General features: G+C 41.7%; 1 protein-coding gene across 2 annotated transcripts; it reads left to right on the forward strand.

Annotated features, from left to right (window-relative positions):
* Window positions 1–17,514: 17,514 nt before the first annotated feature.
* LOC105053623 (probable pectate lyase 8) lies at window positions 17,515–37,630 on the forward strand. 2 transcript variants are annotated; one of them, XM_010934869.4, is made up of 7 exons: window positions 17,515–17,751; window positions 18,012–18,089; window positions 19,243–19,308; window positions 35,570–36,212; window positions 36,303–36,406; window positions 36,963–37,101; window positions 37,195–37,630. In XM_010934869.4, exons 1-7 carry the CDS (start codon window positions 17,645–17,647, stop codon window positions 37,414–37,416), a joined length of 1,359 nt encoding a protein of 452 aa, XP_010933171.1. In that variant the 5' UTR covers window positions 17,515–17,644; the 3' UTR covers window positions 37,417–37,630. The 2 variants fall into 2 exon arrangements, with proteins under 2 accessions (XP_010933171.1, XP_010933172.1); XM_010934870.4 differs by lacking the exon at window positions 18,012–18,089.
* Window positions 37,631–58,988: the final 21,358 nt, after the last annotated feature.

Genomic DNA, 58,988 nt, shown 5'->3' on the forward strand with positions numbered 1-58,988 from the left:
CCAGTCCCTAATGGTTGTATACATTTATTCTCCAATACGCATACAGTTACAAATAACTGTATGCATACTGATATAAGTGTATATCATAGCATTAAGCAAGCTTGATCTCAAACCAATATAAAATATTTTTGGACACTGGTAAGCGAGCTCCACCCAATCGGTGTGTACCAGCAATACTCTAACCAGCCTGCCTAATACAACAGACAACCTTTACTGCCTACTTAGTTGAAGGGTTGCATGTGATATTTTTGCTTGAAACCTGCCTAGAAAATAAAATTTAAATATATAAAACCTAAGCAATTTTATATGGAAAATGTTATAGGGTTATGCTGCCTTGGCCATAGTCCTTGCGGCTCATCCTCCAACCCTCGATCCACACCCACCGACGTACCTATCAACCATCGAAGTGATCCATAAGGTCGACATCGATTGGACATTCACCCCGGCCTCACCACCCAGTAGCGCACAATCAACCCCTAAGTGTACTCCTCCCACTCCTTTCCCTAGCCGCCATGTCCGACGACATCCATAAGCCTTCGGGCCCTATTAAATTAGGCCGTAAGAGAAGGTAGTCGATCATACATCAGAAAGAGTCCAATCAACCACCATGACTCGAGTATTCGTGCTCTAGCAATTACAGAAAATGGCTAAACATGCACGGGACAACGTCATGTCAACCATCGGGTCCTAGGAATGTCGACTGACGCCATTAATAAGAATGGCTAGCCATGTGCTAGATAAGGTGTCGCCACTCTCCAAGTCTAGATAAATAAAAGATATTTCCACGGATGGTTTCTGACAGTACGGTCCTCCTATGCGACCCTTTTGCAAATAGGAACGGTCTGAGAATCACTAGAGGTATACAAAAACTCTCACACATGCTTTTTCCTCTCCATTTCAGATTACTAACTTGAGTGTTAGAGGGTCTCCATCGGAGCAACCTCCGGTCAGAAACTTCTTTTGCAAGTTTGATCGCCGTCATCTTTGTCAGACTTCGACTTACTTCAGTCATTTTGATCCAAGTTGAAAATCTACAACAATAGATTGACGCTGGAGGAAGGGCTCCTAGCCCATTTCTTAGAAAAGTGCTCTATTTATCTCCATGCTGTCTGGAAGGACATCCTCAAGGTGATTGAGCACTATGGCTCTCCTACCGGCGAAAAATCCCATTGAGAACCATGTGCCAGTCCAACAACTGGGGATGCCTGTACAGTCGCCTCCATCGGCTCCAGATATAGGTCACCCAGATATAGGTGCTGATTGCGATAGTCAATGCCATGCAGTAGCTGGAAGGTGTAGAAAGCACCTCCATAACGACCTTCTCAATCTTCACCTTGAAACCCGAATGAAGGGAGACAAACATGGTTGAGTAGGCTCCAGAGGGAATGCTAGTGAATCCTTTTTCCCGCCGAAGGCTCTACCCTGAGCCAGTACTTAACTAGCCATTCAGAGGCTTTCACGGTCTATGATCTCGGCGTGGACCACAAATTTTAAGAGATGAATCAGCGAATCGAGGTACTATAACATCAGGCCAGCGATCGGAACAATTAAACCGGCTTGTACATTGACCCAACCTTTGATAATAGAATCATGTAGGAGTTGCTGCCTGGTAATTTCAAAATGCCATAACTAGAGAGTTATGATGGGTCAACCGACCCAGTGGATCATTTGAAAAGTTTTAAAACTCTCATGCTCCTATATGGGGCAAGCAATGCGATTTTGTACTGAGCCTTTCCTTCTACCCTCAAAAAAGTGGCTCAATACTAGTATACCGGCTTAAATTCGGGCTCCATCCATTCATTTGACCAAATAAGCAAGTCAGTCATCGCACATTTCAAAAATAGCAAAAGATAGCATCGGTAGTCTGACTCCCTGGTGAACATCAAGCAAAGAGAAAGAGAGCCTTTCCATGACTACATGAATCGCTTTAAGACGGCCACCCTGGAGGTGTGCGACTTAGACCAATCAATCGCCATGATCGCCTTTAAGTGTATACTCCAAAAAAATTTTCCTTTATTCATTGGGTATCCCGAAGACTTCGTGAAAATATTGAATCGCATCGAAAAATACGTTCAAGCCGATGGGGCTTTCAAAAAGCATGGCACCTCAGACAATCTTGCGAATGAGAAAAAGGGAGGCTTTAAGCTCCCCTAAATCCAGGAGGGATCCTTTTGAGCCTGACAGCAATCCAGAACCCCACCTCGATGTTGGAGATCTAGGACTCCTCCTCAAGGCCGACAGTTTGAAAGTCCCTGACAACAATGCCACCAGTCGCCCAAGCATAGGTTTTCTTTGAAAAGGTTTGGTAATTATACCCTCTTGAATGCCTCTAGAATGTAGGTACTCATGGAGCTTAGGGAGCAACTCCCCCATGTACAAAGGATGAAGTCTCGATCAGAGAACCGCATGCAGGAGAAATTTTGCCTCTACCATCGAGACCATGGCCACGACACTGAACATTGCATCCATATCTAGGATGAAATTGAGAAGCTGATCCAGTAGGGCCGATTAGATCATTTCATCCACCGCATAAGGGATGGTCTAATAGGGACATCAGGAGTACCTTGGCATCAAGAGCCACCTCAGCAAGGACAACTTGCAGAAAATTGATCAATGGCCGATATAATTAACACCATAATCAAGAAACTCGATAGCTCAGCTAAAAGGTAGAAGTCAGAGGAGGTCATCATTTTCTCCAAAAAGATGCGGAGGAGGTTCAATTTTTGCACAATGATATGGTAGTTGTATCTTTAAATACTGTAAATTATAATATACACTGCATCTTGGTAGATAATGAAAGTTCGACCAATATTTTATTTTACGATGCATTTTTCAAAATAAGAATCTCTTCAGACCGGCAGGGTAGGCCTGATTTTCCTCTCATGGGCTTCACTGGTGATGCCGTATCGGTTGAAGGAATCATCAACCTCCCAGTTATTATCAGGCAGGAGCCTCGATAATCCACCATGAACATTGATTTTATAGTGGTCAAGGCACTGTCAGCATACAGCACCATTTTAGGATGGTCGGGACTAAATGCCTTCAAAGTTGTGATATCGACTTATCACTTGTTGGTGAAGTTTTTCACTAACCATAGGGTCAGAGAGCTTCAAGGAGACCAAATATGGGCCCAGCATTGTTATGCGACCACCATCCAAGGAGCAAAAGCTTTGCCCGACTTCCCTGTAGAAGGGTTGGACACCCCTGATGAGTTGACTAAAGAACAAGGGGAGCCCACGGAAGACCTCATGATGACCCTCCCAAATGATAAAAATGAAGAGCATATGGTGTGGATAGGATCGAGTTTGAATGAGATAGTCTGAAATCAACTAACCTCTTTTTTGTAAAAAAATATAGATGTCTTTGCCTGGTCAGCATCAAACATATACGAAATTGATTCAGAGATAATGATGCATCAATTAAGCACAGACTGCCTCCACTGGCCTGTCAAATTGAAGAAGCGATGCTTCATATTTGAATGACAAAAAGCCATTGCTGAAGAGGTGGACAATCTGATTAGTGCTGGCTTCGTCAAGGAGGTGACCTATTTCGAATGGCTCATGAATGTCATTCTCATGAAGAAAGCTAATGAAAAATGATAAATTTTCATAGACTATACTAACCTCAATAAGGCCTGTAGAATGATAGTTATCCTCTACCTCGGATCAACCAACTGATGATGCAACGTCAGGCCATAAGCCTCTCAGTTTTGTGGATGCCTTCTCTAGCTACAACCAAATCCGGATGGCATCTGAAGATGAGAAAAAAATTATTTTTATTACTGATCAAGGTTTTTTCTATTACAGAATTATGCCTTTTGGGCTAAAGAATGTAAACATCACTTACCAACGATTGGTGAACAAAATTTTCAGAGAGCAGATCGATCAAAATATAGAGGTATATACATGCATGACATGCTAGTTAAAAGCCAGACAATGGGGCACCATATCATCGACCTTAAAGAATCCTTTGACACTCTCCAAAGGTACCAAATGAAGCTAAATCCAATGAAGTGTGCATTCAGTGTCATCTCCAAAATGTTTTCTGGCTTTATGATCTCACATAGAGGCATTGAAGCCAACTCAAAATAGATCAAAGCCATCCGAAGGATGAACCCCCCGAAGTCTATAAAGGATGTCCAATGCCTAACTAGCAGAATAGCCACTCTCAATCGATTTATTTTCAGATCGACGGAGTGCTATCTTTCGTTCTTCAAGACTTTGAGGTGCCTAATGGATTTTAAATGGACAAAAGAATGATAGCAGGCATTTCAAAAACTAAAGACCTACCTTAGCTGCCACCTCTCCTCACCAAATCAGAAGTGGATAAGGAACTATACCCCTATCAGATGATCTCCTTGACATCAATAAGCTCAATACTTGTATGTGAAGAAGGCAGGGTTCAAAGATCAATCTACTACATCAGTAGAATCCTCCAGGATGCAGAGACTAGATACACTAAATTTGAAGAGTTGATCTATGCTCTAATCATCTCCATCTGTAAGCTCTGACCTTACTTTTAGGCATACACCATAGTACTTCTGATCGATCAGCCTTTTAGATCGATCTTGCATCGATCAGATATGATGGATGGACTAGCCAGATAAGCAATAGAGCTCATTGAGTTTGACATAAAATTTTGGCTTCGCCCCTTCATCAAGACACAGGTGCTGGTCGATTTCATCTTGGAATATACAATCCTAGAAGGATGAGTCAAGGACGGTGAGCTAACCACGAAAGGTGAATCGAAGGTCAAAACACCTAAGGAGTAGTGGATCATATGCATCGACGGATCATCAATCTCTGTCAGATCAAGAGTTGGCTTGATCTTTGTTGGACCAAAGGGAACTATCGTAGAATATACCTTATGCTTCGAATTTCCAACCACCAACAATAAGGCTGAGTACGAAGCCCTCATCATCTAGCTAAAGATTGCTAAGGAGCTTAGGGTGCGGGAGCTGGAGGTTTATAGTGAGTCACAGTTGGTAGTTGAATAGGTAAATAGGGACTATGAAGCCCAAGAGAAAAGTATGAAGAGGTACCTGCTAAAGATAAAGGGTCTCATCGTAGCATTTGTCAGTTTTGACATTCAACAAATACCTAGGATGTAGACTTAAGGGCCAACCTCTTATCTAAGTTGGCAACTTCAACACCAGGAGATTTATCTCGAGATTCCTTCTTCAAGGTCATAGAAGGAGCCCAATATGGAAGAGCCCACTGCCATCTTACAAATTGATAATGAGTCGAGCTGGATGGGCCCATTCATCCGTTTCCTCAAGGATAGGACACTACCACCAGATTCAGGAGAAACCCAAAAGGTCAAGTACCTCGCTACGTCCTCTACGAAGGTAAATTGTATAAGAGATCTTTCTCCCTATCACTTCTCAAATACCTACACCCTTCCGAAGCTGACTATGCTCTGTGAGAAATGCATGAAGAAATATGTGAAAATCACTTAAGGATATATCGTTAGCCTATAAAGTACTCCAATAATGATATTATTAACCCACGATGCAGCAGATTGTGGCTGATTTGATGAAGCAATGTGATTGATGCCAGTGAAATGCCAACATCCAGTGCCAACTAGTCGGACCATTGAGTCCGACAAGTACCCCCTGGCCCTTTCAAAATAGAGAATGGATGTTCTTTGTCTGTTCGCCAAAGCATCAGATCAGTAAAAGTTCCTACTTGTTACTATCGACTATTTCATCAAGTGGATAGAGATTAAGCCACTAGCCCACATTACTGAAACCAAAGTTAAGGACCTTGTATGGAAGTCAATTATATGTCATTTTGGCCTCCCTCAAACATTGGTCACTAATAATGGTTGTCAGTTCAATGGCTCCAGATTCTTCGAGTTTTGCTAGGGCTTGGGTATTTCGCATCACCTCACCTCAGTGGGGCATCCCTAGGCCAACGGAGAAGTTGAGGTGACCAACCAAATGCTCTTACAAGGTTTAAAGAGCCGGTTGGACCGAATTAAGGAGGTATGGGTAGACGAGCTTCATCATGTACTTTGGGCATATAGGACAATCTAAAGAATATCCACTGGAGAGATATCCTTCAACCTCTCTTTTCGAACCAGAGCAGTTATCCCCATAGAAATCGGGCTCTGCTCTCTATGGGTTAAAAATCATGACCCTAAGCACAATTCGGAGTGGCTGCAAGTGAATCTGGATTTACTTGAAGATGTACAGAAAAGGGTCCAGATTAGGATGGCGGCATATCAGCCCAAAGTTGCATGATATTACAACTCCTGTATTAGGAGCAAAGAATTCAGAGTCGGTGATCTGGTTCTGCATCACACCGAGGTGTCGCAATCCGACAAGCAAAGAAAGCTGTCTTCAAATTGGAAGGGTCCCTATCGAATGGACAAGATCGTTAGGCCCAGGATGTACTACCTGAAGCAACTAGATGGAACTTCGCTACAGTGCCCATGGAATTCGAGCAATCTCTAGGTGTACCATCAATGAATGTAAATATTTTTTCAATGAAACTTTTCTCCTTTGCCTCCAAAATCTTGCAGGTATATCAAGCCTCCTACTAAGTTGCCTAAAAAAATGATGATACCAAGTAGGACAAAACCGCTGGCCCGTCTACCGCAAGCATAAGCTACAGCAAGCGCATAGGCTACGTCTCGAGGTATTTCATTATCGAAGTGAAATCTGCCACATCTCCAGACACTTCATCACCAAGACGAAGCCTGCCATGCCTCCAAGCGCATCATCATCGAGATGAAACCTGCCATGCCTCTAGGCATGCTGTCACCGAAATGAAGCCTGCCACATCTCTAGGCACTTCATCATCGAAACGAAGCCTGTCATATCTCCAAACACTTCACCATCAAGACAAACCTACCATGCCTCCAAGCATTTCATCGTTGAAATGAAGCTTGCCATGTCTTAACACACTTGATCACCGAAACGAAGCCTACCACATCTCCGAACACTTCGTTACCAAGACGAAGCCTGCCATGCCTCTTGGTACTTCATCCTTGAGATGAAGCCTACCATGTCTCCAGACACTTCATCACCATGATGGAGGCTGCCATATCTCCAGGCACTTCATCATCAAGATGAACACCGCCACCTCTCCAAGCACCCCACCATCCCGACAAGGCCCGCCATGGAAAGAATGCCTTGCCACTCCATCAAATGTAGCAGCGGAAAGGGAACTGCGGTCAATTAAGTGCACGATGATGACTCCCTACGAAAGTGCTCTATCTCCAAGATGGATATCTCAGATGCGGTTACCTCTAAGGTGCTCCTAAAATATCTCCAGCACCTGAAAATGGGGTGGCCCTCAAAAACTCTGAAATAACATCTCGAGCTTCAGGCATATCCTTAACTAAAAAAGATGGAAACTTACGACGGGATACCTACAACTACCCTAGCAATGTGAGAAGATAGGATCAATCGACGAACATAAGGCAGCGGCATAAAAATCCACATGAACAAAAAACAAAAATAGTATACAAGAATAGGGGAAGCTCTCCATTCTAAAAAGGCCGGCCATTGGGCTTCTATGAAATAATTTTTTTTCTACAAGCTAGGTCGGCAGATTGAAAACCTAAAACTTCTTACAATGGAATGGGAACCTCAAAAATTTTATCATTTCTCATTGAGAAAGGTTCCCCATCATTCATCACACTAACAATAGCTTTGAGCTCTGAATGGTCAAGAGGAGCCGTCACGAGAAGGTCGGTATCGATCTTTGAGAATAGCTACTTGGCCAAGGATTTACACTTTGTGAAGTTAGATTCGTAGGCCAATGAAGCTGACTCCAGCACTCCTTGAACATATTCGACTAGGCCCACTATGAGATTCGCCTCCATCCATCTCACCTTATCCTTGACAAGACAAGTCGTCGCCTCACTTTCTTCAAGGTCTGACTGAAGCTTCATTGCCTTTGACCGTAAGTAGTCATCCGAACATTGTAAAAAAGCTACCCTATCCTCCTCTAATCGAAGCTTATTTTGAAGCCAAAGAACCTTCTCGGTGCCATCCCCTCTCGCTTCCTCCACTGCCTTCCCTGAGGCTAGAAGTTGCTCCTCAGTGATGAGTTGCGCTCGAGCGAAGTAGAGATCTTCATGGAGGCAACCGGATCGTTCGACGAAAGTCCACTTTGCCTCCTCAGTAATTTTATTTGACTCCATGCATAACTTGAGCAATGGAGCCTTCTCTAAGGCATGCGTTTTGTCATTTGATCTGATACTTCTTCTTAGGCGATCTATTTCCACAGAAGCCTCAGCACGCCCCTTCTCCATCTCAGAAGCCCTCCAGTCTACTTCAGCAGCCTTCCTCCTAATCGAATGGACCAACCTCTTTAAAGCCTCAATATGCTCCTAGATGGGCAACACCTTGCTCTATGGAAGCGGTTCGACATGAAGAATAACTCGACCACAGTGTTCATATTGACTAGGCTGTGGGAAGTAGAGAATCAAGTGACAACAGTTAATAAACAAGTTATGAAGGTAAAAAGTTTCTTCTATTAAGTAAAAACTTCATCATTATAAAAAAAATACAAGGTCAAAAACTAGATAGCAGCATTGACCACCTCGATCTGGGGGCCTCCAAAGTGGAAATCCCTGCACTTGTCAGCTTCGATCGAGATGGGGCCTCCTCGACGATCGTTGACTCCAGCCACGATTGGATTTCCTCGATAGTTGTCGACTCCGACTAGGGCACCTCCATAATATTGGACTCACTCATCTCCTCCTCCACCTCATGTTTGTTTAGAAAGGACAGTTCGAGGTCAGGAAGGCGCACAGTTATCCTCTCTCGGAGTACATCTTACCTCAGGAAAAAGGCCTCCTTGGAGAAGTCTATTTTTTCTTGAGAAAACTCCAAAGAGGATCGAAATGCCTCAACTGTTGACCTGCTGGCATCGGAAAGCTTCTCATTGAACTCTTGATGCCTCTCCTTCTCCACCAGCAGGCCTACTTTAACTTTTGACCCCCACCCTTCTTGCCTCGACCACGGCCTTCACCACCTCGACCACCACCCTCGTTGCCTCGGCTGCCCATCTTGCCTTCTTAGCTCCCGCCCATGCAACTTCAGCTCTCTCTAGTGACTCTTTAAGGCACCCCACTTTAGTCTCAACCTCATTGGCCTTTGCAAGGGACGTCTCAGACTCCTTACGAGCATCTGATGCCTCCTTCTCAGTCTCCTTTGTCAAACTACAGAACATGGTGAGGTAGTGGCCGACCTTCAAGAGCGGTCAGGTCAGAAAAACAAGCAAAACTTGGACAAGGTAGAAAAAAAAATAATTCAAGAACTTACTCGAGTAAAAGCGATGATAGCATCCCTCTGCTGACCGACCAGGCTTTGTTCCTCCAGTAGGTTGGTATCCATCAAAAGGAGAAAATTTTGAAACTACCCATAAGCCACCTTGTGGTCTTGCAGGGCAAAGCTAGAAGGGACTGCCAAGGTGCTCATCAGTTCCTAATTGGAGAAAGATGCTGGACCTGAACCACTCCCTTTGGTTTGGGAGCACAGCACTGGGGCATCAAGATCTAGAATCAGGGTCACGGTTGATGTAAGAATGACTACCACTCAAGCCTTCGCTGGGCCCAAACGTGGAGCTCGAGCCCTTGGCAAATGAGCTTGCATTGGAACAGCTTTGACCACCACTATATTCGATGGGACATCCTTGGTAGGCTGGTCCACCAGAGGAATCAGAGCCTGCCATGCTTGTTTGACTAAGCCGCATCGGCCACCTCGGAAGATGAACCCTGGGCCTTCCTCTTCCTCAAGCCCAACTTTCTTATTGCCTCGATCTCCTCAAGCCTCATTTCTGTAATAAGCCAAGAGAAGTTAGAAGAGGGTGAAGGGTCCAAAGATAAAAAGGATACGGATCGGCTAACCCGACCCTCATCTCGGGGATCGATCGAACTAAGACTGACATTGAACCAAGTTTGCTCTGATAACAACTCCAACAGCAGCAAAATTTTACTCTCGTGCAATGCTTCGAAGTATTGTTTGCCTTCATCACTTAACTCGAGAGCTCAAAGGTCAGACTCCTTAGATCGGCCCTAGGTAGTGAAGCCCTAATCCCTTGAGGTTGAGTAAGAAATGTAAAAGAAGTGCTCTTTCCACCTGTAAACTGAGGAAGGAGCACCTCATATCAGAGCATGAATCTCCTTTTGGGGAGAAGCATACCACCATTCATCATATGGGTGTCGCTTGAAGGTATAAAACTATTGAAAGAGATCGATGGATGGTTGGATTCTCATAAAGTAAGAGGCAGCCAAAAAGTTGATTATAAACCGCCATGAGTTTGGAACCACCGAACCCAGGGCCATGCTAGAAGCTAAGAAAAACTCAACCACAAAGCATAGAACGAGGAGCCTAAGACCAGCCCAAAATGACTCCTTGTATAGAGCAAGCCGACCCAGAGGGGGTTACAAATCCTATCAGATGGACCTGAGAGTTCAAGATCAAACTCAAAAGGGACACCAAATCGAACCCTAATCAAGCTAAGATCATCTGGCTTTAGGACTGACCAATACTTCCAAGTGCGAAGCTTTCATCCCTGGGCTCAGGGACAAGGATGGGACCTATTGAATCTTTCTCTGAAGGAGAATTGGAAGGCTCCCACACCGCCAACTATTTCCCAGGCCTACCCATCTCAGAAACAGTGAAAGATTCAAAGAAAAAAATAAGAGAACATGATGGAGAGCAAGTGGATGCGGAGAGGAAGCAGATGATAGATGAAGAAATGATCGAGAGGTAGAAAAAGAGGAGGACCCTAAGAATTAACCTGCTGACAGAACCTCAAATGCTTCTAGAAAATACAACCACTACACGAAATAAAAGGACTTAGAGAAAGTAATGAAGAAAGAAAAAAAGAAGAGAATGTCCCTACTTATAGGGGCCGCAGATGGTCCTTGTTCCCTCATTAGGTAGGACTGGCCCGATGGATGCCTGACGTGTGGAGAAACCAACTTAGCCATAATGATTTTTCTTGAATAGTGCATTTATGGACATGTCTCTAAAGGTGCAACGATGCCTCGAGTCTAGCCATGCTCTTAATGATTGCCAATCGATGGTTCTCCGACTGACATACCCTACGAAACCCGCCAACTCAGTGACATAGGATTCGAAATTAACGAGCATGCTATACTGACCAAAAAATCAAGGCTCAACATGCATCTTCAAAAGTTGCATCTTGGTCCATACCCCCTTGACCTAACCCTGACAAGATGCGAGAGCACCACCCTCAATGAGGTCCAAAGTCATGAGAAAATTCTCAAAATTCTCATTCGAAGTCATGATGAAATGCACCCTTTGATGCAATTCCACGAAATTCGAGAAAGACAAGGATCATATTTGAGCAAGACCAAGTCCCGGCACCTGAATACAACTATAAGCAAATTGACGAATGTTGGTACACCACGATGCTGGCAAGCTCGAGATAAGTGTAAAAGTAAATTTTATTTGTTAAATATTTTATTTATTTACAAAAGAGGTGCCAAAAGAAAAGCACTAAGTACAAAGATGAAGATGAGGCCTCAGTCCTCATTCGACAAGAACTCCCCACCTCATCATCGCTGTCACCAGGGCAGAGTCATCGAAGGTCTAGCTTCGGGACCATATACCCCAAATGGGCTTTGCAATCCTCAAAGCTCTAGATATAGCCACAAGCAGAAGCATCATCGACCTCCCCCTTGAAAGATGCGGAGGATTTGAACTCTCTGACGCAGCACTCCTGCACCTCAGTTGGAATCCATAGCGAGGAGTTGGATGAACCCCCATTGCCCTTAGGTTGGAAGGGGCCTACTCTGGGCTTGACTAGAGGGGCCGGACCTCAGCCTGTAATTAATGGAGCTTGAGGCAATACTAGGGGGCGGCCCGCTAGCTCCGATTTTGGCCCAGGACTCCTTGGCCTCTTTGAGGAAGGCTTGCCGCGAGCCCCAGCGACATTTTCGTTGACCGTGTGCTTGATAGATTTCAGTGATGGCTACTAAACCCCGAGTAGTAAGAAGAAAAATGGGAGAGAAGAAGGATCCAATTTAATAGCAAAAAACTTGTTCAAGGGATGATCTATTTATAGGCCTCCCGAATGGCATAGATTTGATCATCAAGCCAGATCATGCCACTTGGCCGACTCTGAAATGGTGACCCTCACAGCCCTTCATCGACTTCTTGGTCAATTAGTCTGAGTAACGATTCACAAAAAGTGCCTTGAAACTCCCAAAAGTTGCCATGTGGTAGGTCCTGACTGGACCGAGAGGCGACCTCCAACCTTATCCTATCGAAAACATCACCCTGTGATCCTCATCAATTCCTCCCTTGATAAAAACACCTTGGACCATAAGACGCCAACAATCTCCAAGGGATTTATGCACCTTAAGCCACCCTTGCCCTATGGGTGCTTCGCGAGCCAATAGAAGCTCAAATATCAAAAACCATGATTTACAAAATGGCATTAGAGCCGAGGCATCATAATACAGTGTGATACTTTGTCTAAAAGTCAGAAGGTCCAAATTCGCTAGCTCGAACATGCTCCAAGGGTCATCCTTGAAAAGCACTACTTCCATCCTCCAAGCTAGATGCCTTGGACTTGTGAAAAGAGGGGAAAGTATTATGGGGTTATGCCGCCTTGGCCATGGTCCTTGCAGCTCATCCTCCAACCCTCACTCCTAACCCGTCGACCTACCTATGAACCATCGAAGTGATCTCTAACATCAACCTCAGCTTGGACATTCACCCCAGCTTCGCTACCATGTAGCACGCAATCAACCATGAGGTATACTCCTCCCACTCTTTTTTCCAACTATCGCACTGATGACATCCATAAAAAGCCTTCAGCTCCGGTCGAATCAAGCAATTAAGAGAAGCGGCTGACCACTATATCCGTAGGAAGCCCTTTGGCCTTATCAAATCAGGCCATAAGAGAAGGTGGCCAATTACATGTCAGAAAGTATCCCATCAGCCGTCATGACTCGAGTACTCGTGCTTTAGCAATTAAAGAAAATGGCTAACCATGCACAGGACAGCATCATGTCAACCATCGAGTCCCAGGAATGTCGACTAATGCCATTAATAAGAATGGCTAGCTAGTGCCAAGTAAGCTGTCGCCAATCTCCAAGTTCAAGAAAATAAAAGATATCCCCACTGATGATTTCTGACATTACGGTCCTTCTATGCGACCCCTCTATAAATAGGAACAGTCTGGGAATCACTAAAGGTATGCAAAAATTCTTATATGCGCTTTTTCTCCTCTGTTCTGGATTACTGATTTGAGTATTGAAGGATCTCTATTAGAGCCATCCTTGATCAGAGATTTTTTTTGTAAGTTCAATCGCCGTCATCTTCATTAAACTTCGACTTCCAATCGGAAATCTACAATAACTAAAAACATACCATAGAATATACCATGGAGAATATAGTGTACATGGAGATGGGATGATTGAAATCCCTAGTAGTAAAGAAAATTGGGTTGGTGTTTATGACTTCACATCCCACACGTATCACACACGATACATGCATCCAATATGTGAGCCCAAAATGGTAAACTGAAAACTAATCGTATTCTATCATTCTGATGATAACCTAACCATATTCTGAGCAGCCTCTGTTACCTTGTTGTCACTCACATCTCTCATGTAGAAGATTGTGTTTGTGGCATCGTCATCGAATAAGTTGCATCCTTTGGTCTTTAAGATTGAAAGTTGGTTCAAATTTAGGTTCGGATTGTATCTTTCGCATCAAAGATTGATTGATCTTCTTCCACAACATCAACTGTTAGATCTTGCATAACTTTCAAAGCATTCTAATCTTTTTTATCTATCTATAGTATAAATCATAAATCTAATATCATGCTTTAAAAATTATGCAAATACCATCCACTAGTTATCGTTGCGAAAAAAGATTAATCATCCTTTTGCGCAAAAGATACAAACCCAAACCCTTCAAATCCATTAAAGACTGAGTTATCAGCTTATCATCCAACTTTGCGGGATCTATATTTATCTGAATCTAGAGGCATTCAATCAAGGTCTATTCTTGGCTTAAATCTTGGCTATAAAAAGATTTCTACAACCTACACGCATATAATCTTTTCTCCATCTCCATTCCCTTTCATAGTTCACATAGTGCTCCGTGGAATGAACCAGGCTAGCTATAGAACGGGTGCAACTTCATGCTGTGAAATTTTTATATTACACCAGCACCACCCCCTTTTAGAAAGAAGGGTCAATTCTAGGGTAGGTCAGGCACTAATTGAGTCCGGAACCAACCGAACCACAAGTACCCTAACGTCTGTACACACCAAACTAACACACCTTGGTGCACCAAAAAAAACCTAACACACCTAAAGAGAGAGTTCCATTAAAAAAAAAAAATGTACCAAAAAAAAAAAAAAAAAAAAAAAAAAGGTGGGCTGGTGCGGCGTCGCTCGGTGTCCGGTTGCGGGCGCACCAAAAGGAAGATCCGTACTACGTGGTGCGTCAAATTGGAGATGGACAAGAAACATGATAATAATAAAATAAAAAAGGCTCGCGCCAATCCGGCCTTAATGTGCGCTGCGAGCCATGTGAGGGCCTTGGGGGCCACCCTTCCTCGTCGGTGACGTATAACTGCAGTGGGCTCCACCCTTCCGAACGTATGAAAAAGTTGGGTCTTCTTTGATTCTAAAACCGGACGGTGTCTAGTCCAACCCTCCCTCCGTATCACCGGCCACCAGCTTTATCCAGCGGTGGTCGCGCCGTTTTTGCCGAGAGCAGGTCGGAGCTAACCAGAACTTGGCTTTAGACTGCAGGCTTTGGAATAATGGAAGGTGAGAGAATTATATTTATAACTCAGAACAAATGGCTAAAGGGCAGGAGGCACACCGCCATATTGTCCTGGGTTAGGAGAAACGTCGGTGTTTCAGATGAGATTTTTTAAAAATTTAACGATTGACAATTTACATCAACAATAATGGTATAGTAATCTTAATTAAATAATTATATAAAAAATTATTATTATACTATTATTTGAATAGAAAGTATATCATTTTATTCATTCAAAATATAAGAATACAAATATAATGAAACTAAAAATCAAATATCTATAATCCCAAAATAACAGAGTAGAAAAATATCATGATTGTACTTTAAAAACTATAAAATACCACCCATGACATATATTTACAGTAAAAAAAAAACTATATAATGTATTATTGACTTAGAGATGGCGTAAAATTTGAATAATACATAGAAAATTTGTAAATGATAAACTGATGAGCTCTGTTTTTTCTCATAGAGCATTGGACAGTAGAGGGATAAGCTTATAATGAGAAAAAAAATACATCAAAGTATTTATGGAGCATAGAGTTATCAGCACTAATGAACAAATACTATCCAGTTGAGAAAACTGAAATAGAGTAATAAATTTTGCATGTTTTATTTTTTTTATATATTCGACAAGAGTAACACTAAAGATCATCTAAATTTTATTATATTTTAATTTAATATAACTCAGATGCCCACGAATGTAGAAAATTAAAAGAGCCATAAATCAGTAGAATAATAGACTTATAACCTCAGAGAGTAAAATAGCAAGATCTAGTAAGGAAGTCTGGAATTCCAGCATTAGATAAGGAATAGTGATTGAGATTATCGGTATGTTGCATTGGAGTTCCTGAAAATTTAACCGTTTACAATTTACATCAACCATAATGGTCTAGTAATTCTAATTAAGCAATTATACAAGAGATGGTAATTGAAATTATTGGTATGTTGCATTCGAGTTCGAAATGGCAGGTGGGATGGGAAATCCCGTCTGTAGCTGAATGGTATTATACTTGGTCTTATTAAAAAAAGAATAGTTATGGTTATGCTATGGATAAGAAGGGAACAAGGGCAACAGATCCGGTAGTTGTTCCAAGCAGTGTCTAGACCTGAATGGGATGATACTTCGTGGTGCTTTTTTTTTTCCCTTTCTATGGAAGTTTGCCTTTGTGGTGTTGGTAGGTTGGTTCTGCTCATTGTTGACCCCTGGGTCACCTGAGTTAGCTCAACCTCTAGACCAAATAGATTTCTTAGCATGAAATTAGTGTTAAACACAAATTAGATTCTTCATTGACAACTTAACCATCTTGGAGATCTATTATGAAAAATGAACCATCTTGGATTTGGGCAAAATATTGCATGGTTGGTTAAACTAAGAACAACTCGATCATTCAAACTTAAACTAGATACGCTATGACAACTCAAGAAGTCGAGCATTATATGAATTTTGGATCAAATCGTATACCTAAGCAAATTCCATTTGGATCATCCTGGATTCAATTACATTAGTTTCAATTCCACTTGCTTCTTGTAATTGGTCTGCAAAGATGTAACCATGGTGTTTCATCGGGGAATGTTGCACATGCAGCTTAACTTGAAGAGAGTTAATGTCCGATTACATGTCAACATTACCCAACATCAAATCATAAGAATAAAATTTTATAACGTGAATCCCATAGAAATAAATCTCACCCCACTTTTGAATCAAAACTGTTTTGTGTACATGAGGAAAAGTACAAAATGACCAAAAGAAGTGAAATTGAGGAGGAAAATTATGATTTCGGCTTATGTTTTGGTGACTAAATGAGCACTCCAAGTATCAGTAACTCCAGTGAATTTTTATGCACGTCCAATGGAATAGCAACATAAAACTCCCACACAGGAATAGCTGCATTAATGCCCTGTAAAACTCCCATTTCTCTATGGCCCTACTAGATGTTCACTGACTGGTCCAACCACAAGAAAAAGAAGAGGTCGTAATCTGCCGGTCCACCAGATGGTCCAGATCGAATCTAAAAAGTTAAACGGGGAGACCCACCATCCGATGGCGAGGCCGTAATTAATCCATGCATTGGCGTCCGTGACACGCGTGAGACCGGGTGTTGATTGGAGGCGGTTGGGGCGCTGCATGAAGAAATTATTGCCTATACAATATGCACAGCTGTGCGTGCAGCCTATCATGGCCGTCGATTTCTATGATAATGCATCAGAATACGTGCTTGACGAATGCGATTTGCTACGTGTATGGCGTTCTCGTGCATCCAGCTAGGCAATAATTTATCCGTTGCATGGGTCCATAATCCTGCCCGCCAAAAAACAAAAACAAAAAAAGAAAAAGCCCACATCCCTATCACCCACCATTTCCCCACAGCCCACCCATTCCCCTAATATCGGGCCCCACGCGGTCCGCCATCTCACGTGGCACCCAGGGACCCATAGTCCCTCCGAGCGCAGAAAACGTTAGTTGATGAGAGTACCGAACGGCGGTAAGTGTCCCGCGCACAGTCACGTGAGTGACCGACACCGCTGGCACGTGTTCGTGGCCGGCATGAGTCACCGAATCCGTTAGTGGCAGTTTGGGTTATGGAAAGGGCGCGTATAGGTCCGGTAAACCGAGGGAAATAAAAAATTAACCAGGGTTAAATCAAGGGTGGGGCCGAAAGGGAGGGAAGGATCGGGCGGTCGAAGTTTCTATAAAACGGCGCGTCGCTTGCAGCATTCGGGGACTCCCTCGCATCACAACTGCGCTTTTCTCCGCAGTCCTCCCAATCTTTTCCTTTTTATCCCCTCTGGGAATAGAGGGGACAAAGAGAAATAGATCTGAGAGCAAAGCAGGTGAGTGAGAAAGAGGGAGAGAGGCGAGACGGCAATGGCGGTGGTGTCTCTGAGGTGGCTCCCGTTGCTGGCTTTCGGGCTCCTGGTGCTTCTTGCCGGCAGCCTCGGGTGGATCGGCGGCGAGAAAGCTTCCGTCCCAAGGTACATTCCGCTCCTCCTCTTCTTTAATTAATCAATGTGGGTTTGTGAGGCTTCCTTCTGTTACCTAGAGGGATCATCTTTTGAAGGATTTATGGGTTTCCTCCAGATTTGGGGTCTTTCCGGGTTTTCTCGGATTTTTGGGGTGGTGTCAAGGCAAATGCAGTTGGAACGGAGGAGTTCCTCTGTGAGGCCAAACCCAAGGGGTAGAATTCGAGCTAGAGGAACGAGCTGTTAGAGAACTTTGGTTTCGTTTATTTCAGGGTTGGAGAGAAGGCGAGGGCGAGGAGGAGTTTGAGAGCTGCGCCGACCAACGAAACTTCCTCCACTACTCCTGAGAGGTCTGTGAAGAGCTTTGTCTGCGGAACTCTTTCCTTCTTTCCTTTGCTCTTTTATCCGGAGTAGATCTGGGCCATTGGTGATATCTTTGCTGGGTCTGGACCGTCCGATTCCGATACTGGACGGCGCCGGCTTCGATGGCTTTGCGAAACAATAAACGCAATCTCGACCGTCCGGATATGCTTCCTGAGATCCTCACCGTTTAATCCGTTGCGTTCGTTTTGTTAGTTCCTCACCCACCCCTGTCGCCATTGAGAGCACTAAATTGGAAAAGGAAATTCTGAAAAGGTGAAATCATATCAAATCGAATCGAATCACCTCCCACTACTACGAGTCCGTTGGAGGGCATTGCAGGCAATTTGAGTCCGCAGGGACCTCGGTCAAACCTCTTTCTTTCGGTCCCTGTAACTTTATCGAGTCTTATTTTCTTTTTAACTTTATTTTGAGCGGAGTAACGGGGCAACGACCGCCTCGACCGGCGTGCTTACTCCTGAGGAGGAGCGAGAAGAAGACTAGTGCTGAGGCGTGCAACGCCCAATCGTCCATTCATTTTGTTCTTTTATAGATAAAAAAAACTATATAAAAATTTATATTTTTCTAAATAAATATTTTTAAATAATATTTAGATAAAAATAATTTATTTATATTTTTATATATTAAAAAATAATTTTAAAATCTATTATTCATATTATTTTGCATTGTTATCGGATAAGTTATTAAAATTTATCTATATTTTTTATATTTTTTAAATTTTAAAAAATAGATAACTAAGTTATTAAGCATTAAATGATGTGTCTATTGAAAATGAGAATAGAATATTTTAGAAATAAAATTAAATATCTACTTTAGTAATTAATGAAAAAATAATTTAATCATTTTTAAAATAATTTTTTTTTATTTCATAATAAATACTATACATAAAAAATTAATTTATTCATCTAAAAAATATGAAAATTTGAATCAATTAATTAATAAAAAAATTGATCAATTTTCTTCTAATATTTATTCATCAAAGAACATGTCCCATGAGATTTAACTCAAAAAAATCTATTTTGAGTTAATTTTTTTTGTATATTGATTATGCGGAGGTTTAGTCAATGGTGGTGGCATTTTGGTCATTTGGTGCTAATGATGTTGCGCTTCATTTCACACCAGGGCTGGGCAGGATGTGGTGTTGGGCACAGTCGACGATCCGGAATTGGTCGCATCCGAAGTCCTCATGTAAGTTTTCTTTTTAAAAATTATTATGTCAAATTTACTGGTGAGGTTGAGTAATAGCTTTTAGAAACAAAATTTCCTTACCTTTAGGGTTTATTTACCATGTTAGTTTGCCACATTTTAGCAAAAAAATAGATGAGAAAGATGATAAAATAAATAAATATTTTATATCTATTTTTTTAGAGAGAATACAAAATAAATTTCATCAACAAATAGTACTTATTTTTCCATATTAGATTATGGAGCAGAAGTAATCTAAAATACCATCTTATATTATATTAATATTATATTAGTTAAATTATATAAATAATATTAATAAATATTATATCAATATATTATAAATATATTAATATATTGATTAATAATATTTATTTAATATATTATTATATTTATAAATAATTATTAATTATTAATTATAATTAAAAATATTTATTAATTATTAATAAATCTAACATAAAATTTATTAATAATAAATATATTTATTTATATATGAAAACATACTAAATTTATTTATAATTAGAAATTTATTTTCTAATATATGTATACTTAATTTTAAAATATTTATAAACTTATGTAAATATATTTCAATATTTAAAATAGCTAATATTAACAACATTTATGTAAGTGAGCCACAATGATCAAAAAATGGATTGAGAAAAAATATTAATACTTGAATTATTTATTCAAATTATTATTGGAATCTCGGCAATATTTTTATTTAAAATTATCTTCAATCATATATAGTAATTTTTTTCGATGCTATATTTCTAAGTAATTTTTTCACCAATCAAATGTCATAAAATTTATAATCTTTTGTGATCATTTTTTTAGATAAATGATTATTAGGAATCATTAGATTATTCAATAATCTGATAAAACTCAACCACATGAACCCTTTGGATATGGTTAAGCAAGGTCATTGTTGTGGCTTCTTTAGACCCTCGTGTGATTGTTAGCCCTTCATAGAGAGTGAAGGTTGGGCTTTTATGAAGTTGGAATGGCAACCTCAGCTAAGATTTTGGATTTTATTGACGGTAATTTATGATTCACCTTATCAATCTAGTCTGCAAACAGTCCATTTTAAATAAATTTAGATTTGACATAAATAAATTTAGATTATAAATAAATCAATCTGTCTACACTATTTATCATATGGGTTGGGTTCAGTTTTAGATCTTAAATCCATTTAATGCATTGAATAATTAGATCAGGCCATAATCCAATTCATTCAATCAGTTTAAGGTTTGTCTAACATGTTTAAAATCTGCTTAATATGTTTCTGTCCTATTTAATCTAACCCACTTAACATGTCTAATATATTTAGATTCATTTAATCTATTAAAAATCTATTTAATCTGTTTGATTCATTTAATATGATTTGATCTATTTAATAAATAGATTATGTAAATTAGTTCAGATTATTTGTTTAATAAATAAATGAGTTTAGATTTGAATTTTGATCTATTTAATTAATAAATTGGTATTCGAATCGATAAATTTTTGATCCATATTCAACCTAATCTATATTTGATCCAATTGCCATTCTTGTTGAATTCATGTTTTTCTGTGGCCCACTTGCGCTTTTGGTACGTCTCTTAAGAAAAAAACCCAACTCCTACCATGCTTGTTTCGACTTATGTTGTTGTCCCGATAATTAACGTCATCTGCTACTTTTCCCACTAGCGAGTAATCATCTGGTTGGTAGCTCCTGTAGCACGATCGCTAGCTCCTGTAGCACCATCGCTAGCTCCTCTGCAACGTACTTTATTGGACCCGGTCACTAATGTAAGTCCAAAGTGGAGTCTCTGCTGTCCCAGTTAGACAGTTTGCAGTCTACAGTGGATGCTTGTCAACCACTTATAATCATTTATATTGTTGAATTATATTAATTTAGCAATTATTAGGATATTATTAATGCACCTATTTGATATTCTTAAAAAAAAAATTTTGATAAAATCGGAGTTTATTAATACCAATCTAGAGAAAATACGTATGTGTGCATCAGACAACAAGACGTGCGAAAAATCAAGTGGAATGCCTGACAAAGTAAATCAAGTTTTATATCACCATCTAATCTACAATGCTATTGGCTTCCCTAAAAATAAACGTCCTTGGTAAGAAAGTAGGGCAGAACCCATTCTCCAATAATCATATTGTTGGGCCATACCGACTGACCCCATTCACGCCGACTCATCGTCGGGCCTACATGACCGGCGCCCGACTCTGCCGACCGACGGTTGCCGTCGCCGACCGACCGAATGTACGTCGGTCGGACAGATATTCTTCGCTCTCGATCGGCCGAACTATAGAGCCCGATGCCCGACTCCCACAACGCGTCCGACTGACTGCCGGAGGGTTCCCGGGCTTCCGCCCGACGCTCCTCAACTAGCCGTCGACCTATAGTCGGTCGGTTCCTCCAAATATCGTACGACTGCTGGAGGCTGCCAGTCCTGACACCGGCATGCGGCACAGCCACCTTGGGGCATTATCCCACTTAAGGCATGGGTCAACCCTAGTGATTTGACAGCCCCACGGCGATTTGACAACCTCACGGTGGTTCTGACAGTCCTCGGTGATTTGACAATTCTTCCATTGTCTGCGTCATTAATGACGGCGCCATACCGTGCTCCACTATATATATCGGGGAAGGCAACAGTGCTGGGAGGTCCTTTTCGAACCCCTTGAATCCCTCCTCTCTAGCTCTCGCTCTCTCTCTCTCTCGCTGAGCTCTCCTTGATTCTTGTCCATTGTTGCCTAGTCTCCTCTCTGACTTGACCGTCGGAGGGTCTCCGCCGGAGTCACCTCCGGTCAGTGCGGACTTCTTTTGCAGGCGCTCGTTCCCAGCGGTCAGGCGACGAGGGGATTGGCTGCAACAGATTGGCACGCCAGGTAGGGGACGAGTTCACGGAACTCGAAACATCTCCTAAGATGACAAGAACAAGAGCTCAACGGTCGAGGGTCACCGGATCGGCGAGGCGCTCTTTCCGTCGGGAAGAGGCCTCTCCTCCACCCTTTATGGCAGAACCTAGCTCTCCGCATCCCATGGTGACCACGGAGGCGCAGATCGCGGCGATCGTGCGGCAGATGATCGTGCTGACAGACGCAGTCAAGAGCCTTCAGCAACAACCAATCCGATTACCACCCTCGCCAGCCGAGCAACCGGTGGCACGTCTGATGCCCTCCAGGAGCAGCCGCCGACGCCCGCGTCGGTCTCCATCGCCTCCTCCGGAGCACCTACCGCAGTGCTCCCACCGAGAGGAGGGGCGGCCGCAGCGTGACACCCATCGGTCCCGACGGTCATCCCCCTCCCAGCTGGGACGAGTGAGGAAGGAAAAGCGGTCGCGAACACCGTCCGCCTCCCTCTCGGACTCATCGGGAGACTCCACCCCTGGGGTCTCTCAGTGCCGACGGATCGACGACTACGAATGCAGGTTTGAAAAAATCGATCGTCGGCTTGCCCAGCTGCAGATGGACGGACAGAAGTTCTCAAACGACGTAGACTTCCAGACCGCCCAACCTCTTTCCCGACTTATCCTCGACGAACCGATCTCCAGTCGGTTCAAGATGCCACACGTGGAGCCTTACGACGGCTCCACCGACCCGGTTGACCACCTGGAGAGCTATAAGGCTCTCATGACGATCCGGGGGGCGATCGATGCTCTTCTTTGCATCGGCTTCCCTGCCACGCTCCGCAAAGCTGCCAGGGCCTGGTACTCCGATCTTCGATCAGAAAGTATTCACTCCTTTTGGCAGCTCGAGCATTCTTTTGTGGTCCACTTCAGCACCAGTCGGAAGCCGTCACGAACCTTGGACAGTCTTTTTTCCCTCAAACAGGGAGAAAACGAGACGCTCTGACACTTCGTGACGCGATTCAACGAGGCCACGCTTGAGGTCTGGGACCTCAACGAAGACATGGCCATTTCGGCCATGAAGCGGGGGCTGAGGGCATCCCGATTCACATATTCCTTGGACAAGACCCTCTCCCGGACGTACGCCGAACTGCTAGAGCGCGCGTACAAGTACATGCGCGTAGACGAAGGAGCTTCCGACTGGCGCCTGACCGAGTCCAAGGGCCCGAAGGGGAAGCGAAGGAAGGGTCGGGACCCTGTCGGGCCTAGCAGGCCCCCGACCGACGGTCGGGTCTCACCCCCGTGACGGAACCAGAGGTCGCCTCGATGGCGGAGTCCAAGGCCGACACGCCCCAGGTATGACTCCTACACTCCTTTCTCTGCTCCTCGTGCGCAGATTTTGATGGAGATCGAAGGGGAAGAATACCTGCGACGGCCTCTGCCTCTGAAGGCAAAGGGTCTCGACCGACGAAAGTACTGCTGATTCCATCGGGGCCACGGCCACAATACCGAGCAATGCATCCAACTTAAGGATGAGATTGAAGCCCTCATATGTCGGGGATATCTCGGCAAGTTCCGGAAGAATCCGCCGACCCGGCCCATCGTCGACCAACGACCCCATCCGACTGAAGAAGCGACGACTAACCAACCTACGACCGGGGTCATCAATATGATCTCCAAACGACTGGGCCTAGGGACATCTGCTGGAGGGGAGCCGACGAAGAAGCTGCGCCCAGATGGTGAAATTACTTTTACAGATGAAGATGTTCGGGGTATCCAAATCCCCCATGATGATGCTATTATTGTCTCGGCAACAATAGCAAATTACGATGTAAAAAGAATCTTTGTAGATAATGGAAGTTCAACGAATGTTTTGTTTTACTCGACCTTCTCCCGGATGCGACTGTCGACCGACCAACTCAAGAGAGTCTCTACGCCCCTGATAGGCTTTGCTGGAGATGCTGTCACGGTGGAAGGCGAAGTTACTTTGCCCGTGACGGCTGGAACCGAACCACGACAGAGCACAGTCCACTTGACCTTTGCGGTCGTCCAAGTGTCGTTGGCCTATAATGCCATACTTGGAAGACCCGGACTAAACGCCCTTAGGGCGATAGTTTCGACGTATCATCTCCTGGTTCGGTTCCCGACCAAAAATGGAGCCGGAGAGATGCGCGGGGATCAACAGCTCGCTCGTCGATGCTTTTAGATCTCCGCTCAAAGCGAGGAGTTGAAGGGCTCCCTAACGGTCGACAAGTTGGACCAACGGGAGGAGGAAGAACGGGGTGAACCGACCGAACAGCTCGTTCCCATCTCAGTAGCGGAGAATCCCGATCGAAGGGTATGGGTCGGGTCTCAATTTCCCGACCCCGAGCGACGACAGTTGGCAGAGCTACTGAAGGCCAATGCCGACATATTCGTCTGGTCGGCAGCGGATATATCGGGCATCCTCCTGGAGGCAATGACACACTGACTCAACGTTGACCCAGCGGTGAGGCCGGTGAGGCAAAAGAAACGGTCTTTTGCTCCTGAAAGACAGAAGGCCATTGACGAGGATGTGGACAAGCTACTCGAGGCGGGCTTCATTAGAGAGACCACCTATCCCGACTGGCTCGCTAATGTTGTTATGGTGAAGAAAGCCAACGGAAAGTGGAGGATCTGCATCGACTACACCGACTTGAATCGGGCCTGCCCGAAGGACAGCTTCCCACTTCCGAAGATCGACCAGCTGGTGGATGCGACGTTCGGTTATCGACTACTCAGCTTCATGGATGCCTTCACCGGGTACAACTAGATCCAGATGGTGCCTGAGGACGAGGAGCGTACGGCTTTCGTGACCGCCAAGGGCCTCTACTGCTACAGAGTAATGCCCTTCGGTCTGAAGAACGCCGGGGCTACCTACCAGCGACTTGTCAACAAGGTCTTCAAAGACCAAATCGGGTGCAACATGAAAGTGTACGTGGACGACATGTTGGTGAAGAGTGCGCAACTTCCGGGTCACGTGCGGGATCTCGAAGAAACCTTCCGCACTTTACGACGACATCGGATGAGGCTGAACCCAACTAAGTGTGCCTTCGGAGTGACCTCGGAGAAGTTTCTCGGGTTCCTCGTTTTGCAGCGGAGAATCGAGGCCAACTCCGAGAAAATCAAAGCAATCATCGACATACGCCATCCGGACACCAAGAAGGAGGTGCAGCAACTCAATGGAAGGATCATCGCGCTCAGCCGATTCATTTCTCGGTCGGTCGAGAGATGCCTCCCGTTCTTCAAAACCCTGAGACAGGCGAAGCATTTCTCTTGGCCGGATGAGTGCCGATAAGCCTTCGAGGAACTGAAGAAATACTTGACTTCTCCGCCCCTACTTGTGAGGCCGGAGGTCGGGGAGGTGTTGTATCTGTACTTAGCTACCTCCCCGGAGGCAGTTAGCTCGGTGCTCGTCCGAGAGAACGAAAATCAAGTTCACCAACCGATATATTACGTCAGCAAAGTGCTTCACGAAGCCGAGACCCGATACTTGAAGGCAGAAAAAATGATATTTGCTCTGGTCATTTCGGCGCAGCGGCTCCATCCATACTTCCAAGCGCACGCTATCATGGTCCTCACCGACCAACCCCTGAGAGCAATCCTACACCACCCTGACACGTCAGGACGGCTAGCGAAGTGGGCTGTCAGACTGAGCGAGTTCGACATTCAATACCGGCTGCGACCGGCTCTGAAAGCCCAGGTTCTGGCTGACTTTGTCGCGGAATGCTCGATGACCGATCGAGCATCGGGAGAAGGAAGCCCCGAAGAGGTTGGGACCTCCGAATGTGACCCCGATTCAATCTGGGTGCTGCACATCGACGGAGCTTCCAACGCTCGAGGGAGCGGGGCCAGGTTCCTACTCACCAACTCAGAGGGAGTGGTTACCGAGCATGCCCTCCGATTCGACTTCAAGGCCTCCAACAATCAAGCCGAATATGAAGCGCTCGTCACAGGCTTGGGGTTGCCACTGCGGCTCGGGGTCGATTGTCTCAAAGTCTTCTCCGACTCTCAACTGATCATTGGACAGGTCAAAGGCGAGTTCGAAGCGCGGGATCCGACCATGGCCAAATATCACCAAAAGATAAAAGATCTCGTAGCACCCTTCAAGTACTTCGAGATCTTCCACATCCCCAGGTCGGAAAACGCTCGGGCCGACGCGTTTTCCAGGCTCGCGACATCCAACTACGGCACCTTGGGCCAGACATTCATAGAAAATCTTGAACAACCGAGCATCGATAAGGTCGAAGAGGTGCTACAATTGGCGACAGAGCCGAACTGGATGGATCCGATCGCTCAGTACCTGACCGACGGATCTACCCCCGAAGACGAAGCCAAACGACTCCGGTGGGCGGCTTCCCAATATGTGATGATGGATGGCCGACTATACAAAAGGTCATTCTCCCTTCCCTTGCTGAAGTGCCTGGGGCCGGCCGACGCGGACTATGCTCTCAGAGAAGTACATGAAGGGATCTGCGGTGATCACTTGGGGGGCAAATCCTTGGCCTACAAAGTCCTGCGACAGGGTTACTACTGGCCCACCATGAGGAAGGATGCAACTGAGTTGGTTCGGAAGTGTGAGCCGTGCCAAAGGTATGCCAACATACAACACCGACCCGCCAGCCAGCTCACTCCGGTAGTCGCCCCGTGGCCCTTCGCCCAGTGGAGAATCGACATACTCGGACCCTTTTCTCCGGCACCCGGCCAAAGGAAGTTCATAGTCGTCGCCATCGACTACTTCACCAAGTGGGTGGAAGCCGAGCCTCTGACGCAGATTACCGAGCGGAAGATGGAGGACTTTGTTCAGAAGTCCATCATCTTCAGGTTTGGATTGCCGCACACTATTATCACCGACAACGGACGGCAATTCGACAACCAGGACTTCAGAGACTTCTATGCGAGATTCCATATCACGCACCGACTGACCTCGATCGGGCACCCGCAGTCCAACGGCGAAGTCGAGGTGACCAACTGGACCATACTGCATAAACTCAAAACCCGACTGAATGAAGCCAAAGGCCTCTGGATCGAGGAGTTGAACTCCGTCCTGTGGGCATACCGGACGACACCCCGCGTCCCGACCGGAGAATCACCTTTCAGTTTGGCCTACAGGACGGAAGCGATGATACCGCTCGAGATCGGACTACCATCGACTAGAGTCGAGCAGTATCAAGAGCCAAACAACTCTGAGTGTCGGAGGGCCGACCTAGACCTCCTACCCGAGCTTCGGAGCGAGGCTCAGCTTCGCATGGCTTCTTACCGACAGAAGGTAGCCCGATATTACAACGCCAAGGTCAAACCAAAGTTTTTCAGGCCTGGTGACCTAGTCCTAAGAAAGGCAGAAGTCTCGAAACCTTTAGACCAAGGGAAGTTAGCTCCGAACTGAGAAGGACCCTACAAAGTAGCGGACACCTACGGGCCGAGGGCTTACCGACTAGAGACACTGGAAGGGAATCCCATTCCCCAGACCTAGAATGCCGACAACCTAAAGTTGTATTACCAATGAACTTTGTGCCCACTCTGAAAATACAAATTCAGTTTCAAAACTTCGGAGTCTGGAATCTCGACTCTTCGACTGTGGGTCGGCACTCGCCAAGAAGTGCGAACCCCCGACGTCCCGACGTGAACCTAACTACCACTGGGGACCAACGGCCCGATCGCCGACAATGCATCGAACGCTTAAAAGGGCCGATATATCCACGACAATGGGAGTTACACCCCTTCTACAGTCAAAATCCCGGGCAAAACGATCGGCTGACTCGCCGACTCTGCCTCGGCCAAGAAAAGCAGAACGCTGACGCGATCAATGCCACGTTCGCAACTTACCGACCCGATCACGACCGGTCGAAGGATATTCGGCTTACCACCGATTATCACACGGCGCGACGTAAGCATCTGGCCTAGGTCTGGGCAATGGGAATCCGACTTGTCATCGTTTCTCCGGCTAAATGCGTTGGACGCCATTCGACTAAGCGCCTCGAGCGACATTTGACTATCGGATCATATGAAATGATCCGGCCATCGAATCATGCCCGGGGGTCGGACGACCTTCGACTCGACGAACATGCCCGACTCACGACCGAGCGACAGACGTCCGACTTAAGCCCTCGATCGTCGGATTATACGACAATCGGGAGGCTAATCCAAAGTCGGAATTCATTCTGCCTTTGCTGCGGCGCGCGTTACCGAACGTCCTAACTAGTCTATCGGGCTAGCGACTTATGCATTCAAAAGTATCCCACGACACATGAAGGAAGACAGACATACAAAGGAGAAGAGTCCAAGTTGAAAAAACTTTGACTTCGATTTCATTAGAAGTTCGGGCTAAGTTTACAAAACTAGGCCAAAGCCCGAATACAAGTATGATAAACAGAAGTAAAGAAAAATAAAAGACCGACTAGTCCTCAGAATCGGCCTCTTCAGTTGGACGAAGGTTGGGGACGGCCGAGGAATCTACTCGAGCTTTGGGAGTCGGAGCCGCTTGACCTTCGGTAGCCTGGTCCGCATCTGCTTCGGCTTCCGCTATGGTGGTGTGACCTCCCGACGATGGATCGACCGTCTCCTCCGCAGTTGGGGCCTCCGACTCTGGCGGAACGATGCTGCCGAGGTCGAGCTCCGGGTACAAACCCCGAACGGCTTCCCGAGCGTCCTCGTACCCCACTCAGTACGAGAGAAAGCCGCTCTCCAGAAGTTCCTCCCGGTACTCTTCCGAGTCGCGGAAGTCTTCTATAGCCCGACCCATGGCTTCCTTCGCCGACTCCGCTTCCGCCCTCGCGATGTCTGCGTCGGCCTGAGCGATGGACAGACTTTCTTCGGCCTTAGCGAGGTTCCCGAGGCTTAGTCGGAGCTGCTCGTGTTCGGCCTTGAGCTCCTTGGCGAAGCTGTCCCTCTCGTGACGCAGCCGACGGACGGTTCCGGACTTCTTCTTGGCGTCGTCCCGGGCCGACCACAGCTCGGTCTCCGAAGTCGCCAAGGCGCCTGTAAGTCGGGAGACCTCCTCAGTAAGACGAGAGATCTCCCCCTCAAGCCGGGCCTCTCCGTCGATCGACTGCTGCAGCTGGTCGACCAGTATAACTTTATCCACTTCGGCCACCGTGGCCTTGTCCTTCCAGGCTGCACGCAGATCACCGAATCTGCGGTATCTGGCCTCCAGCTCGGATATATTGTAAATCAGCTGCGAGAGGCGAAACCGACCGTCAGAAGGCCGAACTTATGAGAAATGATAATGGAAACAGAGAAGAGGAAGACTTACCCGGATCATGGTCGGGTAAAATGAAGACAGCATGTCAGAGACCCGCTGATTCTTCATGGCCTCAATGTCGGTCGGAAGGATGAGCGTCTGGCATAGCTTCCTGGCCAAGTCATGGTTGGCCAGGGCTGATGCTCCATCGGGCAGTGGAGAATCGATCGACGCTCTGCCACCGACCGACCTTCCTTCGTCGTCGGATGCCATCGGGGCCTTCCCCCGTGCGGACACCCAGGCCCTGATATCAGAGAAGGAGGGCACGCTTGAGCCCGACCGGGTCCCTCCCGAAGGCGCGGCAGCAGCAGATGCGGGTGGCTCGGGCTCGCGCGCCTCCTCCCGAACCTCCTCTACTGGCTGAGCAGCCGGCACTTCCTCGACCGATCCCTCGACCGCCCGTCCCTCCGGCGAGGCTGCTCCCTCAGCCGATGGTCCCTCGGACGGGACTTCGACAGGCACTGTCGGCGCCGACAGTGTGATGACAAGCTCCACCTCTGCCCCAGCCGGCTCGCTCGGTGGAGCCACTTGAGGCCTCTTGGGAGGCCGCGATGGTCCGGCCCCTTGCGCCGGCCTCTTCTGCACGGCGTACTGCCGGACGTCGGCCGCCGTCAGTCTCGCCCTCGGTGGCATATCTGCAGACAACGATAGATGGTCAGCACCCAAAAAGAAAGGAAGGAAGAAAGGAAGGGAAAAATAGAAGGCGAACCTAAGCGAGGGATCGGGCTGAGACCGGCGTCGTACAGGGCCTGCTCGGTGACGAGCTCCCTCTGCTTCGGCATCGAAATGTCTTTCAGGTGGTGGAAGTCTTCCCGGTCCCCGGCTTCCACCCGACTATTTTCGTTCGGTTGGGTTCGGGGGTCCCCCCAACGAGCAGGGAACCCCTAAGGAATAGACGAAGAGACAAAAAAGAATTGGTTCTTTCATCCATGAATGGACGACGAAAGACCGGTGATGAAAGAAAGCCCCTTCCGAGGATTAAAGTACCACCACCCTCGGGCTTTAGGGTGGGGTCAGAGGACAAAAAATGCTTGGAAGAGCGAAATCTGATGGATAGTTGGCAAAAGCCGACATAGCAGGGCAAAACTGACTATTAGTCGAACCGAGTTCGGTGCAAGTTGTGCCGGACATAGTCCGTAATAGTCAAGGACATTCCGGACGAACTCCGGGATCGGAAAGCGAAGACCGACTCGGAGGTCCTCGACGTAGAAGGCAACCTGGCCCTCGGGCGGGCTGTTGACCCGACCGTTAGCACAGGGGCAAACAGTCGAAATTGCTCCGGGATGCAATATTGCTCCCGGAGCCGATCGATGTTCGGCCCCGAAAGTGAAGAGACCTCCACCTCTGGGGTCGATCGAGGATCGTCAGTCGGATCCCCCGACCGACCTCCTCTTGGAGATGTTCTAGCCATGAACCAGAACAGAAGATAGAAAATAAGGAAAAGGAGGAAGAGAACCGTGAGAAAGCAAGGAAGAAGACGAGCTATGATGAAAGCTCCCAGAAGAAAAGGAAGACTCCTAAGAAGAAGAAAAGCGAAGACGATTACCTGAAACAGGGGACTACGCGGGCAGAGTTTCGACAGCAAAATGGGGAGAGTAGAAATCTGGATGCAGGCGACCTTGTATATATAGTGCCCCCCGACGGTCGAGATAGAGGCACGACCAACGAGAAACTCCCAGATCGCACCACGTGGTGACATCCGGGCCATCTTTCAGCCCGACGGTTCGACGCACCCGTCCTCAGATTGAGCCACGTCACCTCCATCCGCTCGAACAGACCCAGCCCAATGGCCACCTGCCACGTGGCGAAAAGGCCGTGACGTTTTGCATCCCCGAAGGGGCGGTGGAAACGACGGTTTCCGTTCCCAACGAGACGGGACGTCTGACGTCGATGGGACGGGACATCTGACACCGACGGGATATCTGATACCGATGGTACATCTGACACCGACGGGACATCTGACACTGACGGTACATCTGACATCGACGGGACATCTGACACCGATGGGACGTCTGACACCGATAAATCGCCTGGCACTCATGAGGTGTCTAACATCGGATCAGCCAGCGGTGCGGTCGTCCGATTCAGGACTTAATGCGATGGGAATCCACTCCTTTCGCCCGACGCTGCCGCCCATACAAAGACATTAGCCAGCGCACCATCCGACTCAGGAGTGGAGGGGGGCAACTGTTGGGCTATACCGACCGACCCCACTCACACCGACTCACCATCGGGCCTACATGACCGGCGCCCGACCGAATGTACATCGGTCGGGCAGACCTTCTTCGCTCTCGATCAGCCGAACTATGGAGCCCGATGCCCGACTCCCACAATGCGCCGACTGACTGTCGGAGGGTTCCCGGACTTCCGCCCGATGCCCCTCAACCAGCCGCTGACCTATAGTCGGTCGGCTCCTCCAAACACCGTACGACTGCTGGAGGCTGCCAGTCCTGACACCGGCATGCGGCACAGCCGCCTTGGGGATTATTCCACTTAAGGCATGGGTCAACCCTAGTGATTTGATAGCCCCACAGTGATTTGACAACCTCACGGTGGCTCTGACAGTCCTCGATGATTTGACAATTCTTCCATTGTCTGCGCCATTGATGACGGCGCCATACCGCGCTCTACTATATATATCGGGGAAGGCAACAGTGCTGGGAGGTTCTTTTCGAACCCCTTGAATCCCTCCTCCTCTCTAGCTTTCGCTCTCTCTCTCTCGCTGAGCTCTCCTTAATTCTTGTCCACTGTTGCCTAGTCTTCTCTCTGACTTGACCGTCGGAGGGTCCTCGTCGGAGTCACCTCCGATCAGTGTGGACTTCTTTTGCAGGCGCTCGTTCCCAGCGGCCAGACGACGAGGGGATTGGCCGCAACACATATAATAATGAATGAGAAATAATAGAAATAGTTGGGTTTGACAACCATGCAATCACTATTAATGAATCTCCTTCAAAAATAATATGGGATGCCTTAAGATACTTCATCGCATACATTGGTCTTTTCTAAGCAGCATGTAATTCCACCATCTATTGTAGTATCAAAAGGCTTAACTCCTCCTGTTGCTACTAATACACCACTTGAACTTCTAATAGCAAAATTGGATCCTCTAAACTCATCTTTATTCAAAACATTATTGTCAAAATTGACTTTGAGAAAACAGAGAGACGGTGGCTTCCAAGAAAGATGAATCAATCAAGAAGATGCAAGATGTACGGTATAGAAACCACACTTTCATCCTACTATTAAAGATCGCTTTGAAGTAGTGGTGCTAACAAATATCTTGAGCTAGAGGTGTAGCTCTCATCAAAATCAATCTCGAACTTAATGAATATTCTGAAGATTCATTCATTTCTTACCAACCAAATCTCTGAGCAACGTAAGACATCAAAGTCATCTCATATCTTTGGTTGCTTCATGAGGATTCTCTTTCACTTTCTTGCATAGAAAGCAATGGAATATGGTGCAACACTAGGTTTCATTTTGATATTTGTGCTATTTTTCATTTGCTTTCCATCGAACGCATTTAGGGTTTTGGTATCATGTAGTGGCCATTGGAGTTAATCTAATCAATTTCAAACCAAGGCGATGACTCCAAATAATCTTGGTGCTATATCTTCGGCTAGTGGCTTTGGTTTTTTCAATCATAGAAAGGAGTTGCCGGAGGGGCGGGGATGCCAATAGTCATGGCGAACATGTAAAATTACTCTGAAGAAATTTTTTGCCTTTTAGGATTACTAGCTTATAACCCCATGCAATGCATAGGATAGAAACCTAAGAAATCCTCTGATCTCTCTCAAGTGCTCTCTCCTTTCCACATATCTTTGAAAAATATAATGAAAGGAAAAAAAAAAAGAGAAGTAGAAAAAAAAAGTCATCTATGTGGGGAAAGGTCTTACCCTTAGTATTTTTCTATCTTTCCTCTATTTTCGTTGATTTTTTCTATCTAGTTTCAGATCTTGGCATCTTAATGGGAGAAATCCAAATCAAGAGGAAGCAAAGTTACACGCTAGGAATCCAAAGAAAATAGAAGAACGAATCAAGAACTAAATTAGAACCCACCTCAAGATTAGCCCCTCTGTTCCCCATTTTTCCCTCCTACCGTCTCCATATGCTATTCTCTTCGCCTTTGGCTGCATTGTACATGGGAGCAGAGAGCCAAAGATTTAGATAACCCAACATGTCCAACCTTTGTCGGATCATAAACCACCATCTCCTCCTCTTCACAATGAAAACCTAAACCCACATCTCCGACCGCGGTGGAATCATAAGCATAAGAAGATACCCCAATGCCCAGCTCCTTACACAGGCTCGAGTTCATGAAAGCAACGACCAAGGTGTTATCATTGGAACTGGTGAGAAGGATCAAGTGGCTGGCACCATCACCGTTGCTAATCTTCTCGGGGGAGGTCGGGTAGACGTAACCGAAGGTGTTTTTCCTTTCTTGTGGTTGATCAAATTCGTTCTTCTTCTTGTGACTGCCTTGAAAGCTTCCATCGCTTATAGAAGTTGAAGAAAGTAGAGGAGAGGAGCCCGTGAAGTGTTGGAAGGAGACGAATCGATCGCTAGAAAATAGAGGGTAGGTTTCGCTGCTACCCACGGCTCGGCCATCGTGGGGCTGATTCTTGCAGGACTTCCATATTCCACCACCAATGGCATGTTTTGTCTCTCACGGAAGATGGTCTGGTAGCCGATTGTTGAATCCACATCATCCTATCGTGGAGGGCTTGGATCTTGATGAGGAGGAGATTGACGATGCCATCATCATCAGCCTCGGCCTTCTTCCTCTGTCGGTCGCCTACTTGATCTTGATCATGGTTTGGTATTTGGGTTTGGTCCTTCTCGAAGCATCGCGGTTGGGGAGTACGTCATAAGAGTCTGACGTTCAAATAACTTCCTCTTTTTTTCACAAAAATATAGCGTTACACACGGCTCCTTCTGCTTGTCAAAAACCTCCACATGTCAAACGAAAGCCCCGGCAACACAGAGACCTCCGTTTTAATATATATATATTTACACACACACACACAAAAGATTTTTTTGATGATTTAATTTTGTTGGGGGATATTGGTGATGGCTCGAGGCAAGTGGGAAAAGAGATCGGTGGTAGCCAAAAGTCTCAAGTATAGGATTCTTATGAATCTGGTTTCTAAAGATTTTAAAGAGATGTGTTCTCTTCCTAATGTTGTCCTAATTTTGTTATTGTGGAGGAAGGTGAAGAGATCTCCCGGTGGATATGGATTATGCAAGAAGAATTAACCCAATTGGCGACCACTGATCTCCTCCATCAAAGCTTGGTCCATGGTTGGTGGCAAATAAGAACCGACAACCCTAAGTTTCAGAGGGAAACGGGGAAGATGACTCAGTTGTTATACCTAACTCAAGGGCCAACATGGATGAATTACTCATGGTCCAACTGATTTTACCGAGTGGAGTAGTGGAGTTGGTTGGGTGAAACCAGTTAAAGTGGCTTGATGCCGTTCTACTGAGCAAATTAGCTCAAGCAGAAGGTGAATCAATTGAAGCCGAGCAACCCATTTGGCCCATTAATGCTAGTAGATGGGCCTACTGAGATTCAGGGCCACAACCATTCGATTGGCCTACAGAAGGGGAGTCTTGGTCCGTAATATGAGATCCAAACCTCCTTCATAAACAGCTTTCACATATATAATTATAATCGGAGTATTTACTAGTGAATCCAGCAATTAAACAAGAATCCTATGCTGGAGAATCGTGACGCGGTCTTTGTTGGCCTGGTTGTTATGATAGATCATGTATAGCAGGTTACACGTATTCAAGGAAATTTCTTCGATTTTGTTATGGTTGGCTTTCTAAACTTGAATTGCGGTTTCCTAATTAGTTTGATGAAAACATTCCAATGTACCAGTCTGTAAACTTCTACATCATATAGAATCCATACCTCCTACTTTGTCCATGCGTGTTCACAGATGAAGTGTTAGTGTTTCTCCGAGATTTGCTAAGTTTAAGCATTCAAAGTCAGAAGGTTTAAAAAATCCGTTCTGATAAGATATTTTACTAGGTAACTATGCTTGTATTTTGCTTGGAATTAATTTGTTAGAAACGTAAAGGAAGAAGCAATCAATCATGTTGGCTAAAAATTAATTTGAGCGAGTGATGAGGGTGGTGATGAATCCATCAGGAGCATCAAGAACCACACAATGCGGCGGTCGCTGGGGTACCTGTCATGCGGTACCGGCAACTCCATCGACGACTGCTGGCGGTGCGACCCGAAGTGGCACCGCAACCGCAAGCGGCTGGCCGACTGCGGCATCGGGTTCGGGCGGAACGCCATCGGGGGCCGTGACGGGCGCTACTACGTGGTCAGCGACCCCGGCGACGATGACCCCGTCAACCCCCGCCGCGGTACCCTCCGCCACGCCGTCATCCAGGACGAGCCCCTCTGGATCGTGTTCAAGCGCGACATGGTCATCACCCTCCAGGAGGAGCTCATCATGAACAGCTTCAAGACCATCGATGGCCGCGGCGCCAACGTCCACATCGCCAACGGCGCCTGCATCACCATCCAGTTCGTCACCAACATCATCATCCACGGCCTCCACATCCACGACTGCAAGCCCACCGGCAACGCCATGGTCCGCAGCTCCCCCTCCCATTACGGCTGGCGCACCATGGCCGACGGCGACGGCGTCTCCATCTTCGGCTCTAGCCACATCTGGGTCGACCACTGCTCCCTTTCTAACTGCGCCGACGGCCTTATCGATGCCATCATGGGATCCACCGCAATCACCATCTCCAACAACTACTTCACTCACCACAATAAGGTACACAAGAATCAAGAATCCAGCTGCTTCTGTGGATCTCTCTGAATTGCTAACAAAGCCTATATTGTCTATTTGCCTTGGTGGGTGCAGGTGATGCTATTGGGTCACAGCGACTCCTATAAGAGAGACAAGGCGATGCAGGTGACTATCGCCTTCAACCATTTCGGTGAAGATCTCATCCAGAGAATGCCAAGGTAATTTCCTTAAAATTTCATCTAAAGCAGAGACAACGACAGTGACATTCTTGTTATGCTCTCTCTCTCTCGCTCTTTTTTTTAATAACTAATACCAATATATCTATATTTATATTTATTTTACCTGACGAATATAAATATAGATACGAATATGATTCGGATACAAAATTTATATTCATATTTATTTTAAATAGATTCGGATATAATTTAGATATTAAAAATATAGACATCATTATAAATATTATTTAAATAATTAAATTTTATGACTACAGAATCAAAGATATTACTAATTAGATGATAAATCAAGTTAATAATATATTTATATATAATTATATATTTTTTTAAATATTAATAAATATTATATAAAATTATATAGAATTACATATAGATTTGGATATTCAGATATGGATAAGATATTCATATTTATTTTTTTATGAATATAAATATAGATATAAATATTAATCAGATTTTTAAATTTTCATATATATTCAAAGTGATTTAGATATAAAAATAAATCGGATAATATTCATTCGATGAATAATAATATGAAATGCAGGTGCCGGCACGGATATTTCCATGTGGTGAACAACGACTACACCCACTGGGAGATGTACGCCATCGGCGGCAGCGCAGAGCCAACCATAAACAGCCAGGGGAACAGATACCTTGCCCCTGCTAATCCCTTCGCCAAGGAGGTGAATAAAGCCAACAATCCATCTTTGATGCATGAATTATTTTGTCAGTATCATTCACATAGCTCTGCTGTGTCTCTGTAATTTTGGAACTAGGTGACAAAGAGGGTTAATACGGAGGGGAGAGTGTGGAAGAACTGGAACTGGAGGTCAGAGGGGGACCTTCTTTTGAATGGTGCCTACTTCACTCCGTCTGGAGCTGGAGCCTCCGCAAGCTATTCAAGGGCCTCCAGCCTCGGTGCCAAGTCCTCTTCCATGGTTGCCACCATCACTTCCGACGCTGGGGCACTTCAGTGCCGCAAGCATGCCCAGTGCTAGTTTGCACATTTTTTATGTTTGCACAGTCGATTACACCAGTCTCCATTTGCCGTTCTCAACCTCCCCTGCTTCCACCGTTATGTCTGGAGCAGGCGTGATGCGTTGCTGATTTGTTGTTTCTTTTTTTTTTTTTTCCCCTTTTCTATTTTTACGTCATTGTTCTGATGCCTTGTCTGTGTTTGGTCAATCCACAGCGCTAGCTCTCCTTCCACCATCTGGTGTTGAATGGTTTTTTGATATTTTATTTCCTTTTTTTGGTTTTTCTCTTTAATTTCCAATACATGCATAGCATGATGCCGGTTGGGTCATGTTGTAGTAGGTGCATGGCTATTTCTAGGGAGGAAAATAGTATTTGTAATATGAATTTTGCTTCCGTATCTAAGGCATTCTGTTCAATCTTCTCTCTCTTCATCTAATCTATATAGGATTGAAATCAGATCGAATACTAATATATTTATATCCATATTTATTTTATTTGATAAATATAAATATAAATATAGATATTATTTAGATAAAAAAATTTATATTCATATTTATTTTAAACGGATACAATTTGAATATTAAAAATATAAATATAATTATAAATATGATTTAAATAATTAAATTTTATAACTACAGAATTAAAAATATTATTAAATATATAATAAATCAAATTAATAATATATTTATATACTATATTTTTTTAAAAAAATTAATCAATACTATATAAAATTATATAGCATTATATGTATATTCGGATATGAATAGGATAGTTATTTATTCATATCCATATCTATTTTTTTTAGACGAATATGAATACGAAAGTAGATATTAATCAAATTTTAAAATTTTTATTTATATTCAAATTAATAGGATATAAAAAATAAATTTGAATAAATAATATTCATATCATTTTCATCTTTATAATCCACGTATTTGAATATGGATAAATCTAAAATAAAGAAAAATGAATCAGAAAAATCGAGACGCTGTGTCCCTCCCATCTCATCCGAAAAGTCCGTCAGGTCCTTTCTATTTCATTTACCGTTTGAAAAAATTCTATAATGCTTTGAGAGTTGTGCATATCAGAAGATTTTGCCCGTCCCATCTGTCTGGTCTTTTAACCATTTCGAAGATAACAAGGAGTGGATGTCCAGACTTTAGCCTCGGTCTTCGGCTATATTGTAAGAAAAGCTATACATTTTAACCCGCTGGCTTGGTAAAACAGTTATCAAGCACCACCATTAAACCAAATCTCATTGGATAGAAATTTTGAAAATATTTTACAACAATTTGCCAAGTACATAGCTTTAATTACCGAAATTGAGACCATAAATAGATCAGATTGGCTCATGACCCAATCTGACTTGACCTATTTAGATCCAATCCAACCAATTTTTAAAGAATTTATGGGACTGGATCGAATTCTCAAATTGAGGTTGTTTCATTTTTCAGATCGGATTAAAATTTACTAAATTTAAACTTGATCTGATCCGATTCAACCCATTTAATTTCTAGATCAATTTTGAACCTTCTATTATATAATTTGATCTAATCTGAACTTGATACACCATTAGAACGGAAACTTATTTGAGTTTTTAAATTGTAATTTAAAATTTATATGAACAACGTCTTTAACATAAATTAAAATATATTTAAAATTATTTTTATATCATAATTTGTTTCTCAAGTATTATTATTTATTATTTATTTTGTATGATAATAGTTGGTTGTGGTAATTAAAACATAGTTTGCTATATTTAACTTAGGTCAGATCCGAATCCGATTCAGATCCTAATTTTTCAAATTAAGACCGAATTATATAGATTCGACTTAATTCAAATGATCTGTTGTGTCGAAAATTTAGATCGTGGATTCGATCCGACCTTGTATTGGATTAGATCTAGGTACAATATTAAAGCTTGATTGAGGAAACAGATTGGATCGGGATCTCTCGTGATCCAAATCGGTCCGACCCACTTATGATCTGGTCCAATCCAATCCATTTGCACCCCTTACAGAAACTGTTCTCCGTTGGAAGCTTAAATTTCTTATCATTGTCTTCGTTCTCCCATTTGTTTCTAGATAATCATTTTTTATATTTAAAGCCGGCATAAATATTTTTAATTACAAGAGTGTGAGTTCATACTCCTAAGAACAAGCAGTACATGAGTGCAGATTAGCTACTGTCCCTCTCTTGAAAGTAACTTGCGCACTGGCTTATGATGGCCAACGTAGCTGCATTCTAAGTTGTAAGCATAAAGAATCTGGAGTATCTATAACTCAAAATTATACTCTTGGTTCTGAGGTTTAAACAAAATTCTAGCACAAAATAATATTCTTGGTTGTGGTGGCTAAACAAGCCTATTCTCATGATCTGAAGGGTCCTCGTTTAAGGGATTAATCATTTGAGTGATTGTTTGAATTCATTTTCTCACAAACAATTTACCACCTAGAAGATGGGAATACAATTTAGTATATATGATATTTTTTTCTTTCCCTGCTTCTACCCTTTATTTATTTAGATATCTGGACCTCTTGTTTGTAACCCAGTAACTTAATGTTACTTGGTGAGTCAGTGTTCGACGTCAGTGAATCTGCCCCACGAAATCAACTCTCCTATGTACGCGACAAATCTCTGAGCAGTCCAACCTTATTCATAATCCTCTTTTCTTTTTTTTTTTTGAGGAATATGGGGAGCTTGGGCCACCCAACCTTCATTCATTCAGACAAATTTATAGTGTATAGCAAATTAAGAGAATTTAAACCATGACAGGAGATAACGAGCCTCGATATTTTACAGTCCAAAGGAAGCAAGAATTGAAACCAAAGAAGACACAAAAGGTAGTAACCCACAAAGCAACCTAGCTTGCAGCACTTCACCAAGCCTTCCTAAACCAGCATAGGAAAGAAACTGCAGATAAGAGAGAGCATAACAGAAGCTAAAACTATGTGTAGCGTCTGAAATCCACATTAGTTGTTCAGAGGCTTTGAAGTAGAGCGGGGACAACTTTGATTTTGTGCCAGATTTTTGCATGCTCTATTAAAGAGCTACCATCATATAGATTGGACCAGATGTTAAAATGATGAAGGCATTCATAAGCCACTGACCTGTGTCCTAATGCTTGCCAAGAGGCTTTGCCCAACCCTGTTCTGACCATGTACCGATCTAGTTGTCCCTACTAGGGCTTGAGAGACCAAAACCTATTTTCAGATTCAATAGAAGCTAGCTCTATGTCGATGGTATCCAAGAAGTTGTCATGAGAGCGTGGAATGAATCGAGATCTAGTGAGGATGATGCGGCTAACCTTGTCCTCAAACTTAGAGCCACCAGATCCCATCTTAAGAACCGGGCTTCGGAGATTAGAACTTCAGAGAGGACTGAAAAGATGAAGTTGCTCAACATTTTATCGGACATTGATCCTAAAGAGGATGTGGACAGAATCTCTACTTAAGATTGGGATCTCAGAGAAGCATCCAAATTGAAACTGCAACAGATCTATCTTAGTGAGGAAATTTACCGGAAACAAAGGTCAAAATTGAAATGGCTCATGGAGGGAGATGGCAATACATCCTTATTTCACAAAGCTATGAACTTGAAAAGAAAGCTCAACTGGATTTCTTGTGTGCAATGGAATGGAGTCAAATTCGGTGAGACTGAAGATATTAAAAAGACCTTCAATTTGTTCTTCAAGACGATATTTGAATCCTCCTTTTAACCTAGATTGGCAGCAGCTTTACTCATCAGATCACTTTGATTGTGTGTCTCTCGATAATCAGTTCACCATTGATGAAGTTAAGGCAGTAGTTGATAGTTTTAAGCGAAATTCTTATTGCACCGCGCGTGGTGCAGAATGAGCTGCACCACACACAGTGATTAGTAATTGGATCTCTTGCAAGCAAGGCCTTAGGCAAGGAGTACCCCTCTCCCCACTTTCGTTCATTCTGGCAGTGGATCCTCTTTCTAGAATGTTAAATGCAGTAGCATTCGTAAAAATCTATGAAGGGTTGGGAAACATTTGGATTTGTAGGTGCACAAAAATAATCCAATATGCCGATGATACTTCAGTCTTCATCAAGAAAGAGAAAAGCTACCTTGGCATTTTAAAACCATTCTCTATCATTTTGAACTTGTTTCTGGCTTATCTATTAACTTCCAAAAAAGCTCAATTTCTTTGGTTGTTAGAAGTGCAGATGGTCTTGGTGGAGGGAAGTGCGCAAAGTGGCTGAATTGTCAGAAAATTAGTACCCCTTTCAAATATCTGGGGCCATCCCTCAACGGCTCTAAACTATCTAAAGCGGATTGGAACATCTTATTGCAAAAATTTGAAAACAAGCCGGCCTCTTGGAAAGGCAATTATCTTTCATTTGGTGGAAGATTAGTGTTGATCAATTTGGTAATCACCACTCTACCTCTTTGTTATCCATCTCTTTCGAGTTCCCAATGTGGGTTGTCAAGAAAATTGATAAGCTCAGAAGATCATTTTCATATCTTTAGTGTGGAAAGACTTCGATGCAAAGCATCCGCACTTTATGAGTGACCCACGTAATATCCGGCTTGATCTAGCGACCGATGGATTTAATCCCTTTGGCAATCTGAGTACCTTTTACAGCATATGGTCTGTGATGGTAGTTGTATATAATGTGTCATGCACCTTGGATGGTTCAAAATCATAAAATTTTCTGATGTATACGCTTCAAACGTATCGCGGTGTGTTGAGAACAACGATGGCAATATCTTTAACATGAAAAGTCATGACTCACATGTGATGATGCAACATTTGCTTCCTATGGTCATGCGTGGCTATTTGGTTGGTGATGTTCAAACTGCATTGATTGAGCTGGGAGTGTTCTTCCGAAAACTGTGTTGTCGAAAATTAAAAATTAACTTACTTGAAAGATCAGAGTAGGATATTGTACTCATTTTTTGTAAGTTAGAAAAAATATTTCCACCATTATTTTTTGATGTTACGGTGCATTTGGCTTTTCATCTTCCAAAGGAAATTTTTTTGGTCGGACCGGTACATTATCGATGGATGTATCCTATTGAAAGGTAAAGAAAGAGAGAGGGATAAGGAAAGCATCTCTTCAGCTGGTGGATTTTTTTTTTTTTTTTTAGAGAGAGAGAGAGGTTCATGAGAAATAAAATTGAAGAAAAGATGAAAGGAGGTTGTCTTAGCTAGGAGAAACAAAGGCAACGACGTATATGAACACGAGTTAAATTGCTTAGAAGAGGAATAGAACTTCAATCTTTCTGCCAGTTTGGGATTACCATGATCAGCTCTTTTAATGATTTGTTTTTCACTATTAAAAATTCTATCATATTTCTCCTAAACCATGATTAGCTCTTCTAATGACTTGTTTTTGACTGTTAAAAGTTCTATCATATTTATTTGAATCAAAATCTTCTGTAATAATTTCATTCATAGCAGCATCCATCCGGGCCTCAAAATCTTTTGATAAATTTTAGTTCAACCAGTCACTCCATAGATCCTGGTTTGAGGTTCGATGAGAAGAGATATCCAGCTTGAATCCATAGAATCCCCAATTTCTTCAAGAAAAGGAATATCAAAAAGTATATATGTGACCAACATTTTCATCCACTAAGTTGTACAAAGTACAAGCTAGAGCATGAGGCCATCATCTTTTGATCAAGTTGTCAGCAATTAAAATCCTGTCTCTAGTGGCAAGCCAACAAAAGAGATTGACCTCATCAGAAGCACAAGTTTTCCAAATCTCCGTAATCCTTGGAATAGCTCTCGAGTTGTTAGAAGCCTCCTAGGAGATGTTTTAACTTTTGGAATGAGGTTATAAATTTTCTTCTAGTCTTCTAGAATCGAATCCGATTCAAGGTCGGGAATGGAGAAAGAACAGCATTTTGGAAGGACCGCTGGTTGTGTGAAGCACATTTGAAACACTTGTTCCCTCTCTTCTTCGCTTGTAGCTCTAGGAAGAATGGATTAGTGGCCAAATTCTATTATTACCGCAATCATTCCTAGAAATTTAGAGCCTCTACCAACACTTCAAGGGAAGTTCAAGATCAGCGGAACCTTTTGAAATCCTTGCTTGCACCTATTAGACTGAACAATGTTGAAGACAAGATTGAGTGGAGCCTTGACTCTAGAGGAAACTTCTCTACTGCTTCCTTATACAAGTTCACTAATTCGAGAGGCATAAAGCCTGATCCCGGAGTCACGGTTTTGCCCCTCGGTCCCTCTGGACAAAAGGCGCCTCACATGGGCAAAGAAGAGCCCGCACTACTTAAGCACATGACACTTCAAAGTTTGCCCGATGTGGAACTACAAAGGGAGGTTCTCCCACGGCCTCCCCACAACATACCCCCCACTCTGGAGGGTACATGTGCGGGAAAGGAGCGGGTGCCCCCTACCTGGCGCGCCACTGTTGTGTCCATGTGTCAAGCAGGTACGGCACCTTTCCCCCTCTACCGCACGCAAGGTATTGTCCGCTCTCCCCAGAGCAGCCGCCGCAACAGGCAAGCCTGATCCTGAAGTCACGGTTTTGCTCCTCGGTCCCTCTGGACAAAAGGCGCCTCACGTGGGCAAGAGAGAGCCCACACTACTTAAGCACATGACACTTCAGAGTTTGTCCGATGTGGAACTATTAAGGGAGGTCCCCCACGACCTCCCCACAATAGGTGAAGTGCTTTCTAGGGCTCTATTGGAGCAGTAGGATTAATACCCGTCATGCTATTGGTACTAAACTTGGGGGGTGTGTACTCTATCAAAGCCCAATTGAATCGGTGGACCACCTATTTTCAGAGTGCCCCTTCTTCAATTCACTATACAGGATTGTTTGCATTCAGCTTGGGTTTCTTCCGTGTCACAAAACCTTCAAAGGGCTTTGTTGGATTGGGACAAAGAGATTATTCATAATCCATTTGCATAGATTTTGAAGTAATTATTGCATGATTTAATAGTAAATTCGAATGAAAGAAGATGAATACTTCTTTCGTGCGAAAGATACACCACCAACCCAAAAGGGCCAAGAGCTGAACCTCTTGGTAGCTCTTGAGCTCTGTTGTGAGTTGGTTTATGCATCCATGACACGGGTCATGCTACCATTATTTGGAAACTTCGTTCACACAACCAAACAATATTTTCATTCTTGCACTAGAGTGGGATCCTTGCTGCGTAGTGAGCAATAAAAAATATGAACAAAACGATCAGGGTATCATAATTTTTTCAATCAAAAAGTTATGTATCATAAAATTTTGCCTTAAATTTACATAGATGTTTATGTTCTTCGGATGTTGGTTCTTCACTCCCAATGAAAAAAATGTAAAGCAAATGTCGTATTATCATATTATAAATCATTCATAGATTACCACATGATAAACATTACCAATGGAAAAAAGTTTTGCTATAGTTAAATTACTTAGTACGTAGTTTCTTTATTGGTGGTGTTGGTGATGATTATTTGGACATAAAATAATAAATTAGCTAAAATCATATCAAATAAATTTTCTAGAACATAATCCAATTAATCCCATCGAAAATCCAAATGGGAAAAATGTTGTCAATTTTGGTTTTTTTACTAAAAAAAAATATGCGGATAGCCTCATAAAAAATGGCTGCTCACTTATGCATGATTACTCCTGTAGATTGTCTATGCACCATTTTTATATAGACAAAATATGGGAGCAAACCTACAAAAATAGAGATTCTCTCCTATGTAACCATTCCCACAAATTTTTCTATGCAAGTTCATGCATAAAAAAATATATGGGTGCATCCTTGCAGAGGACTACCTTTCTTTCTCTATGCAACAGTCCCCATGATTTTTTCTATAGTCCATCTAAATTAGATTGTTGTTGGCTGACATCTGATACAATATGAACTGTTCATCCAAGAACCACCTTTTTAATCTTAAAACCCTAACTCTTCCCTCACCTCCCATCCTTTTCTTACCCCTCAACCCCAGTCGGCCACTCCACTACAAGAAAAGAAAGTTTTTACGATGAATTTATTGACGACGGAAATATTTTCATCGCCAACAAGGCTATTTACGATAAAAAATTAAATTCATCACTAATAATTAAATATTTATGATGAAAATTAATTTTTCTCGCAAATAGCTTCATATTTGCGATGAAAAAAAAAATTCATCATAAATATCAATTATTTGTGATGAAATTAATCATTATAAATAATAAAATATTTATTTTAATTTTAAATTTTTAAATATTCAGGATGAAAATAGTTTCATCGTAAATAATATAAATATTTGCGATGAAACTTCATTTTTTGTCGTAAATATCGATTATTTATGATGAAAAATTTTTATGACTAATATTTAAAAAAAAATAAAAAATTTAAAAATTAAAGATTATTTACGACGAAAATATTACATTGTAAATAATGGAGTATTGATGATGAAAATTAAATTTTAGTCGCAAATATCTCATTATTTATGATGAAAGTTTATCGTCGCTAATATGTGAAAAAATAAAAAATTTTAAAAATTTAAAAATTATAGATTATTTACCATAAAAATATTATGTCGCAAATACTGAGTATTGGTGACAGAAAATGATTTTCTGTCACCAATACTCTACTATTTATGATAAAATTTTTCATCATAAATAATGAGAAAAAGTAAAAATTATAAAATTATAAAATATTCACGACGAATAAATTTACATCGTAAATAATCTATTATTTGCAACAGAACTTTTGTTTTTCATTAAAAAATCATTGATTATTTACGATGAATATTTTTCGTCGGTAATATATGAAAAATAAAAAAAATTTAATTTTCAAAAATGATACTATTAGCGACGTAAAAATTTTTGTCGTAAATAATCAAGTGCATTTGCGACGGAAGCATAAATTTTCATCGCTAATAAACCTGTTATAAAAATTTAAAAATAAAAGATAATTTATGATAAAAAATTTTCATCTTAAATAATCCACTATTTGTGATGCTAAATCAAATATCTGTCGCAAAATCGTTGCTTATTTATGGTGAATACTTTTCATCATCAATATTTAAAAAATAAAAAATTTAAAATTTTAAAAACTAGACTATTAGCGATGAAAAATAAGATTTTCATCACTAATGCTTTTTTTTACGATGAAAAATTTCATCGTTAATATTTAAAAAATTTTAAAAATTTTAAAAAAAAATTCTATTGAAGGATGTTTAGATATATTATAGTAATTTTTTTTTATTTATAAAAATAAATATTAGATAGTTTTTAAAAAATAATATGTGCATAAAAAAGTATGTACAATATTAAGATGAATATGTAGTAATATAAAAAAATAGAATTAAAATAAAATTATTCGTAAAAAAATAAAGATAACATTAATTAAGATAAAGTTTAAAGAACAATGATTTTATATATTTCAGATATATAGAATACAGGCCAAAGTATATATGCATCTGTACAAATAAGTGATTTATATATAAAAATAAGAAGATACACCAAACAATACATAGATGAAGTGGTAAGAAAAGAATTGATATTTAATGTCTCTAAACCAAGTGAAATAAAGAAAAGGAATTTATATACTCGATCCTAATGAGTTTGGGATCATAGCTTAGTTGAGTTGAGGTGAGACGAATTGTATATTTACAAAAATAAATATGATGTTACTTCTCTATAAAAAAAATAAATACTAATATAGTACAAGGAGAAGAGTCCTTCACATTGTTAAATTTTTTGATATAATAATGTGAATTGAACCCTTCATGATTCTTATCAATAATTGACTTAAATTGTGATTCATTTTAAATTGAGTATTTTATCTCTAGCGAGTAGAGTTATTTGTACTAAAAACATTCCAATAATTACATGCAACTTTTAGCAAATTAGTAATTTACAATAAATTTGTAAATAAAACTATGCCTTTTGTAGGAGCAGTAATGATTGTGCATCTACTTTATTAAACAAGTTAATTATTTCCTGTAATGCTACAATAGCCATGCACTTATATTTATACATAATATATATAAATATATCTACACATCAATTTAGCAGAATCTGACAAGTTTTTTGAATGAGATTCTAGATTATTATATATATTATATAAATTTATAAATATATATATTTATATATATATTACATATATGTATGTATGTATATATATTATTTTTCTATAGAAGCATCATATTGCCCATGCTTTTTTTCGTCACAAATTTTTTTCAGTAATTATTAGCGACGAAACAGCTTTTTCATCGCTAATAAAGTAATTAACGATGAAATTTTTTCTTTCATTGCAAATAATATTTTTGTGGGGAGAAATTATTTTTTCAATGGAATTTTTTTTTTGACGGAAAGTATTAGCGACGAAAATCATTTCCATCGTTAATAAGATTATTAGTAATAAAAAAATTTTATTTCATCGTAAATTATTTTTTTTGAAATTATTAGCAACGAAAATTTGTTATTAGCGATGAAAATTTTCATCGCTAATATGTCGCGTCCCATCAAGTCCCATCTGAAATCCATTTCCTTCTCCGATGCCCCCCACTCCGATTTTGCGCGCTCCCCCTCCTTCCCCCGCGTCTCCCTTTCTGCTCTGCCCCCTTTCCCGACCGTCGCATTCGCCGCTGTCACCATCCTCCATCGCCGTCGCCGTAACCATCACCGTCACAGTCACCGTCTGCCGATAAGGTAAGCTGTCTTTTTTTTTTTGGTGTGTTCTCGGGCCACCGGTGGGCCGTCGAGGATGGGGGAGTCACCGGTGGGGATGGTGCCAGGCCGGGCTGTCGGTGCTTGCATCCGCCGTCGGTAATCATTTTTGATTTTTTTTTGGTCTTTCGTCGGGCCACTGAGCCGGCGTGGACGGTGCCGTGGCCAGGTTGGGCCGGCATGGACTGGTGGATCGGGTCGGGTTGGGGTGGATGGGGCCGGGGCCGGGGCCGGTGGGGACTGGGATGGGGAAGCGGTGGGTCGAGTCGGGCCAGGATGGACGGGTGGGCTAGGTCGGGCCGGGTCGGGCCGACGTGGATGAGGTCGGGCCGGCGAAGATGAGGCCAGGGCGAGCCTGATTGGGCTGGGTCGGGTCGGGTCGGGACCTGCGGGGATGGGTCTGGGTTGGGCCATGGCCAGTGGGGATGGGGCCGGGGCCGACGGAGATGGGGATGGGGATGGGGCGGGGTGGGTCGTGTCGGGCCAGCTGGGTCGGGTCGGGCCAGGGTGGAGGGGGCCGACTGGGATGGGGACGGGGATGGGGCCGGGCCGGTCCGTCGGGTCGGGTCGGGTAGGGTCGGGCTGGGCTGGGGCGGGTCGGGTCAAGTCGGGTCTGGGCTGGGTCGGTTTCGAATCGGGTCGGGGCCTGCGGGGATGGGGCTAATAGGTCCGGGTCGGGCCAATTAGGTCGGGTCGGACCGACTGGAGGGGGTCGGCAAGGATGGGGATGGGGATGGGGATGGGGATGGGGATGAGGTTGGGTCGGGTCGGGTCGGGTCGGGCCAGGCTGGGGCAGGTCGGGTCGGTTCTGACTCCGACCGTGGCCGACGAGGATGGGGCCGAGCCGGTGTGGACGAGGCCGGGGCTAATGGGTCTGGATCGGGCCGGGGCCGGCAACGCGGGGGGCTGTCGGGGATGGGGCTGGGCCGGTGGGGATGGGATCGAGGCCGACGGAGATGGGGAGATTCATATTATTTGATTCATTATTTGATTAACTATATTTATTATATATTATTTTTTAGTATTACTACTGAAATTATTTAATTATTTGATTAATTATTTATTTTCACTAATACAATGTACATTGCTGTTATTTGTTATAATTTAATTATTTTATGTACTGTTTTGTATGCTGCTGAAATTATAAATATATAAAGTATTTCTATTTTAGAGAAAACTCTATTGAAATTTCAATACGAAGTTATTCTTTTTTGATAAATTAGAAATCTATCTTCAAATGCATGTTCCAAGATGATAGTTAAATTGTATTAAGCCGTGGATTTTCATTCATAAGTCGATCTTCATCGAGATTGATCTTGAATATCCTGTATTCGAATTTTTTGAAAAAATAATAATATTATTATTGTTAATAGTTGATATTTCATTTTATTATGTGATATTCAGTAGTTATCTGTCTATTTTCTCCAGGTATATGGTGGATAGGGTGCGTAGGCACCATATTCACATCGTATACCTGAAGAACCATGGGGAGATGCTGTCGAAATCTTCATAAAAATGAGATGAAATATTCACTAATAACAATAATAAGATTATTACTTTTCTGAAAGGGATAGGACCATACCAGTTAGTAATGATTTGAAATAGATAGGATTGTGCATTTTTACTTCATTAAATTGATGGAAAGATATTTTCTATGTTACTATTCAATCTGTGTTTTGGTTGTTAATGAATACCACTGATACCACTGAACTTTTTTTTGATTGTTAATAATTTTATATTTATTGTTAGATGGATATCAACAAAAATTAGATGAATGTTAGAAGTATTTTTTTGCCTGAATATCGAAAAAGACTTCAAAATTTTATTGAGTTTGCACAGCATAAGACTGATAGTGCTAGTCGGATAAAATATCCATGTAAGAGATGTGTCAATTTAGTATATCATCACATAATACTTGTTGAGGAGCATCTGCTACAATATGATATGGATAAAAAATATACTTGTTGGATATGGTATAGGGAGGATGATCTGAATAAAGTGGTGTGCGGCAATGACGATACTGAAGATGAAAGTGATACTGCTGGATCTATTGAACATAGTGGTATAAAAGAATTATTAGATAATTTACATCAAGATGCTTGTTCAAATGTACGTATGAGTACTACTACATTTGAAAGCAATTCTGATCATGAACATAATATCTGACTTGAGATAGAAAAGACTTTTGAACAGTTTGCAAAGCTTGTAAGGGATGTACGAGAGCCACTCTATCCAAATTGTATAAAATTTTTCAAGTTAGAGTCTTTGATAAAATTGCTTCATATTAAAACCGTAAACCGATGGAGTCAAAAGTCATTTGATCAAATTTTAACATTGATTAAAGTAGCTCTTTTCGATGGAGAGAGACTTCCAAAATTATATTCTGAAGCAAAAATATATATGCGAAAAATGAGACTTGGCTATATTCCTTTACATGCCTGCAAAAATGATTGTATATTATTTTATAAGGATAACAAACAAGCAACTGAATGTCCGAAATGCGATAACCCTAGATACAAAATCGATAATAGAAAAACAAAGAAGATACCTCAAAATATTTTGAGATATTTTTCATTGATTCCAAGACTTCAAAGGTTGTATATATCCACAAAGATAGCTAAAGAAATGAGATGGCATTATGAGTAGTGGGTTTCAGAAAAGAACATACTTAGCCACCTGGCTAACTCTTTAGTGTGGAAAGACTTCGATGCAAAGCATCCGCACTTTGTGAGTGACCCACGCAATATCCGGCTTGGTCTAGCGACAGATAGATTTAATCCCTTTGGTAATCTGAGTACCTCTTACAGCATGTGGTTTGTGATGGTAGTTGTATATAATGTGTCACCTTGGATGGTTCAAAATCATAAAATTTTTTGATGTATACGCTCCAAACGTATCGCGGTGTGCTGAGAACAACGACGATAATATCTCTGACGTGAAAAGTCATGACTCCCATGTGATGATGCAACGTTTGCTTCTTGTGGTCATGCATAGCTATTTGGGTGGTGATGTTCAAACTGCATTAATTGAGTTGGGAGTATTCTTCCAAAAATTATGTTGCCGAAAATTAAAGATTAACTTACTTGAAAGATCATAGAAGGATATTGTACTCATTCTTTGTAAGTTAGAAAAAATATTTTCATCATTATTTTTTGATGTTATGGTACATCTGGCTGTTCATCTTCCAAAGAAAACTTTTTTGGTCGGACCAGTATATTATCGATGGATGTATCCTATTGAAAGGTAAAAAAATTATACGTACTTTATCATATTAATTATAAGATATAAATATATTTTTAAAATTTAAATTTATTTTTATTTATAGATTTTTACATACCTTAAAAAAGTATGTCCACAATAAAGCAAGGTCGGAAGGGTTTATAGTGGAAGCATATGTAGCTACCGAATGTGTCACATTCTGCTCGATGTATCTTGACGATACTGAAATAAAATTCAATCGTATAGATTGTAACACAGACTGTGAATGGGATGATAATGAACTGACATTGTCTATATTTAAACAAATAGTTTGACCTATTGGTGAAAGGAGATATGAATTTATGGACATGAACGAGCTATCCAAGACATATTTTTATATTCTAAATAATTATGAAGAAATTAAAAATTTTATTGAGTAATTACCATCTTACCATACTGTTTAATATTTTAAATAAATTTTTCATGTCGATGTAAAATTAAAAATCTTAACTTCTTGCAGTGAGTACAAGAGTATACTATGTAGAGAGAATAATACGGATACCGATGATCGACATAGGAGAGAATTTACAAAATAGTTTGATGATTTTGTAAGTTGCATTAGTAATATATTATTTATTTATTTATAAATAATATTATTTGAACCAATATAATTTTTTATGTTATGATTTAGATGAAACATAAGTATTTCAATAAAGAAGTAGGTGCGATCGATGAGTTGTACGATTTAGCATGTGGTCCCGATCGAAGGATTAATCACTACGCACCCTGTATCATTGGAGGAATAAGATTTTACACAAGCGAACTTGAGATACAACGACGGATCCAGAATAGTGAGATTACTACAATAGGATATGAAGGAGAAGAAGAGATTGATTATTATGGTATACTGGTAGATATCATAGAACTGAAGTATGGGTCCAGTAATTCTGTATTTTTATTTTATTGTGAATGGTGGGATATTAGTAATAAAAAGATCGATATTCATATTGATTTATAATTTATCAATATAAATTTTGTACGAATATGGTATCAAAATGAGCCGTATATATTAGTAACTCAAGCGAAACAAGTAATATATTTAAAGGATCTAAAGTATCGAGATAATTGGCATGTTGTACAAAAAATAATACCTAGAGGCATATATGACATATTAACCTGATTAGAAATGGATAAAAATTTATATTTACATGAAGAAGAAGCTTTTCAACAAGAAAAATAAATATTAGCCGAGTTTTTAGTTGATGAAGAACTTGTAACGACATCTTTGAATAGGGCTGATCTACTGTCCAACGAAGTTGAAACTGATTTTGTATTTAATTTTGATGAGTCGGAAGGTGACGATCAGTTCATAAATGACGATTAGATAGAAGACGATATATATATCGATTACTGTGATTCGGAGGAGGATCTACACATCGAGAAAGATACGAATATTGATGAGTAGATCTATATTCTTCATTCAATCTTCTCTTACAATAATGGTATGCGATATAATTATATTCATTAGAATGTCATTTGATTTCTATTATTATTATTCAACATTATATTTATTTATATTTCAATTATTGTAGATATGGCACCAAAAGACAGACGATGACGTTCGCATTTACAGTCTACCTCAGAGGTTGAGGCACCTTCATCGATCTCCGTTGCCACATCGGCTCCACTGTCAGAGGATCCTGCACTGATAGATCCCAATGAGGTGGATCTCAATGAGGTGGGTCCCAGTGAGTGTATTATTATATTTTTAAAATAATAAAATTTGATTCTTTTATTTGGATCATTCTAATAATTTATTTATTATTATTTTTGGCCAGTCTTCATCAGTAGTGAGGCGAGGATGAGGTCCATTGAAGAACTTCGCTCTAGAGCGTTGGAGATGCGAGCACCCGGGACAGTGTCTTCGGATCGAGATACCAGCCAGCTACACCAGACCAATTAGGAGATGGTGCGAGCCATGGTAGATTAAGCTGGGCATCATATGCCGCAGTTATGCCCTCGTGATGCTCTTCGATTGGCATCATGTTCTACCGGCTCAGAGAAAAAAATTTTACATTTACTTATAGATAAAATAAATTATATTATGAATATTTAATGTGCATAATATTCTTCTAATATTTGTTATTGGCAGGGTGTATTCGACATCATTGATTTTGAGGAGAATCGTGTGAGGCAAGCCGTGGACACTCATTTATCGTTGTGTTTCAGGAATCATTGCCATCACGTGCATCAGCATTGGTACCATGTGATGCAGGATTATAGAGAGGAGGCAGTACGGCAACAGCTCTATGACAGCATCACTATGGATAACTGGACTATCATATGCCGGTATTATAAGGATCCGATATATCAGGTTACACATCCAAACTTCTTTTTTTTTAGAGTTTAATAATTAAATTATTTATTCTTAAATTAAATTTATTATCTACTAATTTGATTGATAACTATACAGAGAAAATATGCCCAGAATGCTGCGAATCGGGTGAGACTGACCGTACCGCATTATGAGGGTTCAAGGTCATTCGCTCATCACACGAAGCACATGATAGGTGATTTTAAATTTTTAATTAGTATATAATTCTGTAGTTATTTAAAATTTTTTTAATTAATCTTCAAATTATAGAGAGATGCTGAGAGTGGCGAGCTTCCTGGTAGAATCAATATCTACCAACGGACCCACCAGCGACGGTCGGGGGAGTGGACGACGGGGAGCCAAGAGTTCTTTGTAAATTTTTTAAATTATTTTTTCATTCACAGTCTGATTTTTATTATAAAATTAAAATAGCTATAACTTTAATTTTCAGGACCATATAACAGATATGAGATCCCAGCCTATCCCTGAGGGCTCGACCGCACCCACAGATGATGAGATCTGTGATTAGGTGCTTAATACGAGATCTTGTTATGTTAGGGGGTCTAGGGTATGGGATCACTGCTCCCTCATCGTCACGCTCATCTAGGGCTGATATCTATTCTGGTACGAGGCTCGACTGATGAAGGTGCAGAGGTAGGCTGAGCAACAAGCTCAAGAGTTGGCTGCATGCATCGACGAATATCAGTAGCTCCAAATCTAGATGATGGAGCGAATGATGTAGAAGGAGCAGACGATACAACTGATGAGGCAGTAGCAGGTCGGTCCAAGCTCTTTCAAGCACTTTTCTTCTCCAGCTTATTTTTCAGATACCGACACTTAATGGCTTCTTCATATACTTTTTTATTTTTATTTAAAATTTTTTATAATTTTAATTTAATATAATAAAATAATAAATTTTATTTATCTATTTATTATGTAAATTTTTTAATTTAATTTTTTTATTTATAAAAAAATATTATAAATATAAATTAAAAAAATATATTCATATATTATTTTTTAAAAAATATAATTAATTTATTAGCGATGAAATTATTTTTGATGAAATATTGATCGTCAAAAATATTTTAGTACAATAATTTATTTTTTAATAAATAAAAAATTATTAAAATTTTATATATAATTAATAGTGATGAAAAATTATTCATCGTAAATAATTATTAGTGATAAAAATTTTTATCAAAAATTATCTTATTTACGACATAATATTTTCATCATTAATATTATTTAATTTTATTTTTTTAAAAAAATTTATTAAATTAATAGCAATGAAAAATTTTTGTTGTAAAAAATATTTTTTGCGATAAAAATTTTTCATCGCTAAAAATTTTTAAAAATTTTATTTCAAAAAATATTTTAATTAAATTAATAGTGATGAAAAAATTTTCATCGCTATTAATATTTTATTTTTTAGTGACGTTATAATTTGTCGCAAATATTTTTTTTACGATTAAAATTTTTTGATGAAAATATTTTAACGATGAAAATTATTCATTATAAATATCATTTATTAGCGATAAAATATTTTTTCATCATAAAATATTATCAACGATGCGATTATTTACGATGAATAATTAGCAATGAATATTTCTTCGCTAATAATTATTAACAATGAAAATTTTTCATTGCTAATAACCTGTTTTGTTGTGGTGCTCCCATGATCTTCCTTTTCGTTACTTCTTTTTTTCTTCTTTTTTCATCTTTTTTAACCCTAAAATCTTAGCTTTTCACTCACATCCTGCCCCCTCCCCACCCCTCCACTCTTGATCAGCTATTTTTATGATGATCTTCCTAACTTCTAGTCTTTTTCTCATCTTTTCCACCTTTTGCTTATCTCACTTTAGACTCTAACTCTCCACTTACCTCCTACCCTCTCCCTATCCCTCCACACTCAATCAGCCACTCCTCCCATGATCTTCTATCCTCCTACACTTTTTCTTCTTAATCTTCTATCCTCCTACACTTTTTCTTCTTTTTACCACCTCTGACCTCTTAATCGCTCCAAAATTGCTATCCACTTTCTCCTCTCTTTTACCACCTCATCTTTAGTCTCCCACTCACTATGTTTTATTCAACATCCATGTTTATCTATCGCCGTCCCCAAATAACTTCATTACAGACAGTGATCTAGTGAACGCTTTAATTTTTAGATGATTTCTCTAAAGTTTCTCATCCATTTTTTCTTGCTGATTTTTTTTCTCTCTACTTTTTTTTCCATTTTCAAGTGATTTCTCCACCAATTTCTTTAAATTTCTCACCCACCTTTTTTCTGCTAATTTCTCCCTCTCACTTTTCTCTATTTCTTTCCCTTTATGACCTCCATCTTTTCTCTATTTCTTTCCCTTTCCCCCTTCTACCCATCTTCTTCACCACAAGTTCCCCTCAACCCTAACCTAACCCTAACCTAGCCCTAATTCTAACCGTAATCTAACTCCAAACCAAATCCTAATCCTAACACTGATCCCAATCCAACTCCAATCTATTAACACAACTATTTTATCTGTTAGTCCAATACTTACGCACCTGACCTGACAATTTAAAACCCATTTCATGGATTCGCCTATGTGATCCACAACCCATTAACATAAAACCCCTAAACCCATTAATGCAAAACCTTTTAACCCATGCCTGTTAATACAAACCCATAATTGTTAACCTCTCGATCTATAAGTCCACAATCCGAACCCATTAACTATTAATCTAATGAGTCTATATCTATTTTCAAAAGTTTTTTTCTCTCCTTTCTTGGCCTATGTTATTTGTTTTCTTCTTTCTCTTCTATCATCTCGATGAGTCTAATTTCTTTTTTTTAGGAGTGGAAGGCTGCTGTATCACATGATGCATTTCATGTAATATGAAAGACACCTGAGATCCCGATTATAACCCTCAAAAAACTGATAAGAAAATCTTATTTTTTTCACATGATGTAAAAAGGGATTACACTAGAGTTATGGCTAATATGAATAGCTACAGTTTGAGGGGTTCAGGGAGCGGATTGAGAATGAAAAAATTGGTGGCAATAGACCTCGATCGGCCATCCTTGGAGAGGGCTTCCTCTCCAGATGAACCTTAGCAGTAAGATCAGGCAACGAAAGGGATGAAACCCTCATCCCCTAGCAATTCTTCCCAAAAGAATAGTTTGAAGGAGGCGAAGCTTGAGAAGTCATGGTTGCAGGTGGTACAAGCGATTGATGATTTTGATGGGAGATGTCTAAAGCAATCAATGAGAAGATATAGTGCTTGAAGCCTAATTTCAAGAGGTGGTCATGTTCTTAATGGAGGAGATCATATACTTTTCTAGTCGATGGAAAGCAGTCTTGATCAATAAGTTTCTCGATAGAGGTTTTCCTCTAGAGTTCGTATAAAGAGAAATGAAAACCATGCAGGGAGTGGTGGACACTTCCACATCGCATCACTTTCAGAAGGACTATTGTTATTTGATCTACTCTCAGAAGAGGTAAAGAATCAGATTTTTGCAAGGGGACCATGGTCCCTTGCTAGACAGTTGTTGGCTTTTGAAAGGTGAAAACCTAATTTCAGACGAGACAAGGACTCAATTCGGTTTGTTAGGGTCTGGGTTCGGCTACCAAATCTCCCACTTGAACTGTGAGAAAGCAAAGATAATAAAAATTATGTCCACTGCTAGGACTCCATTCTTCCTTGATGAATGGATGGAGACCTCAGTAGCATGAATTTTGCAAGGATAAGTGTGATTGTGGACACCTCTAAATCTATTTGTCCTGGTGTTAGGGTGAAGGTGGATGACACATATCTATGGCAACCATTCACTTATGAGGACCTACTTAAGATATGTTATTCTTATGGGTTAATGAGGTGCGCAACAGAGTTTGGAGGTTACTCATTGGTTCAAACTTCAGATGCCAAACCAATTTATGACCCTTGGATACATATTGCCATAGTTCTAATTAGTCCTCAAGCAGTAGCAAGTCAAAGACCTAACACTTCATTATCACCTAGCAATAAACAATCTGGTTGACAGACTCAAACAAAGAAAGTATCCAAAAGGTGTCCATCAAAGGCACCTCCATGTCCTAGATCGCCTTCTCAGGAAGCCTTTGGATCCAGATTTACTCCATTAGAAACATCCAATATGGAGGAATAATCTGAACTGCAAAATATGGAGATAGCAGTGATAACAGCAGAAAATGTGGTGATTGTACATATACCCTCACTACTAAGGAGAAAACAAAAAGATCTCTAACCAAAAATCCCAAGTCAACCTCATCTCCAGGATCCGAATCTCCACTACAAACTAAAGTCCTCATCCTAAAGGGTTCAACTCAGGAAAGTGGGGCCAAAAAATCTAGCCATCCTATATTTATACTGAGATAGAAAATTCATGTGACCCATACTCAAAGTTAGTTGGAGGCGAGTGGAAATATCTACAAAGACTGACACCAAAATATCTGAAGGTTTGGAAATAGTAGTCTCTACCTCCACAACAAGTAATACCCCCAAACTTCTAATGATTGTGCGAACACTTTGAAGTTGATGTTGAATCAGGCTGATCCCCTGAAGGATGAGTCATCACATCATACTTTCAATCTTCCAGGTGATCAAGGCATTAAGGATAATGTAGTGGAGTTGTTTCTTAGTTTTGTTTTTTTTTTTTTTTGGTTTTGGTGTTGGTTTCAACTTAATTCTGGGAATGGGGTTTTTTAGAAAACATCATTTCTAATGGTATTTTTAAGAGTAAAAATATCATTCCAAATGACACTTTAGTGCCAAGCTAGCTATGCTGGCTGCCCATGCTGGAATTTTTTTTTTCACAAAAAAGTAAAAATATCATTTGGAATGATTTTTATAGAAATGCTAAAACAAATGATACTTTTAAAAGTACTATTATGAATGGCATTTTTAAAAGCACCATTCTAAATGATATTTTTATAAGTGCCATCTCTAATCATGCTTTTAGACTGTATCACTTTCAACTAGTGCATACAATAGATGTTTAGACCAAATGTCTTAATCTAACAACTATTATGTTCAATTAATGGATTGTACCTTGAGATCTATGCTTGATTCTTCTTTTTTTCTTTTCAAAGATATTCAATGTGGTTTCTTTTATTTTGAAATTTTTCTCTTCTTTTATTTTTTTTCAAATATTTCTATAGCCTTTAATAAACTTGGAGTAGGCTGGAAAAAATATTTTTGACTGTTGAAAGCCTTGGTGTAGCTGTTGGAGTGGAGAAATGGCCATTAAAAAGTTGCAGAAAACTGGCTGTTGAGCTCATCCCATGCTTGGGGTCGATTCCAATTCCTCAGGGATCAACTCCATCTGCTCTAGGGTCAACTCCAATTCTTCAAGGGTCAACTCCATCAGAG

This window comes from Elaeis guineensis, chromosome 11, assembly GCF_000442705.2.
Source record: "Elaeis guineensis isolate ETL-2024a chromosome 11, EG11, whole genome shotgun sequence".
In the NCBI taxonomy this organism is placed as follows: domain Eukaryota; kingdom Viridiplantae; phylum Streptophyta; class Magnoliopsida; order Arecales; family Arecaceae; genus Elaeis; species Elaeis guineensis.

Coding starts and splice junctions, on each gene's coding strand:
- LOC105053623 (XM_010934869.4), top strand. CDS start 17,645: ATGGCGGTGGTGTCTCTGAGGTGGCTCCCGTTGCTGGCTTTCGGGCTC. Junction 17,752..18,011: donor GAGAAAGCTTCCGTCCCAAG/GTACATTCCGCT, acceptor CGTTTATTTCAG/GGTTGGAGAGAAGGCGAGGG. Junction 36,407..36,962: donor CTCATCCAGAGAATGCCAAG/GTAATTTCCTTA, acceptor TATGAAATGCAG/GTGCCGGCACGGATATTTCC.